The sequence below is a fragment of the Sarcophilus harrisii genome, chromosome 3, assembly GCF_902635505.1.
Source record: "Sarcophilus harrisii chromosome 3, mSarHar1.11, whole genome shotgun sequence".
NCBI lineage: Eukaryota > Metazoa > Chordata > Mammalia > Dasyuromorphia > Dasyuridae > Sarcophilus > Sarcophilus harrisii.
The window spans coordinates 281,765,059-281,837,147 of record NC_045428.1 but is presented as its reverse complement, the minus strand read 5'-3'; positions in this window follow the sequence as shown (position 1 = coordinate 281,837,147).

The following is a 72,089-nucleotide window of genomic DNA, read 5'->3' as shown; positions in this document are numbered from 1 at the left end:
GGGGGGGCGGGGAGAGGAGGAGAGGGTAATGAAATGCTGAATTAACATGATTTTTATGTGAATAGAGAGGAGATGGCATATCTGGAAATAGAGCTAAAAAAATTACAACAGATTAAAGATGTGTGATGAGTCTAAGTAAGCACTTAAAAATGAAATCAAGATTGAACATATATGATAATATCTTGTTAGATTTAGAAAAACTGGAAGAGGGAAAGGTTTAGGGAAAGGGAAAGGAAAGGGGAAAGGACTTCTCTTTCAAACAGTTTGAAATTGATATATGTATGAAGCATCAAATTGAAATATCAAAATTACATTAATACAGGATCAAAGCTCAGAAAAGTGACTACATATACACACATGCATACATGTATATGTATACATATGTATACATACACATATGCATTCACACATATTATGTGTATATATGTATATATATGTGAATCTATACACAGACATATATGTACATATATTCTTATACATATACATATAAATTTATTGAAATCATCTTCATAAATGATAATTGAATCCACTAAAGCTGATTAGATGATCAAATGATAGTAAAAATATGAAAAGAGTCTAAGGCAGAAACTACAATTATTGGGTATTATTTTGATGAAGGCCTAAAAAGAAAAATTGAAGTAGAGTAGTTGAAAAGGGAGAAACAGAACTGGGGAAGAATAATTTAATGAAAATGTAGAAAATAAAAATAAATTGAGGAGAAGAGAGTCTGAAAATACAGTGGTCCAAATATAAGAAAAGAGAAAAGCTGATTCAATTTCTCAATTAAGAGATAAGTAGCAAATTTAGAGATCACAATTACAATAAGAATGAGTTTAGAAACCAGTTTGCCAATGGTCTAGAATCAATTGAGAGGGGAAAAAAATGAGAACTAGGTATAAATGCATTTCTCAAATTTCCTCCAAAAAAAAAGATGATTTGGGGGGAAAAAGGATTTCAACTGGCAGGGTAGTCATATGAGCCTCAAAGAAGAATGTAGATTTTTTTTTTTTTATTTTTTATTTATTTATTTATTTTTTATTTACAAGTTATATGTATGGGTAATTTTACATTGACAAGTGCCAAACTTTTTGTTCCAATTTTTCCCCTCTTTCCTCCCACCCCCTCCCCTAGATGGTAGGATGACCAGTAGATGTTAAATATATTAAAGTATAAATTAGATACACAATAAGTATACATGACCAAACCGTTATTTTGCTGTACAAAAAGAATTGGACTCTGAACTATTGTATAATTAGCCTGTGAAGGAAATCCAAAATGCAGGCAGGCAAAAATATAGGGATTGGGAATTTAATGTAGTGGTTCTTAGTCATCCCCCAGAGTTCTTTCGCTGGGTGTAACTGGTTCAGTTCATTACTGCTCCATTGGAACTGATTTGATTCATCTCATTGCTGAAGATGGCCAGGTCGATCATAATTGATCATCATATAGTATTGTTGTTGAAGTATATAATGATCTTCTGGCCCTGCTTGTTTTACTCAGCATCAATTTGTGTAAGTCTCTCCAGGCCTTTCTGAAATCATCCTGTTGGTCATTTCTTACCTAACAATAATATTCCATGACATTCATATACCACAATTTATTCAGCCATTCTCCAATTGATGGGCATCTACTCAGTTTCCAGTTTCTGGCCACTACAAAGAGAGCTACCACAAACATTCATGCACATACTGGTCCCTTTCCCTTCTTTATGATCTCTTTGGGATATAAGCCCAGTAGTAACACTGCTGGATCAAAGGATATGCACAGTTTGATAACTTTTTGGGCATAGTTCCAAATTGCTCTCCAGAATGGTTGAATGTAGACACAATTCCACCACCAATGTATTAGTGTCCCTGTTTTCCCACATCCCCTCCAACATTCTGCATTATCTTTCCCTGTCATTCTAGCCAGTCTGACAGGTGTGTAGTGGTATCTCAGAGTTGTCTTAATTTGTATTTCTCTGATTAATAAAGACTTGGAGCATCTTTTCAATTTCTTTGTCTGAGAATTGTCTGTTCATATCCTTTGACCATTTATCAATTGGAGAATGGCTTGATTTCTTGTAAATTAGAGTCAATTATATATTTTGGAATTGAGGCCTTTATCAGAATCTTTGACTGTAAAAAATGTTTTCCCAGTTTATTGCTTCCCTTCTAATCTTGTCTGCATTAGTTTTGTTTGTACAAAAATTTTCATTTTGATATAATCAAAATTTTCTATTTTGTGATCAACAATGATCTCTTGTTCTTCTTTGGTCATAAATTCCCTCCTCTTCCACAGGTCTGAGAGGTAAACTATCCTCTGTTTCTCTAATTTATTTATAATCTCATTCTTTATGCCTTAATCATTGACCTATTTTGACCTTATCTTGGTGTACGGTGTTAAGTGTGGGTCAATGCCTAGTTTCTGCCATACAAGTTTCCAATTTTCCCAGCAATTTTTGTCAAACAGTAAGTTCTTATCCCAAAAGCTGGGGTCTCTGGATTTGTCAAACACTATATTGCTATAGTTATTGACTGTTATGTCCTTTGAACCTAACCTATTCCACTGATTAACTAATCTATTCCTTAGCAAATACCAAATGGTTTTGGTAACTGCTGCTCTATAATAAAATTTTAGATCTGGTACAGCTAAGCCACCTTCATTTGATTTTTTTTTCACTAATTCCCTTGAAATTCTTGACCTTTTGTTTTTCCAAATGAACTTTGTTTTTATTTTTTATAGGTCATTAAAATAGTTTTTTGGGAGTCTGATTGGTATAGCTCTAAACAAATACATTAGTTTAGATAGTATTGTCATCTTTATTATATTTGCACGCCCTATCCAAGAGCATTTAATATTTTTCCAGTTCATTAGATTAGACTTAATTTGTGTGAAAAGGGTTTTATAGTTTTGCTCATAAAGTTTCTGATTTTCCCTTGACAGATAGATTCCTAAGTATTTTATACTATCAGTAGTTACTTTAAATGGAATTTCTCTTTGTAACTCTGACTATTGAATTTCATTAGTGATATATAAGAATGCTGATGATTCATGTGGGTTTATTTTGTATCCTGCAAATTTGGTAAAGTTGTAGATTATTTCTAATAACGTTTTAGTAGAATCTCTGGGGTTCTCTAAGTATACCATCATATTATCAGCAAATAGTGATAATTTGGTTTCCTCCTTGCCTACTCTAATGCCTTTAATCTCTTTCTCAACTCTTATTGCCTAAACTAGCATTTCTAATCCAATAGTAACAGTAATAGTGGGCAACCTTGTTTCACTCCTGATCTTATTGGGAATGGTTGCAATTTCCCCCCATTACATATGAGGCTTACTGATGGATTTTAATAGATGCTGCTGATTATTTTAAAGAAAAGTCATTTATTCCTATACTCTCAAGTGTTTTTAATAGGAATGGATGTTGGATTTTATCAAATGTTTTTTCTGCATCAGAAGAATATAGATAATTTTTTTTTAAATTATTTAATCTTCTAAAGAAGATAATATTACTTTGAATCTAGATAGTGCATTGAGGGATTTGTCACTGTTGGAAAATAGAATGATTACCTATTCATATATGATATGGGGAGAAAAATAGACCAAAGTCTCATGAATCACCTCAGTTTATGGTGGTATTTGAGGTAATGTCCTCAATTTAAATTATTGAAGACAGGGTTCTATGGTATGCTTGTTTGTTTTTTTAATAGTTTTTGTTATGCCTGGGATAAGTAATGATAAGGGAAGTACACAAGAACAGCCTCCTTCATTGAGGCGCCAATTGATATTATGTAAGACATTTTTAATATCTTACTAATTTTAATTAATTCCATGATTTTTTCTAGCAAAATTTCATAATTTTTTTCTAGCTCCAGCTCTAAAATTGTTATATAGTAGATGATTGGAGCATTTCATGCGAGCAGTTTGGCTTGGCATGATCAGAGATAGGAAAGAAGGGGAAGGTATTTGAATGTGAAGCATTGGGTTGAGTTTAACTGATTCACTAAAGGGTCAAAACAGAGTAAGGAGGTCAGAAAAAATAGGATGAATGTAATGGTCTGTGAATAAATTGTAAGATGGATGGATTGAAGGTGGTGATTATGGTGAAGAATAAGGTTAGAAGTTAATATAAATTAAGATAACAGGATTATGATCAGATTAAAAAATCAAACTTTCTCAATGTAGAACTGAAACATTTGTAGGTGCTGGGAAGCACAAAGGTATTGTTATTTGCCTTACTTATTAATGTAGAATGGAAGAATTGGTGATGGGAATTGAGTAGATTTGAATCTGAGAGTTTAGGATATTTGATTGTACATCATTAATTTTTTTTTTCTTTTTTGATGCAACTGGGATTAAATGACTTGTCCAGGGTCACACAGCTAATATGTATCAAGTGTTTGACTCAGATCCTTCTGATTCCAGGACTGATACTCTAGCTGCTGTGCTATCTAATTGCCCCTAATTTCATCAATATTAATGTCAAATTTCCATGCTATTAAAGTAAAAGATGTGGTAGAGATATGGGAAGTTAGACAGTGAACTCCAAGAAAGGAAGGAAAAAAATATCCTGGAAGTCAATAGATAAATGGTATCTACTCATAATTGTGACATATTTGAAGAGCAACACACGTCAAAATGAGAGGTTTAAATTTTGTGTTTAATAGATATATTGAATACAGCATGTCCAAAATTAAAATTATAAACAACTCTTCTCCCCAAAACTTTTCTATTAATATCAAGGGCACAATGAAATTCACAAACTTTCTTGTAATCTGCCTCATAATTTAAATGTCATTTCTATTATGTACTCTCTCTCAAACCATTCCTCCCCTATTTCTAATTGCCAAATTCTATTCATTCTAGCTTGTTAACATTTCTTATATGCTGTTTTCTCTTTATTGACATGGCAGCCTCTCAGCTCCCTCTCTCCTGGCTTCTGAATATGCACTAATCACATTCATTTGTTCTATTTTATTAATTTTCTGGTTTATCTGTTTGCCTCTAGTCTCTCCTTACTTTATTCCACATTCTATTAAGCTGTTAAATTGGTCTTTCAAAAGTAAAGTTATGTCCATGTTATTCCTCTATTCAGTAAACACTATTAGCTATTACTTGCCTGGTAAAGCATAACATCTTCTATTTAGCTTTTAAAATCCTTTATAACCTGCCCTTTTCCTCATTTTTTAATCATTTTAAGCCATATCACCCTCTTTTCTCCCTACATTCTATAAAATCAGAATAATTTTATTAGTAGTAATTATTAATTATATTAATATTATATTGTTATAATTATAAATATTATATATATATAAATATATTATAAATATATAGATTTGTAAATATTATAATGCACAAGGACCTAATCATATTATGTTAATATTAATAATTATATTAAAATATAATTCTATTAAATTAGAATAATCTGAAAAGACAGGGCACATTTACTCATAATTTGCATGTCATCTCTTCTCTTACACAATGAGTTATTAAATCTTTGAGAGGGAGTACTTTTTGTGTTTATTGTCTGCCTTGTTTTTTCTTTCTCAATATTCTCAACATTAGACACAATAACTCGTGTGTAGTAGGCATATAATAAATACTTGTTGACTTGACTTTATTTATGTTGATACAGGAAGAGACTAAATAGGATGATTGGACGGTATTGCAAATCCCAAAGTACATTTAGTTATGAGTAAAATGCAACCAGTATTTTAAAGCAGGACAGGAATACAATGTCATCAGAGGAGAAATATAGCTAAATAAATGCCAGAAGATGGAAAAAGTAAGAATTAGGAAAATTGTTTTGATGAAAGCAAAAGCAAATTTATAGTGGAGCAGGAATTCATGTGAACAATTTTAGAAGAGAGAAGTAGATATAAAGCAATCAGGAAGCTTTATTTGTAATGGAGATAAGAAGCTAGATGCATTTCTAGTAAGATAAAGGGTGAAAAAAGGATATCCATTATCACGACTATTACTCAATATTGTATAATATATATATGGGCTTTAAACATAAGAAAAGAAAAATAAATGAATTAGTAAAGATAAATGAAAAGATAAAAGTATCATCCTTTGCTGATGATATAATGATATTCTTAGAAGATCCGAGAATATACTGCAAACTACTTGAAACAAATTAATTGATTTAGCAAAGTTGCAGAATATAAAATGAACCCACCCCAGTAGCAAGAGATAGAAAGAGAAATTCCATTTAAAATAACTGTAGACAAAATGAAATATTTGGGTGACCACCTGCCAAGACAAACCCAAGAACTATATGAACACAATTACAAAACACTTTTCATACAAATTCAGATCTAAATAATTAGAAAAATATCAAGTGCTCAAGGGTAGGTCAAGGTAATATAATAAAAATGACTATTCTATCTGAATTGGTCTACTTGCTCATTGTCATACCTATCAAACTGCCAAAAATAATTTTATAAAGCTCCAAAAAATAACATATGAAAAAAATAATCACCTGGAAGAACAAAAGGACAAGAATATCAAGGGAATTAATGAAAAAATAGAAAGATTGATGGCCTAGTGTACCAGACTTATAAAGCAGCAGTCATTAAAACCATTTAGTACTGGCTAAAAAAATAGTGATAGATCAGTGAAATCGGTGAGATACACATGGCACAATAATAAAAACTTATAATAATATAGTATTTGATAAACCCTTACACTCCATCTTCTGGGATAATAACTCATTATTTCACAAAAAAAATTACTTGGAAAATTGTAAAATAATATTTCAGAAACTCAGCATAGACCTACATCTCTCACCCCATACCAAAATAAATTCAAAATGAATACATGATTCGGGAGTAAAGGGTGATACTATAAGCAAAGGAGGAGAGGAAGGGACAGTTTACTTCCCAGATCTTTGGAGGAAGGAGGAAATTAAGGCCAAAGAAGAACTAGAGAACATTATAAAATTCACAATGGGAAATTTTGATTAAAATTGTTGCACAAACAAAACTAACACAAAAAGATTAAAAGAGAAGTACAAAGCTAGGGAATTTATTTATGTATTTATTTATTTTTACAGCCAGTGTTTCTGATAAAGGTCTCATATCTAAAATATATTAAGAACTGAGTTGGATTTATAAGAATACAAATCATACCCCAATTCATAAATGACCAAAGGATATGAACAGACAATTTTGAGATGATGAAATTAAAGTTATCTGTAGTCACATGAAAAAATGTTCTACATCACTATTGATTAGAGAAATGTAAATTAAAACAACTCTGTGATACCACCTCACATTGCTCAGATTGGCTCAGATGACAGGAAAAGGTAATGATAAATTTTGGAGGGGATGTGGGAAAACTGGAACACTAATGCAATCTTGGTCAGGTTGTGAAATGATCCCATAATTCTGAAGAGCAATTTAGAACTATATTCAAAGGTCTATAAAACTGTGCATGCCCTTTGATCCAGCAGAGCTACTACTCGGTCTGTATCCCAAGGAAATAATAAGGAAGTAAAAGTATGCTCATGTGTAAAAATTTTTGTAGCAGCTTTTTCTGTGGTAGCAAAGAATTGGAAAACAAGTAGATTTCCATCAGTTGGGGAATAGCTGAATCATTTTTGGTATATGAAGGTAATGGAATATTATTCTTCTAAAAAAAGATGGACAAGCTGATTTCAGACAGGTCTGGAAAGATTTTCATCAATTGAGCTAAGTGAAACAAGCAGAATCAAGAATACATTATATACAATAACAGCAAGATAGTGTGATGATCAACTATGAAAAACTTGGTTCTTCTCAGTAGATCAGTGATCAAAGGCAATCCCAATAAATTTTGGATAAAAAATGCCATCTACATTCAGAAAGGCAAATATGGAAATCAAATGTAAAACAATACATGTTATATGCACTTTTCTGTTTGTTTCTGTTGTGCTTTATTCCTTTTGTTCTGATTTTTCTCTCCCAACATATTTCATAAAGAAATCATATTTAATTGTTGGTAGAACTGTGAATGGATCCAGCCATTATGGAGAGCAATTTGGAACTATGTTAAAAAAGTTATCAAAGTGTATATACCCTTTGAACCAGCAGTGTCTCTACTGTGCCTGTATGCCAGTAAAGAAGGAAAGGCTCCCACATGTGCAAAAAGTTTGTGGCAACTCTTTTCATAGTGGCAAGAAACTGGAAACTAAGTGGATGACCATCAGTTGGAGAATGGCTGAATAAGTTATAGTATATTAATGTTATGGAATATTATTCTTCTTTAAAAAAATGATCAGCAGAATGATTTTAGAGAGATCTGGAGATTTATATGAACTGATGCTATGTGAAATGATCAGAACCAGGAGATCATTGTACACAGCAACATCAGTATAATGTGACAATCAATTATGAATGTGACTTTTTTCAGCAATGAGAAGATTATAATGACAGTTCCAATGATTTTGTGATGAAGAAAGCCATCTTCATTCAGAAAGAAAACTGTGGGAACTGAATGTAGATCGCAACATAGTATTCTCATTTGTTTTGTTGTTTACTTGCATTTTGTTTTCTTACTCATTTACTTTCATTTTTTATATGATTTTTCTTGTGCAGCAAGAGAACTGTAGAAATGTTTATATATATATATATATTGGATTTAACATATTTTAACATGTTTAACATATATTGGAATTCTTGCCATTTAGGGGAAGGAGGAGAAAATCTGAAACACATGGCTATGCAAGAGTCAATGTTGTCAAATTATTCATGTATATGTTTCAAAATAAAAAGCTTTAAATTTTTGAAATTGTTTTTTTTAATCTATCTATCTATAACCAGAAAAAAGTGAAATAATAAAGAAAAAAAAAGAAAAAATGAAGGGATAGATAGATCTGAATTGGGATATTTTGGAGTAATGTTGAAAGAGGTGTGAGTGAGGTTGTGGGTAATTGGCTACTTTAATAGTCAGGAATTTGATTTATACTTCAACGTCTGATTCAGGGTCATTAGAATTAAGGAAATTATGAAGAAGTTTGATTCTGCTAATAAGGTGTTTTGAAGAAAACAGATAACTATATTTTCAAAGCCTTCTCTAGAGGATCAGTTTTATAGCAAATGGCACTATGATGCCCTGTGAGAACTTGGAGGTTCACCTAATTGTAGAAAGAAATAGATAAAAGTAGATAGTATAATAATGCAGTCCTGAAGCTAAAGCTGGCAGTTTGAGATGAGTTTGATCAGGGAAAGACCTATTGAAAATAGAGAATGGCTTGAGATAAATATGGCAGAAGTGGGTAGCTAGGGACTGAGTTTGAAGTAGGATTCTCCCTGATGTTTTATCGGCTTTTTCTACTCTCTTGATTGATTCCTTAGTTTATTTTTTAAAATTTTGGTTCCAAATTATATTTTTTTCTTAATTTGCCTCACTTTTGCTACCCAAAAGAGGACCTATCTTTATATTTTACTGTGAAATGAGAGCAGTCAATTAAGAGCTCTTTCTTCTCCCCAATTTTATAGCTCAAGTTCTGTAAACATTATGCTCCACCATAGCTGACCTTTACTCATGTGTTTTATTACTAACTCTCCTGTTTCATGGAACTTGTAATCTTGGTCAATTCATCTACCTTTCTTAAGCATTGGTTCCTCCCTTTTTGCATCTAAATGTACTCATAGTTCCTCCAATCATGAAAAGTTACTTAACTCTACTAATGCTAGATTTATTATTCTAAACTTTTTTTCCACTGGAAATTTGCTTGGGCAAAGTATGTCTATAATCATTCTCAAAATTTCTTTCCATCTCATTCAGTATTCATTTCTTTGGGACCTGACTTCCAACCAAACTACTCAATTAAAATTGTTCTCTTCAAAGCTACGAATGACCTCTTCACAGGGAAGTCTAATATTTCACAATCTGCTCTGACAGATCATCTATGTTTCTCCACTTCTGTATTTTTGTCCCATTTCACTTTTCTTCTCTTTATTTTGTGATTTTCTTAGTTCCTCAGGCATTTAATTTTTAATTATTCAATTAAGCTGAGCACTTAAATTCAATTATTATTTAACTTCCAAATGAAGATTTGGAGAGAGATTCTCATCTCTCAACTGAGTTTTAGCCTTTAGTCAGCAACTGCATTACAGAATTTCCATACATATTTCCATATAGGTAGCTTGAATTCAACATGCCAAAATTGAAATCATTTTTCTATACCTATATATTTCCTATACCTCTTCTGTTTTTTTCCTATAAAAGGAAATACAATATTTCTAATTATATAGATTTAGATCAGAGTAGTCTCTAACTTTTCACTTCCTTCATATCCTCTATATTCAATTAGTTGATAATTCTTGTTGATTCCACCTCAATCTCTCTCACATTTGTGTTCTTTCCATTATATCTCTATCCATCCCTCTTTTGCACGTCTTTACTACTTACTTGGGCTTTTGGAATGTTCTGTCAACATTGTGTAATAATCATGTGTTCTATTTGTTTAACCTACTTTCTCCATACCTCCACCTATATCCAAGTGAAAAACAAGAGAACAGAAGTAAATACAATATTTTTGTAACCTCAAAAATAGAACAGCATATCTAATTAAAACATATATCTAAGAATCCCCTTATTATAAGAAGTCATTGCTATTAACATTTAATCTACTACATGACTAAAAAGCAGCAAAAATTTGACAAAGTAGGGTAGTTTTGAAGGTAAGAGAAACTTGATAGTAGGTGGCAATGGTCTGTTGGCTACATATGACATTCATTCTCCTGCTTATGTCCAGTCATTTATAGAGTATTCTTTTCCAACAAATTAACCTTTTTTTGGTAAAATTGAAGTCATATAGCCATTGAACATTATAAAACTTGTTATACTATTTAGTTCATATCATGAAGCTGATGCTCTGAGAAATAGAAAAGCATTATGGAATTTAGATGGTTCATACAGTGTCTAACTTCTTTAAAAACATCACTCTCAGAGTAAGTGATTGTCAGTTACATACAGATGCTGACTACTGTGTAGATAGGATGCTGGCCTGCCTGTTTTTCTGGAATTTTTAAAATAGCTTACATTCCTTACTTTCTTATAAATAATTAAACTTACTGTGGAACTGCTAGATGTTCATTTCTCTAGGTTGAACAGTGTCTGGTTTTCTTTTACAGGTCTCCCTCTTTCCTTGTCACAATATTGATTTGGTCTATTTTGTTATAGCATGCACAGCAGGTCCTCCCAATGCTGAGCACTTAAAATGCTTTCAGATCTCACAGCAAATTAGTTCTCTCTGAATGGGGCATTGACATTTCCCTATTTAAACCTTATTCCCTTAGGGGAAGCTCTGTCACTGGGGCCATTAACAGTGATCTGGATCTAAATGCTGTATAGTACCATCTATATCCAGACAGCATAAAAATGCAAATTTTCATAAGTTTCAGATGACCTCTGTAAGTCATTTCTTTTTTGCTTGCTTCTAGCTTTAAGTAATATAAGATTATGCTTTTCAAGAACAAAAATAAAATTGTGATTTATGATTATCATAAGGAAAAGAAAAAGTGTTGTTTATGAGTTTATCAGACTACTAATGTAATATTATACATGACACAATTATTACATAAAAATTATTTTCAAGATTTCATACCTATATATTATTTTGATCACTTATTCTTATTTCCTCTCATTCATCTTTTTGAAACTTTCTATTTCTTGATATAGTAAATACTCATGTCATAAATATAAATCAGCAAATGCCATGTTCAAACATCATTAATTAAGTATGTTGTATGTCAAATGAAAACATTGAAGTGCAATATTAATTTCATTTTTAAGGATAAACTTTTCATTGCTTGACTTATATTTTGAATCTAGAGGGACTGATCCTAAGTGCTGTCATGAGCTTATTCATGTTTTGTCATTTTTCAAAGTGTTTTGCTTATAATTTTCTAAGTCCAGCATTTATCTGCAATCTCTCTATAAAATTAGGTTTATTGAAAACATCTGTTAAACCTGATCTTAAAACTAATGGAACAAGATCTGTCTCATTTTAACCTATTAAATATTTACAAATTAAATAATTTTAGATACTTCCCCCCATTGTTTTTGGATTGTTATTTCAAGATTTACAAGATGAAAAAGCTCACTAATAAACTAATCATGTCTCATTACTTCTGCCCACATAAGAAATATTTTTTTAAAAATTAAGCAAAATACATTTATTTGAATTGAATCCAATGTGGAAAAAAACTTATTAAATAATAGCATGGCATTGTGCTAGGTGTGAAGAAAATGCAGGCAATAAAAGAGTACTTGCTTTCAAGGAGTTTTCATTTTCCTAAGAGGGAGTGTGGAACAATATGAAAATAAATAACTAAATGCAAAATACATACAAAAACTATGAAAGAGGAGAGAGAGAGAGAAAGAGAGACAGAGACAGAGACAGAGATAGAGACAGAGACAGAGACAGAGAGATAGGGAAAAATTAAATTAACAACCAAGGATGAAGAGTCAAAGAAGATTTCTATTGGAGGGACATTCAACTTGTACTTTGAAGATTTCCCTGGGAACCTAAGTCATGAAATCGATTAAATGCTGGGATTTGTGGCAGGAACATTCCTTTTCCTGAGTTCAAATATGGCCTCAATACTTATTTGCTAGGCAAACTTTGTAAATTGCTTAATCCAGTTTGGTTCAGTTTACTCAACTGTAAAATGAGCTGGGGAAGGAAATGGCAAACCACCCCAATATCTTGGCCAGGAAAAAATAATTAGGTCATAAAGAGTTGCACATAATTTAAATGGCTGAAAAACACTAAGGGATTCCCAAGATGGAGGGAAAAGATTACATTTCAGATATGATGGGATATTTTAACAAACATGCAAAGATGGAAGAAAGAAGATTGTAAATAGGGAACATATTAAGGAGAATAGCAACTATTGTAATTTGACTGAAACAGAACACTATGCAAAAAAAAAAAAAAAAGTTAATTGGGGAGTCATGCAGTAACCATGACTATGGCTCCTATTTTGTTTTAGATTGCAAATAGAAGGATATATGTTATTTAAGGCATATCTGGGGACTTTTAACACTATTATATTTACTTAATTCTCATAAGTGTTGTGGTAGAATAAACTGATAATTGAAATAAAGACCTAAGTTCAAGAAATAAGAGAATTTGAATTTTGAGATTTGGAAAATTATTTAGTTCATTTTACATTTTCATTTTACAGATGACTAACTGAGGCCCAGACAGGGGGCTATTTCATCAGTTCCTGAACTGAAACAAATACATATATATATAGCATCTGAGTGCATCTTTTATGCAAAATGAGAGCTAATTTTAGGTACTGGAACCATTTAACTCAAAGAACTTTTAAACTCAAGAGGAGTTACATGTTACTGTCTCTTTTAAATATTTTCAACAGTCATTTTATGACATTGAATTTGAATTACCCCTTTCTTCCTTCCCTTCCATTCCTCCTCCCTAATCTGATAAATGTAATACGAGTACAATCATGTCATCATATTTCTACATTAATCACATTGTGAAAGAAGAAACAGAACAAAAGGAAAAAGGTACAAAAAAAGTGAAAATAGTAATCTATGAACTGCATTCAGACTCCATAGTTTTATTTGTGGTTATGGATAACATTTTCTCTCATAAGTATTTTGGAATTGTTTTAGATGTTGTATTGATAAAAAGAGATTTCAATCATAGCCAATCATCACACAATGTTGCTGTTACTTTATACAATCTTCTGGTTGTCTCACTTCATTTAGCATTAGTTCATGTAGTCTTTCCAGGGTTTCTGAAATCTGTCAGCTCATCCTTTCTTATAGAAAAAGTGTTCCATTACTTTAATATACCATTAATATAGTAACCGAGGGATGTTCAGTCATCTCTCAATTGATGAGCATTTCCTCAATTTCCAGTTCTTTGCCATCACAAAAAGAACCACTATAAACATTTTTGTACATGTAAATCCTTCCCCCTTTTTAATAATCTCTTTGGAATACAGAAATAAATAGTAGTGGCATTGCTTAATGAAAACTCATGCATGGTTTGATAGCCCTTTTGGCAAAGTTTCAAATAGCTCTCCAGAATGGTTGGAATAGTTCACAATTTTATCAACAGTGCATTAGTGTTCCAAGTTGCCCACATCTCCAACATGTGCCACTTTCCTTTTCTTTCATCTTGCCAATCTAATATGTGTGGAGTGGTACCTCATAGTTGTTTTAATATGCATTTATTTAAGCAATAGTGATTTAGAGCACTTTCTACAGCTCAACCATTATTTTTTATTGGATTCAGTATCCTTCAATCATTCTTGATGACTGAGTTACACCTTTTGTCATTTATTTATTTACTTGCTTTTAATTTGAGAAGCAGTTCATTTTCTTTTCTCATCTTTCTCCCCCCTCCTTGTTGCCCACTTTCCTCCCTCTCTCCCTTCTTCCCTCTCTCTAACTCTCTCCCTCTTTCTCTCTCTCTTCCTCTTTTTATCTCTCTCTTTCTCTCTCTGTCAATAGTATTTTATTTTTTCCAATTACAGGTAATGAAGATTTTTAATATTTATTTTTATAAGATTTTGAGTTCCAAATTATATCTTCTCCTTTATCTTCCTACTTAAAACAGCAAGCAATATAATATATATTATACATGCATAATCATTTAAAATATATATTTTATATTAGTAATGTGAAAGAAAAAAATGAGAACTAAAGGGAAAATCATGAAGTAGAAATATACACACAAAAAATAAAAATATTATATTTTGATTCCCTTATTTTTAGTTCTCTCTCTGGATAGGGAGAGCATTTTCTGTTCCAATTCTATTGGACCTGTCTTAGATCACTGTATTGCTGAGAAGAACTGTCAATTGTAATTGATCATCACACAATCTTGTCGTCATATACAGTGTTTTCCTGGTTCTGCTCATCCTTCCAGGCTTTTTCTGAAAAGAGCCTGCTAATCTTTTTTTTTTTTTTTTAATAAGACAATAATACTCCATTGCATTTATGTATCATACCTAATTCAACCATTCCCAAATTGATGGACATCCATTCAATTTCTAATTCTTTCCTCCCCCCCCACACAAAAAAAGTTGTTACAAACATTTCTGCACATGTGTGTCTTTCCTCCTCTTTTATGATCTCTTTGGTGTATAGACCTAGTAGTGGCACTGCTAGATCAATGAGTATGCACAGTTTTATAGATTTTGAGGCAGAGCTTCTAACTTCACCAAAATTCATTTATGTTCCAGTTTTCCCACATCCCCTCCAATATTTATCATTATATTTTCCTGTTATCTTAGCCAGTTTGATAGGTGTGAGGCAATACTTCAGAGATGTTTACATTTTCATTTTTTTTTCTAATCAATATTGATTTAAAGCACTTTTGCATATGACTATACAGGGTTTTAGATTCATTATATGAAAATTGTCTTTTCAAGCCTTTTGCCCATTTATCAATTGGGAAAATGACTTGTATTCTTATAAATTTGACTCAGTTCTCTATATATTGCAAACAAAATCTAGTAGCAATAGATGGAAAGAAAGAATCCATTTAAAATAACTGTAGATAATATAAAATATTTGGATGCTAGATACCCAGGTAAACCCAGGAAGTACATGAATACAATTATAAAATACTTTTAACACAATGTTGGATCTAAATAACTGGGGGAAAATATCAACTTTTCATGGGTAGTCCAAGACAATATAATAAAAATGACAACACTCCCTAAATTAATTTACTTATTCAATGCCATACTAATCAAATTGCAAAAACTATGTTTTTTTTTAAGTTAGGAAAAATACTGACTAGTTTTATCTTGAAGACAAAATGGTTAAGTATATAAAGGGAATTAATAGGGGAAAAAGAAAGGATACAATCATATGGGATCTAAAACTATGTTATAAAACAACAAAATATTTGGTATTGGCTAAGAAATAGAGTAGAGGATTCAATGGAATAGATTAGATATATGACACAGTAGGAGTTAATAGTAGTAATCTACTGTTTGACAAACTCCAAAACACTAACTTCTGAAATAAGAACTCAGTATTTGACAAAATCCACTGGGAAAACTTGAAATACATATTGCAGAAACAAGGTACAAAATAACATCTCACACCTTATAATAAGATAAGGTCAAAATACACTTCTTTTATAGACTACTATCTAGGATTATTGTGAGGATAAAATGAGATAATATTTATGTTGTCCTTAACAGTACCAAGCACATAGTTGGCACTTAATAAACTCCTGGCACAAAGTTGTCTATTGAGAAATACTTTTTAATTGATCAATTTAATCTTAAAAATGAAAAGTAACGAAGTAAAGTGATTTGTTCAAGGTTACTGATAAAGAAGATTATTGTGATAAGCCAAATCCAAGTCATTTTCCCCCATCATTTACTCCAAGCTTTCTTTCCATGTATTTTCTTTTTTTAAAAAAAAACTTATTTGCTTTTAATATATATTGCTTCATGAATCATGTTGGGAGAGGAAAATCAGAGCAAAAGAGAAAAATCACAGGAGAAATTTTAAAAAATTAAAAAAAAAAAGAAGTGAAAATAGTATGTGCTGATTTACATTCAGTCTTCCTCGTTCTTTTTCTGGATGGAAATGACATCCAAAGTTTGTAGGGATTACTTTGAATCACTGAACCACTGAGAAAAACCAAGTCTTTCATAGTTGATAATCATATATTCTTGCTTTTATTCTATAAAAATATAATGATGATTCTGCTTGTCTCACTCAACATCACTTCATATAAATCTTTCCAAGCTCTCTAAAATTAGTTTGTTCATAATTTTATAAAATACTATTATTTCATTATGTTCATATACCACAATTTATTCAGCCATTCTCCAAACGATTGGCATCTACTCATTTTCCAATTCCTTGCCACCCCAAAAAAGCTACTACAAAAATTTTTGCACATGTGGGTCCCTTTCCCTTCTTTATTTCCTTGGGATACAGACCCAATAATGGTTCTGCTGGGTCAAAAAAGTATGCACACTTATATAGCCCTTTGGGCATTGTTCTAAATTGCTCTCCAGAATAGTTGAATCAGTTCACAACTCCACCAACAATGCATTAGTGTCCCAGTTTTCCTACATCCCCTCCAACATTTATTATGATATTTTCCTATTATCTTAGCAAATCTGAGAGGTGTGAAATGGTATCTCCAAATTGTTTTAATTGGCATTTCTCTAATCAATAGTGGTTTAGAACATTTTTTCATATGATTATAAATGGCTTTAATTTCATCATCTGAAAATTGTCTGTTCATACCCTTTGACCATTTATCATTTGGAAAATGGCTTGTATTCTTATGAATTTGATAAAGTTCTTTATATGTTTTAGGTGAAAATCTTACTCCCAGGATTCTTTTGGGAGTGCTTTAGCACTCCATTTTTTTTTCTGATTCCCCAGTAGAATTCTGATTCTACTTCTCTACTCTTGATAAACCATCATGTACCTATTTTGCAAAAAAAAAAATTCTAATTTTTAGATCTTTTTTCAGAAATAATGTCTGTAAAGATTTTTTTGCCAGCTTTTTACTGCCCTTTTAATTTTTTTTTTTTTGCTTTTGCTTTTGTTTGTGCAAAAACATTTTAATTTAATATAATCAAAATTTTCCATTGTGTATTTCATAATGTTCTCTAGTTCTTCTTTGGTCATAAATTCCTCCATTCTCCAAAATTCTGAGATAAATTATTCCATACACTCTTAATTTGTTTATGATATCATCCTTTATACGCCCAAATCATAAAGCCATTTTGACCTTATTTAGAAGCTAAAATCAAAGCCAACATTTCTAGAGCAATAATGGTAATGGTAAAAATGGACAACGTTGTTTTACCTTTGATCCTATTTGGAATGAGCCCTGCTTCTCTCCATTACAAATAATGCTTGCTCCTAATTTTTGGAAAGTTACCGTTCATCATATTAAGGAAAACTCCTTTTATCCCCATATCTCTTGTGTGTTTTTAATACAAATTAGTGTTGTGTTTTGTCAAAAGCTTTTTCTGTATCTATCAGGTTTAGCATGTGACTTCTCTTTTTTTTTTTTATTGATATGTGTGATGACCACGTATTTTAAAATCAGCCAGAGTCAGGAATTCAGGTTAGGGGAAAATCATCAATCTTTTATTTTCAGTAGAGAAGAAGAAAGATTGGAGGTAGAAGGGAATCAGCAATAGCAATGTATGTGGCTTAGTCAAGAAGCTAGTCAGACCAGAAGCCACAAGACCAGCAGCCACCAGAACCGAACCCAGCCCCAATCTCTCTCAGCCTCTCTTCCTGTCTCTCTGCTTCCACCCACCAAAATCATCATTTCCTATACAACACATCAGGACTTGCACAAAGAGTGGGCGGGGGCCATTCTTTCTCCAAGCATGTATATTAATAGAGTATAGTCCAATTACTATTTAGCCTCATGTGCTTGGGACCTCAGTGCATCAACTCAAGCCTTAGCCCATTACATCTTCTGCTTTTGTTTTAGAACACAGGTGGGCATGCCATCCCTGACTCCTCAGGGAGGTCAGAGCCCCCAAGGGGAGGTGATCACACCCTCCCTGATTTCTCAGGAAAGGAAGTGAAAGCACTAAAAAGGAGATGATCATGCCCTCCCTGACATCTCAGGAAGGGAGATGAAAAGCACCAAAGAGAAGTGGCAGTTGCTAGCGGGTTTCTGGGCTGAAGGGTCTTATTATGCATAAACCCATCAGCATGGGAGGTATTACACAAGCACATAGCAATAAAGCAGAGGCTATTAGGGATGACCCTCCCCTCAGTCAGTGTAGGCTCGATGTGGTGTAACAAACATGAATTGTACATGCAAGTAGGAGAATAGCAAACAATATAAATTGGCATGGTGTTGTAAAAGATCGCCAGAAGTCCTAGAAGGAGGGTATGTAAACAACAGTTATACATACACCTTCTTCAACATCCAAGAGATAGTGCAAAACCAATCTATTGTCCATTGCTTCACACATGTCAGGGAATCCAATGATCCCCCTAAGTTTTGAAGTCCTGCAAAAGTCCTTTTATGTGTTAGGGAATCCAATCATTCCTGAGAGTTTTCAAATCCTATGTCTCAGAGAATCCAATGATTCCTGAGGGTTTTAAAGTTCTATGTCTCAGAGAATCCAATGATTCCTGAGGGTTTTCAAGTCCTACACCAATCTTATCACGTCTCAAAGAATCCAATGATTCCTGAGGGTTTTGAAGTCCATAAATTTTCAATGTCTATGAATGAAATGCCATAACTGCCATGCTCTTTCAATGGTGAGTACAATCAGCATGACCATGTATTTTAAAATCAGCCGAAGTCAGGAATTCAGGTTAGGGGAAAATCATCAATCTTTATTCTTAGCAGTGATGAAGAAAGGTTGGAGGTAGAAGGGAATTGGCAATAGCAATGTCAGCAGCTGAGTCAAAAAGCTAGCTAGACCAGAAGACACTAGACCAGCAGCTACCAGAATAGAACCCAGCCAGCAATCTCTCCCAGCCTCTCTTCCTGACCCAAGTTCCTGGTCACCAGAGATTTTCAGTGAAGGTAGGGTCCTTGGTTCCCACACTTGGCCGCCAAATGTGATGATCGCATATTTTAAAATCAACCAGAGTCAGGAATTCAGGTTAGGGGAAAATCATCAATCTTTTATTCTCAGTAGAGAAGAAGAAAGATCGGAGGTAGAAGGGAATGGGCAATAGCAATGTATGCGGCTGAGTCAAGAAGCTAGCCAGACCAGAAGCCATGAGAACAGCAGCCACCAACACTGAACCCAGCCCCAATCTCTCTCAGCCTCTCTTCCTGTCTCTCTGTCTCCACCCACCAAAATCGTCATTTCCTATACAACACACACAAAGAGTGGGCAGGGGCCATTCTTTCACCAAGCATGTATTTTAATAGAGTATAATCCAATTACTATTTAGCCTCATGTGCTTGGGACCTCAGTGCATCAACTCAAGCCTCAGCCCATTACAGATATGGTCAATTATGGTAATAGTTTTCCTGATATTGAACCAAAACTGCATTCCTGGTATAAATATAAATCACACTTAGCCATGCTGTATTATTCTAGTGATAAATTGCTATAATCTCTTAGGTTATATTTGTTAACTTTTTTGCATCAATATTCATTAGGAAATTTAGTTTGTAATTTTATTTTTCTATTTTTGCTCTCCTTGTTATAGATATCAGTACCATATTTGTGTCAAAAAGGGAACTTGGCAGGACTCCTTCTTTACTTAATTTTCAATCATTTCTATAGAATTAAAAACAGAACTAAACAGAGAATTTAATCTACAAAGGATTCCAGAGAAGCATAGAAAAGTAAACAGGGGAAAATATATATTATTTAAAAGTCAAACTTTACATTCCTAGGTGGGAAAACAATACATTGTCTAGAAAATAAATTTCATTTTTTTTAATCATAAATAGTGGTGGAGTCATTACCTGGTGATTCTTTTAAAAATTAGCAAAGTATTTGTAACAGAGATTGGTTGTCTTATCTGACCCAAAGAAGCCAAAGTGGCATTTACTGTACTAAGATCAAAAATGTGATTTTTCCCACTTGTGCTAGTTTTGCTATTAGAGGAGATTTTCTTTTGATTTCCTAGTACTTCTCCATATAGTTAAACATAATAGTTTTTTTTTCTTTTTTTTTGGTCAGAGTAGTAAACAATGAAACAGTATTTGATCAATTGGTAAGGACATATTAAGGCTATGAGGTTTGACAATCATTTGATTTACTTGAGTGAAAACCTCAAAGTTTCTTTAAGGAAAAAAAAAAAAAAAAACTATTCCATGAATTGAAACTGCATGTATTAAATGTACCAGAATTTCCAATTGTTTTGCATATTTTTTCAATTAGTAATTTGGAGAAATGTATTTTCTGTTATTTTGAGAATATTAAAATAATCTAGGTATTGGATTAAGAAAATATTGAAAATAAATGAGGAAATATCTCTTAAAATATACTGAAAGAAAACTGGCCACATTTGTAGTGGATAAATTTATAAATAAAAGTAGAGAACGTAATAAAAAATATTTCCAATATTTATACCATAAAGAAATGAATGATGATATCATTAATGGTTATTAGAATCCTATCATAAATCTAGAACTAGAAGGCATTCTGGAAGTTACTGAGTATAACTTCCTCATTTTAGAGATGAAGAAATCAAACTTCAGAAAGGTAAAGTGATTTGTACAGGACTGCATAATTATTTCATATCTTAGTCAAGGTTGGAATTCAGGTCTCTTATTCCACATTTAACACTATCATGTTAAAACCATATTACAATAAAATTGATAAAACAATGGAATGAAAGTAGAGAAGAAATTCAGATAGAAATTATACAAAAGTTACTTGAAACTATAAAAATTATACCTTCAGAACCTTGTAATGAATTAGCAATCATGAGGAAAATCACATTGTTTTCTAATAATAAAATTATGAATGATACAGGTGATTGAACTGAATGAGACATGATCCTGTATAACACTCAATGTATTTTTGAATGAATGGTAACTAAAATTTTAATAGTATCTAATGGTCTGTTGTGTTATACAAACATTCACAATAAACAAGGGACTGTACTGAGATTAACTTCATTTTATAGGTTGGAAACTAAGGTTTTATTTTTTTCTTTCGGTCTATTTTAATATAAATCTATTTATTCATATTAAAAAATTCTACATATAATTTGAAGCTAAAGGGAAATCAAAATGACAATGTTTTGTATGAACAAGAACTCCTTACCATAACATCCCTAAATGTTTAATTCTCTATTTCAGGAATCATTTATTTAAATAAAAGGGGTTGGATCAATATGTGAAAAGGTTGTGATTTCCTTTTCACTTTGCAAACTCCCTAACTACAATTAATCTACCATTTTAAAATTTTGTAGAATTGAATGATTCTCACAGAAGTTAATGTAAGTTAGCTATAAGGACAAAACCAGTAATCGGTAGAATTGGAATCAATACATAATAATAATAAACTACTATGTTTATATCGTTTTAATATTTGCTGTGCACATTACAATTATTATATCATTTTATCCTTATAGGAACAATGGGATACTTAGTCTTATGAGTGCCATTTTCCAATTGCAAGGAAAGTGAGGCTCGAAGAGATTAAATGACTTTCCCAGAATCAAGCAGTTATCAAATGTCTAGAGCCAGATTTGAACTCAGTATAGTTCATCATCCTTTGTTCTGCCCAGTTTATTACTCCAAACACAGTTTTTTTTTTCTGAATACAAGTTGAGCTTATTCTCTACTCTACTCTACTCTACTATATATTATATATTTTGTCTCTAAAGAGACTGGATTACCTGGATGAGATAATGTGCTCTCTTAAAGTTTGGCTTAGTTATTTGAAACTAATGAAGAACAAAAACAAACAATCCACTTTTTTCTTAAGTATAACATATTTAAATATTAAAAATATTATAAAGAAAAAAAATTGGAAAAAATTAGAAATTTCTCTCTACTCATATGAGGGTGCAGCTTAATTGGTCTTTATAATGCTTCATACATCCTTTTCTGTTTCTATGTCTTTGTACTAACTGTTTTCCAAGCCTAAAATTCATTTATTCATTTTGCTTTACTTCTTAAAATCCCCAACTTTGTTCAAGGTTCAGTTCAAGTGTTACCTTCTGCTTGCCAATGACTAGTGTTTTTTTTTTTCTTTTTTTCTTTATTTTTTAATAACCTTCTATTGACAGAACCAGGGTAATTTTTACAACATTATCCCTTGAACTCACTTCTGTTCCAATTTTTCCCCTCCCTCCCTCTACCCCCTCCCCCAGATGGCAAGCAGGACTAGTGTTTTCTTCAAAAAAGTTTCTTATTCCTGTTTTGTGTACATTTTAAAAAATAGACCTTTAAAAAATAAAACAATAAAGTAAGATCTTTGGGTGTTTTTTTTAAGTATTACAGAATTAAATGGTTGAATGTTTACTTGGATATAGTAAAATAATGAAAGAAAAATTACCCTCAGATTTTTCTTTGGTAATTGAAGGCTTACTGTATCTTAATTGTCACAAATGGTTGTATCTGTCTGAATAGGGATATGCTTGGAATGTAACACGATGAATGAATGCAGCTTGATGTGACAGAAAATAATTCAACATGCCATTGCCAAAATAATAATGGACTTTATTTGATAGAAGGATGATATGTAAGATCTTAATTCCTATTTTAGAAATTAATAGTTGTGGGAGAGGGAGTAATCCATGGACATAGAACATATATATATACATACATACATATGCATATGTGTGAATATATTGATCAGTTTTGCTTCCTTTTTCTTTTTCTGTAAAGTCTTTATTATAAAGAATATATTTTGTTCTTAAAAATCTTTGTTATAAAGGACATTTCTCTTTGAGAGAGAAGGGATATGTGAAAAGGAGAAAATATAGATTTAAAATAAAAATATATGATTAAAATAAAAAAGAAAAAAATTAACATATCTTTCCCCAAAATATCTATGAAATTTATTTTTCAAATCACATGTAAGATTTTAATTTTTTAGAAAAACATGATTTGTGAGTGAATAATTTTTGTGGCAGTATAAATTTTATTAATTTGAGGTCGCAGTATTTCCAAAGAATACATATGCCATTTAAATCTTTGTATATGTATAACTATTATATTTAAACAATGCATCCTAGTTCAACAAAATTTCATTTATATTTAGCATGTTCTAACCATTTCCTTCAGGGACTGTTAGAGAGTGAGCTAGTTCCTTCCTCCCCATATAAAAATGCTCTATCTTTTCTTGAATTTGAATGGAGAGCCAACTTACAAGAGAATAGGAAAATAGACTTTTGGAACTACTTGGAACTATAAAATTAATCTAGTTTGAACTATCTCTAATTTATTTACTAATTTTGTAACATTGATGGAAAAGAATTCACATGTAGAAAAAGTATTATATCAGCTCTCTGTTGTGGCAAAGAACTGGAAAGTGAGGAAATATGAAACTTACTTCCTTGTAACTTAGAGAACAGGGTTATAAAATATTACAACCAAATCCCTATCAATTGGGAAATACCTTAAAAAATTGTGGTATAAAGGCAATGAAATGCTATTGTTCTATAAGAAATGATGATTAGGAATATTTCAGAAAAACCTGAAAAAAACTTACAGTACATGATACTGGATGAAGGAAGCAGAGCCAGGAGAGCATTGTACCCTTGTAACAGCAGTATTATTGTATGATGATCAGCTATGATAGACTAACATTTTTCTAAAACAATTTCAAAAGATTCATGTTGGAAAATGCTATCTTATCCAAAGAAAGAATTATGGAGTCTGAATGCGGATCAAAACATAATAATTTCAGTTTAAAGAATCTTTTTCATGTTTTTTTTTTCTTTTTTTCCTAGACTCATTGTTGAGTATAAATTGAAGGAAAAGGACTAGAAGATCTTGAAGTTTCTTGTTCTAAATAAATTATACTGTGATGCCATACTATGAAGTTCCTTGTCAGATAAGAACCATTCAGAATTGTATATATTTGATTATTTTGAACATTCTGCTTTCCTTTCCAAAAAGAAAAAAAAATACATTCCTAGATATATTAATAAATAATATCTTGTTGAGTTGGCCCATTCCAAAATTTCATCATTAATATTTTAATGCCATTTTATTACCTATTAGCTTTCCATTTAAATCATTAATATGGTATATATATTTTCTGATTTCATGCAACTCAAAGCAGAAAAAAAGGGGAATTATCTGACTGGAAAACAATGGCCTGGAAAATATATTGAAGAGAGATAATTTGAAATTATTGTACTATCTGAAAACCATAATCAAAAAAGAACCTGTATAACATATTTCAAACAATTAAAAAGGAAAACTGTTTTGATATGTTAGGGCCAGAGGGTAAAATAAAAATAAGAAGAATCAACAAATTGAATATTTAAAGATAATCCAAAATTAACATATCCAGGAATATAATAAATAATTTCTAAAGCTCCCATCTCAAGGAAATAAAAATATTGCAAGTACTTAGAAACATTTCTAAAATCTAAATATATCTATTTATATTTATATCTATCTATCTATATTTTGGTTATATATGTACATTCATTGTTTTTATAATTCCTTTCAGTTTTTATGATCTCTGCAGATTCAAAAGTTTTATAACCCTTGCTTCTAGTTCTAAAGTGCTCTTCAGAATGATTTGATCAGTACACAAAGCTATCAACAATGCATAGCTTTTCATATACCCTTCAAAATTTATCTTTTCCTGTCATTTTAGCCAATCTGACAGGTGTGAAGTGATATCTCAGAGTTGTTTTAATTTACATTACACTAATATGTTGTGATTTATAGCATTTTTCATATAACTTTGGTGGCTTTAATTTCTTCATTTAATATTATCTTTGATCATTTATCAACTGGGGAATGGCTTGTGTTGTTATAAATTTGATTTGTTTCTCTAGTTTAGAAATGTGACCTTTTGCCTCATTTCCAAAATATAATGAGCCTTGATGCTAATTTATAAGAAATCAAGCCATTCTCCAATTGATAAAGTCAAAGAATATGAACAGACAATTCTCAAAGAAATTGAAACTATTTCTAGCCATATGAAAAGATGCTCCAAGTCACTATTAATTAGAGATATGCAAATTAAGAAACTCTGAGATACCACTACACACCTGTCAGACTGGCTAGAATAACAGGAAAAGATAATGAGCAATGTTGGAGGGGATGTTGGAAAACTGGGACACTGATATATTGTTGGTGGAATTATGAACACATCCAGACATTCTGAAGAGAGATTTGGAATTATGCTCAAAATGTTATCAAAATGTGCATACACTTTAATCTAGCAGCGTTACTACTGGGCTTATATCCCAAAGAAATCTTAAAGAAGGGAAAGGAACTGTATGTGCAAGAAAGTTTGTGGCAGCCCTCTTTGTAGTGGCCAAAAACTGGAAAGTGAATGGATGCGCCTCAATTGGAGAATGGCTAAATAAATTGTGGTATATGAATGTTATGGAATATTATTGTTCTGTAAAAAATGACCAGCAGTTTGATTTCAGAAAGGCCTGGAGAGACTTGCATTAACTGATGCTGAGTGAAATGAGCAGGACCAGGAGATCATTATATACTTCAACAACAGAACTATATGATGATAAATTCTGATGTACTCTGCCCTCTTCAACAATGAGATGAATCAAATAAGTTCCAGTAGAACAATAATGAACTGAACCAGCTATGTCCAGCGAAAGAACTCAGGGAAAAGAGTGTGGACCACCACATAGAATTTCCAATCCCTCTATTTTTGTCTGCCTGCATTTTTTATTTCTTTCACAGGTTAATTGTACACTATTTCCAATTCTGATTCTTCTAGTGCAGCAAAATAACTGTATGGACATGTATACATACTTTGTATTTAACTTATATTGATCCACCTGCCATCTGGGGAAGGGGGTGGGGGGATGGAAGGAAAAAGTTGGAGCAAAAGGTTTTGCAACCGTCAGTGCTGAAAAATCATGCATGCATATATCTTGTAAATAAAATGCTATAATTTTTTTTAATTAAAAAAAAATGTGGCCTTTTATCAGAAACCCAGGCTGTAAAAATTGTTTCCCAACTTTTGCTTCCTTTCTAATCTTGCTGCTCTGGTTTTGTTTGTGCAAAATCCTTTTTTTTTTTTTTTTAATTTAATGTAATCAAAATTACCACTTTTCCATTTTGTTATATTTTCTATTTCTTGTTTTGTCACCTTTTTTTTTTTTTTCTGCAAGGATCTGACTAGTAGATTCTCCCTTGCTCTTCTAATTGGCTTATAGTTTCACTCTTTGTGTCTAAATTAGGTACCCATTTTGACCTTATCTCAGTATAGCATGTGAGATGTTGGTCTATGTCTAATTGTGGCCATATTATTTTCCAGTACTCCCAGAAATTTTTAGCCAATAGTGATTTCTTATCCTAAAACTTGGAGTCTGTGGATTTAACAAACACTAGATTATGATAGTTATTTACTATTATTTCTTGTGTATCTAATCTATTCCACTAATCCACCACCCTGTTTCTTAGTGAGTAGCAAATGGCTTTGATAATTACCACTTTGTAATATAATTTTAGTAATGCTAAACCATGTTCCTTTTCATTCCCCCCCCCCGCCACTAATCCACTTGATATTCTTGATCTTTTCTTTTTCAAGATGAATTGTTATTTTTCTAGCTCTATAAAATAATGATCCAGAATAAGTAGATTAGTTTAGATATAATGCATTTTATTATATTTGCTCTGCCTCCCATGAGGAAATTATATTGGTTTTTCCATGTTTTTACATCTGATGTTATTTGTATGAAGTTCTTTTAAAAGATGTTAATATAGTTCCTTGCTTTGTCTTGATATGTAGACTCCCAAATATTTTATATTGTTTACAGTAATTTTCAATGGAATTTGTTTTTCTTCTTCTTGCTGCTCAGCTTTGTTAGTAATATATAGAAATGCCAATTATTTATATGGGTTTATTTTGTATCCCACAACTTTGCTATAGTTGTTACTTGTTTCAAGTAGGATTTTTGTTGTTTTTGTGATTCTCTAATTATGGCATCATGTCATATGCAAAGAGTGATAGTTTGCACATTCAAATTCCTTCAATTCTTTTCTTTTATTACTTAAGCTAACATTTCTAGTACAACATTAGTGGATAATGGGCATCCTTGTTTCAACCATGATCTAATTGGGAATATGTCTACCTAATCTTCCTCACCTATAATGCTTGCCAATGCTTTTAGATTAACACTGTTTATCGTTTAATGGAAATCTCCATTTTTTCCTGTGCTTGTATTTTTAATAAAAATGGGTGCTGTGTTTTGTCAAAAAATATTTTTGCATTTCTCCAGATAATCATAAAATTTCTGTCAGTTTGGATATTAATATGGTGAATTATGACAGTAGCTTTCCTACTATTGAAGCAACCCTGCATTCCTAGTATAAATCCCCCTTAGTCTTAGTGTATAATTCTAGTGATAAATTGTTGTAAAGTCTTTGCTAAAATTTTATTTAAAATTTTTGCATAAATATTCATTAAAGAGATTAGTCAATAATTGTCTTTCTGTTTTGGCTCATTTTATTTTAGGTATTAGCACCATATTTGTGTAATAAAATAAATTTGGCAAGACTCCTTTTTTACTTATTTCCCTAAATACTTTACAGAGAATTGGAATTAATCGTCCTTTCAATATTGGAAGAGTTTACTTGTAAATCTATCAGGCCCTGGAGATTTTTTTCTTAGCAAATGCATTGATGGTTTGTTAAATTTATTTCTCAAAAATGGAATTATTTAAATATTTCACTCCCTCTTCTGCTAATCTGGGTAATTTAATTTTTCATTAAATATAAATTTCTGTTTCTTGCTCATTTTATTTCTTTCTCTTTCCCCTTCTTCCATTTCATGAATTTTAAATTTGAGCTCTACTTCTAGAGTGTAATGGGTGATGCTTCAATCTTCTTTTGCAACTTTGAGCTTTAGTTTTGAACACAGGTGTCACTTGTGTTTGCTGACTTGTTCACAATTCTTCAGGTGGATGTCCTTTGTTGTCTAAGATGACCAAAATTACACCACTGTATTAGGATCGAGTTATAGTGTGTCCAACTGTGGCTGATTAGTCCAATATGAGTCAGATATAAATAGAAAACATATGAGCATTTGGAGTAGCTTTTCCAATTTTGTGAATTTCAGGGGTTTTTTTTTTTGTTTTTTTTTTTGTTAATTCAATTCTGCTTTGCTCATAGAGCACAGCACTTTCTCTTCTGAGGGCATGCCATGCTGGACCGTTCTGTGCCAGTGTCCAGTGTTTCACATGTTATATAATTTATTATAAAGTTCTAAAAAGATACCTTGTGAGTGTCCTCATCTAGCTTTTTCTGACCAACTTGTAAGCACTTGCCCTATGTGATTCACCATAAAACATTTTTTTTTTTGCAAGCATACATTTGTCCTTTGAATAATGTGGCCAACCCAATAGAGTTGCTCTCTGAAGTGGAGTTCAAATGCTTGGAAGTTTAGTTCAAAAGATGACAGTGTCTGATATCTCAGCCCACTAGATGATTTCTGGAATTTTTCCTAAGAAAATTCAAGTGAAAGTGGTTCAGTTTCTTGACATGGCATTGATACACTATCCAGGTTTTACAGACATACAACAATAAGGTCAGTACAATTGCTCTGCAGACCTTCATTTTGGTAGTCAGTCTAATACCTCTCCCCTCCATACCTTCCTCTGGAGCCTCCCAAACAATAAAATAGCTCTAGCAACACATGTGTCAATCTCATTATCAATATGGACACCCCTGGAAAGTATACAATCAAGGTAAGTGAAGTTATCCACAGCATTCACAACTTCACCATTTACTGTAACAGATAATTCCACATATGGATGATATGGTGCTAACTGATAGAGGACCTGTGTTTTCTTGGTGTTAATTGTTAGGCAAAAAATTAGCAAAAGCAGCATAGAATTGAGCCATACGTTGTTGCATCTCTGCTTTGGAGTGTGCATTGAGTGAACAATCACCTGCAAACAACAACAAAAAAATCATGCATCAATACTCCCCCTCACTTTGGTTTTCAAGTTGAAAAATTTACCATTTGTGTGGTAGCTGACTTTGATTCCATGTTTGTCCTTATTGAAGGCATTGGACAATGCCCCAGCTAGTCCTACCTGTTGTTGCCTAGTTTCCTAAACTGACAATTTGCCTTCTGAACTGAAACTAGAGTCTGGCCCACTGGGCTGTCTGCTATTCTTTTACTAATCCAGGACTATGGTTCTTTATTATTCACACATGCTGAGATTAAGACCTTCCCACTGACTTTTCCTGAAACTATTTGAGGTGGTCTGCATATCTCATTCATGAAAATGAGAGTGACTTTTCTTGAAGTCCTCCCAAACCTATCTTGAGGTAGAAAATTGTTTCCTTTCATCTCTTTTTTTAATCTTTGTCACCTTAGACTCTTAGAGGCTTCATGTTTTTGAGGAAAACTAGGAGAATTCAGGCAATTTCCTGGCTTTACTCTGCCATCTTGGCAGAGTATCTTGCCTACAATATTGTAGACCCACAATCAGGATCATGAAATAATAAATAGTTTTCACTTGCAGAGGACCCAGATTTTCCATATAATATTTGGGAAGGCAAAAAATCTGGGATTGCAGCAAAGAATAACTACAATAAAACTGGGTATAACAATTTAGAGGAAATTAACATTTAATGACATAGAGACCTTTCAAATATACTGATAATCTAGTTATTGAGTGCCTATTAAATGAATCTTCTATGTAGTTAAGTGAATTCATTTAAAAGTAGATCTAAAATAACTGTTATATCTTGTTATAACTTATTATATCTTTAATCTAAGCTTTGATTTGATCCTGATAGAACATCCAGAAAGCATCCCTTAACTTAAATGAAACATTTAACCAAAACATGCTTCATAATTCTCAAAAAAGAAAATAATTATTTACTTTTAAGATGTTTAGTATTTAATCTTCCATGCATGATAATGTTAAGTAAAAAAATATATATTTTGGATTTTTGTCAATGAATGAATACATTGACTTTAAACTGTCATCAGTGTCATAAGTTTCCATCCATGTCAATAAATCACTATTTTCCATATAGATCAATATATTTTGTGGAGGATAATGGACTGAAACTGGCAAAATGCATAAAATAAGACAGTGTTGGGTGCTGTAAAGATTTTATTGATACTTGTTTAAGAAGGGTCTACATAAAATATGGTATCATTCCAAATGTACAAAAATAAGTCTTTATGGTAGAACATATGAATATGATGTCTAGAAATAGCACATAAATATATTTATTCCTATGCATGTTACAAACATAGTCATAGCAATGTGCTTATAAACCTTTGCCACATTGCAGATATAAACTTTGCAATGGATGTTATGCCTTTATTTATTTATTTTAAAATGCAAAGCAGCTTTTTTTTTTCTTTCCAAGAACAAAACTAATGTTTTCATTATACTTTAATTTTGCTTTTATTTAATGTTTTATTGTTCCCTTCATGATAACAAAATCATAATTTAAGTCAAGAAATAATGTTTACCACAGAATATAATTGACTCACAAAAACAACCACAAGAGGAAACTTGAAATTATTCTTATGTATTTCTGAGCACACTCAGTTTTCCTTTTTTTGAACCTGGTGATATTCAAGATAGGCTAAACTATCCCAATAAGCAATTCAAGTGGTCACCTATTAGTTTGAGAAGAAGAGGAGAGATTATGCATTGTATCTGAGTTAAGGTTTGTTGATTTTTGCAGATCTAAAGAACTTTAGGAATCACATGAATTAACACTCATATCCCTATGCATGCTAACAATATAAAAACCATGATGCCAAAATGTGGAGCTAATAAGTTGCAGATTATAATCTTTAATTAGTTTGATCCTGTTGCTTTGGCTCTTGAGTCCCCCAAAACTTCCTGTAAATCTTATATAAATGATTAAAATACAAAACAACGTTCATTTAAATATAAACAATATCTCAGTTTTTACAGTCAATTCTCAAAGTGAAGTGATTTTTTAGATAAGTGGTTTTGTTTTATGACTAGTTGACAAGTTTAATTTTATCATTTGAATGCTGCCAATGAATCTGCCATTGAGATAAGTGCCTCTAAATTTAAAATCAACTAGATACTTATAACTTGACTGATAAAAGCTTATAGAGAATGTGGCAAAATCACTGGAGTAGAATAGGTAACTTATGGACCCAAGAGCCATAACTAACTATTGCAATGGCATTAGAATATAATTCTTAGTACTGTTCTACTGCTTGAAAAATCTGTAGTATAGTAAAAATCATTGGATGGGGGAGTCTGAAGAGATGGTACCCTAAGCTTAACTATCCTACAATTTAGGAGATTGGGCTCTCAGGACCTCAATTTAGTCATCAACAATTAATTTTAAAAATCATTTATCAGGTTTGTACTATGTGCATGACACTAAAATAGGTGCTGAGACTATGAAGGCAAAAATGAAAATAAAATGTATTTCCCTCAAGGAACTTATTTCTCATAGTCACTGAAGTTATAAGATGTAACCATGGCAATTTGGTGATGTGATAGTGTTCTGGGCTTGAAATAAGAAAGTTTTTTTGTTTGTTTTTGCTTTTTTACTTGTTGGCACTGAATTTCATTGATGGATGTATTGTTTTTTAACTCTCCTTTTCACCTGTTTTCTTGTAAATAAATGCTTCTTTAGCGTAGAAGAAAGTGGTGAGCATGAAATTGTATTTTTATCCTGTCTTAAATACTTATTATTTTTGTAATAATTCTTAGGATCAGTTTTCTCATCTGTAAATGGGGTAATATTATTATCTATCTGGGTTGTTATGAGTAACAAATGAGATAATATTTAAAAAATGAACTTTGCCAACAATAAAAAAACCCTCATAATTATTATCATTAATTGATTTCTAAGATCTCTTTTAAGTTAGGAACCATGATCTTCTGAAATATACATTTCTTTTTGTTTTCTTCTTTCTGTCTTCTTCTACCTTTATTGCATTCCTTTTCTAATTCTTCATCCTTATTTTGCATATTTTGGTAGGAAAATTCCTTAAAAGTTACCCAGTAATCTATATTACTTAGTTCCACTAATGACATTCATAATTTTATATTTCTGAAGTCCTGCCTTATAGAATTCTTAATATTTTGGGAGGGGCAGCAATATACAATGTACATAATGCTTAATAATGAAAGACTACAGAAAACAACTGAATGCCTGTTGCTTTAGTCTTACAATGGTATCACAGCAACATTTCTCTTTTCTACAAATATCAAAGAGAAAATGTTTATGGGCATACCAATAACTTAATGTCAAGATTAATTACACAAAAATACATTAGAACTATTGAGAATTTGAGTTATTAGATAACAAAATAATATTCATGATAATAGCAGTAGAATTTCCAGTTGAGGCATAAGTTGATCCCTGAAGCATTAAATATATGGTCTCTCTATTTTTTTTTACTACTGTTCAATCATTTCAGTCTTGTCTAATTCTTCATGACCCCATTTGGTATTTTCTTTGCAAAGATACTGAAGTGGCTTGTCATTTTCTTCTCCATCTCATTTTATAGACGAGGAAATGGAGACAAAATTACGTGTCCAGTGTCACTTGGCTAGTACATATTTGACATCAATTTTCAACTCAGGTAATCCTGACTCCAGACCTGGTTCTATATCCACTGTGCCACCTACATGCCAATAATGATTTTTTGAACATTTGTTTGACCTTTCAAGAAAGGTCAATGCATAGAAGAATGAGGAAGCTCAGGATTCAGTCTATGCATTGCATGAATTTCTCTACACATTTCCTTGAAACATATGGCTTTAGTCTTGTGCTTACTAATTTTTTTATATGCTGGATAATATAGTCTCTGGTCAAACAGAACAGATTCGAAAGGAGAGTTAAAATATTTCATCTGCCTATGAAATCCAGTGCTGTCAAATAAAATTGAAGCTTCTTTCCTATGTCTTCTTAGTTACTTGGTTATGCCAGCTGGTAGTCTGGGCCCACCAGCTGTGCAGAATTACACTGCATAATGGAAATCTTTTAAGTACTTGCTACTATAAATTCTGAACAAGGAAAAGACAAGATCATGGAGTGGGGAGTTGGGGGAAATATTCCAAAAGAACAATGCTATTCAAGACCTCCACTTGTATAACCAGTTGGAGATTCAGAATAACAACTCTTACTTTCAAATCAAACAAATGCATTAACTTTATTTTTATCAAGTTACATGACCTATTCATCTCAAATATGTTGAGAGGTTAGGCATGAAGAATTTAAATAAATTCTGAAGATGCTTAACTTTCCTGGTCCTTAAAAATAGTACTTACTACTTCTATAAAAAAAAAATTAAACTCTTAGTGAAGAAGATATTCAGAATTTCCACTTTAAAAAAAAAAAAACTTTCATAGTGCTACACTTAATTGAGGAGATAACTTCTTGCAAAATGTTCTGAGAGGGTAATAAAATCAAAGTAATGAATATAAATTATTTTCGAAGTATGCTTCAAGGAACTCTACCCTCCAAAAAAGAAAAAAAAAAAAAAAAAGAGGTGGTCTTTGCACCAAATATTATTGTCAGATTGGTTTAGTCTGGCTTCATTCCAAATGATGAAACAGAAACTGCCTGAGAGTTAGCATAAGCTTTTTTGAGGAGGTCTTAAAAAAAAAGAAAGTTCTTCACTCAGGCTTTAGTGATATTAAATGATTTTCTGGTTAATAAGCACTGAAATCAAAATGGTATGCCATGCTAGACACAAGTAATCTAAGAGTTGGAAGAAAATATCTTGGGTGAACAATTGTTTTATATATTCTCTTAAGTCAATACCCATTCAAAACAAGAGTGAAGCAACACAAAAGAGGGTGCTATTGAATGGGAAGGAAGAGAAGATATATTTTAAACATCTCTTGGCTTTGATTCTTTTATCAGGTCAGTGTTCTCTAAATGACCATTTCCATCACAGAGTGATGGCTGTGCACTGCTCTCTGCTGGTTGACCAAATTTAACAACTTGGGTCCTCCTATTTGAGTACAGTTGATTCTGTGTATTTACTGACACAGGGAAATAAGATTTTCTGGAATTCAGGAACCAGTATTCTATCCATTGTGCCACTGAGCTTCCCCAAGGAAAACATAGATTTATATAAAACAGATAATTAAAATCATCTGATTGTAGTTAGAAAGTTAGAGATTTCAGCAAGTATTTAATTCAATGACCTCAATCTGCAGTGGAATAAACTAAGCTTAAATTGGTTCAGTGATTTGCCTAAGGTCACATGTTATCAGAAGTAGGCATTTAATCAACTTAGAATCAGTGCCCTATTGCTTGTGCCATTTTCCCATAGTACAATAGAAGAAAGATAATATTTGTATTAGAAGATATAGTTTTGAATCCTAATTTAATTTGCACAAGCACAAAATCAAGTCCTGGACCTGCCATTTATTTTTTTATTTAACCTGGAAAATGTAATTTTTCAAAGGTCTCATAGTCACCATAAGCAAAACTGAGAAGATTTTATGATATAATATTTAAAGTTCCTCCCAAATCTAAACCTATAATCCAATATTATTATTTATTGCATTAATTATCCAATTAAGTTCTATAAAACCCCCAAATTCTTGGAGAATGATTAATATGTGTGTATATGCTTTATTATTTATATGCATATATAAATAATTCTCCAAAATTTGGATACTTATCTATATTACCTGGTTTCTTGTATAAGTTATAAGAAAAAAAGTAATATGTGTCACTGATGAGGTTAGTGGATGTCAGAGAGTTGTGGAAATCCCCTTTTGGTTGGCACATGGGTTCAACATGAAATAATTCATGAACCCAAAGAGTTTTAGGGGGCAAAATAGAAGTTTATTGTTTGATAGGAAGTCAGCTTTGATAAGAGATTGACTTCTTTAGTGGTAAAGTCCTATTAGGGAAATGGAGGCTGGCACTGAAAAGAGAATGCCTTCTCAGCGGGCAGGCTCCAAGCAGCTATACCAAAGAGGCAGAGCAAGGTGCTTTGGATCTTCTGCAAAGAATGAGTTCAGAAATTTCCCTTTCAAAAGGAATCTTGAGGCTCAGATTTCAAGTTGAAAAGAAAGCCAAAGTTCCCAGGACTAGATGCTTATCAATATCCAGCCCAAGTCTCCAATTGGAATTTAAAAGGGTCTGACATCCCCAAAAGATCAATGGGTGCTTTTTGACTAAGATTTCTAATTGAATAATCACACTTAACTTATTTGGGGAGACGTTTTCCCGGGAGGGCCTGAGACTCAAAGATCAAAAGGGAATACAGTTCCAGAGATAACTTTAAAGGGAAAACAGTTTCCCTACCCCTTCATCACAAAGGATGTGGATGGTAAGTGTCCAGATAGGATAATTCTCTAGTATTTTTGCTTCAATTTTTCCCCTTTTCCTTTCTTACGAAAGCTAGCTAATTCATTGGACAGAACATAGGGTCTAGAATTTAGAAATCTTTTCTTGAATTTAAATCTTACCTCAGAAACTTATGTGACTCTGAACATATTACTTAACTCTGCCTCAGTTTCATTATCTATAAAATAAGCTGTGGAAGAAAATGGAAAACTACTCTCTTATCTTTTCCAAGAGATCCCTAAAATGGGATCACAAAGAGTCAGATGCAATAAAAAACAATTGAATAAAAACTTCTTTTGTTTGGTTGGTTCTAAAATTAAAAGGAAAAAAATGCATCTGATTTTCCTAATAACTATAACTGTTAAAAATCATTTCCTTATTAAGTATGTTTTCAATTGTAACTAATATAAATTGAGGAGAGAGGAAGAAGAAAAATAAATCAGGATTTCCACAATCCTTAGGGAAGTTTTAAACTGTTAAAACTTAAAACTGACCTAAGACTTTGGTGACACTCTGGACAGCAAATTGTCCTAAGATTTAATAGAGTGCTTAGGAGATTTTTTATGAAAAGAGAAAGGGGATCATTTTTTTTTTCTGTCTCAGACATCTAACTACCCACTAGGTAATCTTGCATTTGGTTACATATCACTCTTCAGGAAGAATAGATCCTAGAAGCATCAATGGCCTAATATATATAACAGCCTTCCTGAAACTCATTTGCTATCCTGTTTCAAAACAGCTAACATGTAAAAAGAATGTTATCAGACAAAAATCTTAATCTCCTCCTATTCATTACCAGAATATTTGGCTACATATGATGCTAGCAAAAATGTTCATAGTCATTTTAATATTGCTCAGCAATGTAGGGAAAGGGGAGGGAGGGAGAGAAAGAAGGAGTAGAAATGGAGAAAGATTAATACAGAGGGATAAATAAGAGATAAAGAGAGAGAGAGAGGATCAAAGAGAGATGGGGAGAAAAAGAGAGACAGAGAGAGACAGAGAAAAACAGAGAGATGAAGAGAGACTGATTCTAGGGACAATGATCCTTTTTATTTGTAATTAATCAATTATTTGTATTTATTTGTATTTAGTCAATAGAAATTATTTGGAAGCTAAGATAAAGAATAATAATATAAGCATTTTAAAGAAATTTCAGTATTTTTTAAGTCTATTCAATCCTATACCATATTTAAACCAGGCTGTTTAAGGTTTTAACACAACTAATAGCAAATATGTATCCAATATCATCCAGTTCAGCATGACATTAGAATATGCTAGGAATAAAAAGAAAGTGTAAAATGAAATGGGCTTAATATTGAAAGCTATTTGAATTTAGAATTGTAAGAGATCATTGGTGAAAGCAATTATCATCTTTTTCTTTTCAAAACTTAATTTCAGATTTGACTGGGAACTATATAGACTCTCTTTGCTTCTGTGTACTGTCTTTAAATTAAATTGAAAGTAGAATAAAATGATAACAAATACTATTGGAAACGGAGAACAGTAGAAAAAAATGGCACAACCTTCCCACTTAAGCAAGGTGTTCTCATTATAGTGGAAAAGGGAACTGACATGATTCTAGAGAAGTGAAGTAGAGGTGGAAAGATATTTCCATTGTCATCAATGAAGGTGAATTGCCTTATCACTAATTAAAGTGAAGGATAAACTTAAATGAGGAAATAAATGACAAGAGGCTGAAAATAATCTGTAGATAAAAGTCCAGCTTGGGAGAAAAAGCATAATTTTTCCTTCTTCTGAGAACTGAGCTGTAATTTGTTCTCAAAATTCATTACCATATTCATTTTTAGGAAATATTTAGTTGTTTAAATGATTGAACTTGGAAACATTAGTAACACATGCAACTTGTATTTCCACTTTAAGATGGTAGCTTAGATACCATACAAGTATTTTCCTTTAATCCTTTTTCTAGTGCATAAACAGAGACTAAATTTTATTAAAACATGTCTTCTGGGAGGAGATTACCAGTGGTAATAGATTAAATTCTTAGAAAAGAATGGATATTACCTGTACCATATGATTTCCATCAGCCTGTTAAATTTACTGCCTCAATAGATTGAGTTATCATAAGATTTTCCATGTTTCTTCAATTTGCTCACCTGATGTCAACTTTATCATTTCCATTAGAAAATACACAGCTTTAAGTTGAAGACACAGGATGAACGAAAACACTGAAAAAATAAATTGATGTATGTCTGCTTTTCTTTCTGTGTGGCTACTGGTTATATTTCATTTAAAAATAGTTAGCCCAGATTGTGAAATCTATGAATACCATAAGGAATTCCAAAATGATGGTTACTTCCTTAAAAGCATTCTTCTGTTCATTTGACGATGACTTTCAGATGGGAGTGTTACCCACAAGAAGTGTTTGACATATAAAGTTTCATAAAAATCTTGTTGTTCTTACATTGATATCCATTTACTTTATTTTAATTGATTGTACAGACATAATAGTCTTAAATATATGTTACATAATTGAGCACTTTATTTCTTAAAATGCATGTTGGAAGAAGTTATTGAATTTACTTAAAACAGATGATATTTTAAACCAGAAGACATTTTAAGAGATTTGTCATTTTTTAGTTTTTGCTATTTAGAAACAAAGATGGTGTTATAAAACTAAGGATTCCAGGCTCGATTAAAGCTATCTCTAATTGATCACCTGCAAATATCTTTTGACTAAATTCTTTTTCGTGATAAGGAATAGAATGGGTCCAACTTTTTATTTTATAATGTATACACACTAGTACATGAGAACATATAGATTGGATCAACTGAACTACCTGGTAGAGAAAACACACTCACACACACACACACACACACACACACATACACACGCAAACACATATATACTAAAACAAATTAGTACAGTTACATGCACACATATACATATATTTATTGCTTATTAAATATTAACAAATTCTTTAAAATTTAACCTTTTGCTTTGAAAAAATTAAGTTCCAAATTCTCTCCCTCTTCCCTTACACCAACCTTAATGTGCAAGCAATTTGATATTGATTATGTAGGTAAAGTCATGAAGATCATACTTCTATATTAGCCATGTTAAAGAAAATTTAGATAAAAAAATAAAATAAAGCTTTTTTTTGTTTCTTTTCATGCTTTAATTCACATTCAGAGTTCATTAGTTAGCTCTTTGGAGCTGGATAGCATTTTTCATCATGCATACTTTTTTAATTAAAGCTTTGTATTTACAAAGCATATGCATGGATAATACTTCCTTGCAAAACCTTCTGTTCCAAATTTCCCCTCCTTCTGCCCACCCCATGCCCTAGATTGCTGGTAATCCAATACATGTTAAATATGATGAAATACATGTTAAATCCAACATATGTGTCCGTGTCCCATATAGTTAATGACTGTAACAATATAGTATTTGACAAACCCAAAGACCCCAGCTTTTGGAATAGTCAAATATTTGACAAAAACTGATGGGGAAATTGGGAATTAGTATGGCAGAAGCTAGGTATAGAGCGACACCTAACACCATATACCAAGATAAGGTTGAAATGGTCTAGACATAAAGAATGATATTATGAACAAATTAGAAGAACATAGGATAGTTTACCTCTCAGATCTGTGGAAGAGAAAAGAATTTGTGACCAAAGAAGAAGTAGAAATAATTACTGATCACAAAATACATAATTTTGATTGTATTAAGTTAAAAAGGTTTTGTACAAACAGAATTAATGCAGACAAGAGGATCTGATAAAGACCTCATTTTTAAAATACATAGAGAATTGACTCAAATTTACAATAGTTCAAGCCATTTTCCAATTGATAAATGGTCAAAGGATATGAACAGACAGACAATTTCCACATGAAGAAATTGAAACTATTTGTAGCCACATGAGAAGGTGCTCCAACTCAATATTGATCAGAAAAATGCAAATCAAGACAACTCTGAAATATCACTACACACCTGTCAGAATGGATAAGATGACAGGAAAAGATAATGACAAATGATGGTGTGGGTGTGGAAAAACTGGTACACTGACTCATGATATATGCTTTGCAATTTTCTTGCATAATTGCTTTTTTAAAATGTTTTTTTCTTTTCTTTTTCTTTTTTTTCTTTATTTTTTATTATGATATCTTTTTTATTTACAAAATATATGTATGGGTAAATTTTTCAGCATTGACCCTTGAAAAACCTTCTGTGTTAAATTTCCCCCTCCTTCTCTGCACCCCATCCCCTAGATGGCATGTTAAATAAGTTATCTTGTTGCACAAGAAAAATCGGATCTAGAAAGAAAGAAAAAAAAACCTGAGAACAAAAACAAAAATGCAACCAAGCAATAGCAGAAGGCATGAAAATGCTCTGTTGTGGTCCACACATAGTTCTCATAGTCCTCTCTCTGGGTATAGATGGCTCTCTTCATTACTGGACAATTGGAAGTGGTTTGAATCAACTCATTGCTGAAGAGAGCCACAGCCATCAGAATTGATCATTATATAGTCGTTATTGCCATGTATAAGGATCTCCTGCTTCTGCTTATTTCACTTAGCATCATTTCATATAAGTCTCTCCAGGCTTCTCTAAAATAATTTTGTTGGTCATTTCTTACAGAAAAATAATATTCCATAAATTTCATATACCACAATTTATTCAGCCATTCTCCAACTGATCAGCCTCCATTCAGTTTCCACTTTCTAGCCACTTCAAAGAGGGCTGTCACAAACATATTTCCACATGTGATTGCCTTTCCCTCCTTTAAGATCTCTTTGGGATATAAGCCCAGTAGTAACACTGCTGAGACAAAGGGTATACACAGTTGGAAACTTTTTGAGCGTAGTTCCAAATTGTTCTTCAGAATGTTTGAATCCATTTACAGTGGATATATTAGTGTCCCATGTATCAGTGTTTCAGTTTTCCCATATATCCTCCAACATTTATCATTTTCCTTTCTTTTCATCTTAGCCAATCTGACAGGTATGTAGTGATATCTCACAGTTATCCTAATCAATAGTGATTTGTAGCATCTTTTCATATGATTAAAAATAGTTTCAATTTCTTCATCTAAAATTTTTTTTATATCCATTGTTCATATCTTTTGACCATTTATCAATTGAAGAATGGATAGATTTCTTATAAATTTAGATAATTCTCTATATATTTTGGAAAACAGACTTTTATTTATTTGGCCTTATGTCAGTATAAGGTATTAATTGTAGGTCAATGCTTAGTTTCTACCATACTAATTTTCAATTTCCCCAGCAGTTTTTTGTCAAATAGTGAATTCTTATCCCCAAAGCTGGGGTCTTTGGGTTTGTCAAACACTAGATTGGTACAGTTTAAACTATTTTGTCTGTAACTGAACCTATTTCACTGATCAACTAGTCTATTTCTTATCCAGTGCTAAATGGAATTGATGACCGCTGCTTTATAATATAGTTTTAGATCTGGTACAGCTAGACTACCTTCATTTGATGTTTTTTTTTCATTAATTCCCTTGAAATTCTTGATCCCGGGAATTTGATTGGTATAGCACTAAATAAATAGATTAGTTTAGGTAGTATTGACACCTTTATTATAGTCACTCAACCTGTCCAAGAGTATTTACTATTTTTCCAATTGTTTAGATTTGACTATTTGTGTAGAAAGTGTTTTGTAGTTTTGCTCATATAGTGCTTGACTTTTCCTTAGTAGTTAGATTCACAAATATTTTATACTATTGATAGTTATTTTAAATGAAAATTCTCTTTGTATCTCTTGCTATTGGATTCTGTTAGTGATGTATAAAAATGCTGATGATTTATGTGGATTTATTTGGTATCTTGCAACTTTGCTAAAGTTGTGGATTATTTCCAATAGCTTTTTAGTTGATTTTCTGGAGTTTTCTAAGTATACCATCATGTCACCTGCAAAAAGTCATAATTTGCTTTCCTCATTACCTACTCTGATTCCTTTAATTTCTTTTTCATATCTTATTGCCAAAGCTAGCATTTCTAATATAATATTGAATACTAATGGTTATAGTGAGCAACCTTGTGTCACCCCTAATCTTATTGGGAATGATTCCAGTTTATCTCCATTATATAAGATGTTTACTGATGGTTTTAAATAGATGCTACTGACTATTTTAAGGAAAAGTCCATTTATTCTTATACTCTCCAGTGTTTTAAATAGGAATTGGTGTTGGATATTATCAAATGATTTTTCTGCATCTATTGAGATAATTATATTTTTGTTAATTTTGTGATTGAGATTATGCTAATTATTCATATATATATATATATATATATATATATATATATATATATAATTATGCTAATAGTTTATATTGAACCAGCCATGCATTCCTGGTATAAATCCTTCTTGGTCATAGTGTATTATCCTGGGGATGATTTTCTGTAATCTTTTTGCTAATATTTTATTTACAATTTTAGCATCAATATTCACTAAGGAGATTGGTCTAAAATTTTCTTTCTCTGTTTTCAGCCTACCTGGTTTAGGTATCAGTACCATGTCTGTGTTGTAAAAGGAATTTGGTAGGACTCCTTCACTCTTTATTTTTTTTTCAAATAGTTTATGTAGTATTGGATTTAATTATTCTTTTAATGTTTGGTAGAATTCACATTTAATTCAATCTGGTCCTGGGGATTTTTTCTTAGGGAGTTGATTAATACCTTGTTCTATTTCTTTTTCTAAAATGGGAGTATTTAAGTAATTTACTTCCTCCTCTGTTAATCTGGGAAGCCTATATTTTTGAAGGTAGTCATCCATTTCACTATGTTATCAAATTCATTGGGATTAAATTGGGCAAAATAACTCCCAGTTATTGCTCTAATTTCAACTTCATTGGTGGAAAGTTCTCCCTTTTCATTTTTTAGACTAACAATTTTATTTCCCTCATTCTTTTTCTAATCCAATTTGCTAAAAGTTTATCTATTTTGTTGGTTATTTTCATAAAAGCAACCCTTAGTTTTATTTTTAATTCAATATTTTTTAATTTCAATTTTATTAATCTCTCCTTTTATTTTTTTTTTAATTTTAAGTTTGGTATTTGATTGAGAGTTTTTAATTTGCTCTTTTTCCAGCTTTTTTAGTTGCAAGCCTAATTCATTGATCTTCTTTTTCTCTGTTTTATTCAAGTAAGCATCTCAAGATATAAAATTTCCTCTTATTACCACTTTGGCTGTATCCCACAAATTTTGGTATGTTGTCTGATTATTGTCATTCTCTTGGGTGAAATTAGTGCTTGTGTCTATTATTTTATGTTTCATCCATTTATTCTTTACAATGAGATTGTTTAGTTTCCATTTCCTTTTTGGTTTATTTTCTTCTGGCTTTTTATTGAATATAATTTTATTGCATCATAGTCTGAAAAATCCATTTACTATTTCTTTGCTTTCTGCATTATATTGCATTATATTCTGCAATATATGGTCAGGTTTTATATAGGTTCCATGAACTCCTGAGAAGAAAGTGTAATTTCTGTCTCCATTCAATTTTCTCCAAAGATTTATCACACTTAACTTTTCTAGTATTCTATTTACCTCTTTAACTTATTTCTTATTTATTTTGTGGTTTGGTTTATCTAGTTCTGAGATCTGACACATAGTTTTTCTGTCTATTTCTTCTTTCAGTTCTCTTAACTTTTTCTTTAGAAATTTCTATGTTGTACCATTTGGTGCACATATATTTAGTATTCATATTGCTTCATTATCTATGGTACCCATTAGCAAGATATAGTTTTCTTCCTTGTCTCTTTTAATTAGATCAATTTTTGCTTTTGCTTGATTTGAGATCAGGATGGCTACCCTGCTTTTCTAACTTCACCTAAAGCATAATAGATTCTTCTCCAGCCTTTTACCTTTACTCTGTCTGTATAAGTTTGCTTTAAGTGTGTTTCTTATACACAATATATTGTAGGATTCTGGCTTTTAATCCAGTCTGTTATCCACTTCTGCTTTATGGGAACTTTCAACCCATTCACATCTATAGTTAAAATTACTAATTCTGTTTTTCCAGCCATCTAATTATCTCCAGATATACATTTTGATTTCTTTTTCCCCTTTCCCTCCTCCCCAGTATTTAAATTATGAGCACCACTTGCCTCAAGCAATCCTCTCCCTTTAGAGTCCCTCAAGTTTTTATGGCTTTCCCCTACTATTTCTGTTTCCCCTTGTATTTAGCCTACACCTTCACTTTTTGCCTTTCCCTATACACTTTTCAATAAGGTGAGAGAAGTTTCTATGTTAACTAAATATGTCTAATATTTTGTCTTTGAGCTAAATCTGATGAGAGTAAGATTCACACAATGTTCATCCCCTCTTTTCTTTCCCTCAAATGTAATAGATTTCCTTTGATTCAAAGTGAGATGTAATTTCCCTCATTTTACCTCCATTTTTCTCTATTTCTGATGTGATCTCCTTTGCACCTTTGCATCCTTTTTTATATTATCACTGTAAAACTATGTATACCCATAACAGACACATAATTCTCAAGAGTTTTTTTTTTCTTTTTTTTACCTTTTTAGGCTTCTTTTTAGTCCTATATTTGGAGGTCAATTTTTTTTTTTTTTTTTGTATAACTCTGGTCTTTTCATCAAAAATAAATGGAATTCACCTGTTTCATTGAATGCCCATTTTCTTCCTTGGAAGAAAATGCTCAGTTTAGTGGGGTAATTTATTTTTGCTGCATTCCTAGTTCCTTTGCCTTTTGGCATATCACATTCTAGGCCCTTTCATTCTTTAATGTGGAAGCTGCTATGTCCTGGGTGATCCTTATTGCAATTTCTCAGATTTTGAATTTTATTGTTTTTGGCTGTTTGTAATAGTTTTTCCTTGGTGTGATAGTTCTGAAATTTAGCCACAATTTTCCTTGGAATTTTAACTTTTGGGTCTCTTTCAGGAGGTGTTTGGTCAATTCTTTCAATGGCTATTTTACCTTTGGATTCTATGACATCTGGGCAGTTCTCTTTAATGATTTCCTGAAAAATATTGTCTCCTCTCTTTTTTCATTATGATTTTCAGGGAATCCAATAATTCTTAGATTGTCTCTCTTACACCTATTTTCTGGGTCAGTTGTTTTGCCAAGTAGGTATTATACATTTTTTCTATTTTTTCTTTTCTTTTCTTTTTTTTTTTAATTTTATTTGATTGATTCTTTATGTCTCCTTGAGTCATTCATTTCCATTTGTTCAATTATGATTTTTGGTGAATTATTTTCTTCATTTACTTTTTTTTTTTTTTTTACCTCTTTTTGTATTTGTTTTTTAATTGAGTTTTCAAATGAGTTGTTTTTTCTTTGGATTTTTTTTCCATTTCACAAATTTTGTTTTTTGAGGTGTTATTTTCTTTTCCCACTTCACAAATTCTCTTTTCTTGGGAGTTAGTTACCTTTTTCAAATCACAAATTATTTTCCTTGGAGTTATTTACCTTTTCCATTTCACAAATTCTGTTTCCCAGGGATTTGTTTTCTTTTACCTTTTTGTCATATCTGTTTTAATGAATTATATGTCTTTTCCTAATTCTCTTATAAAGTTTTTCATTCTTTCCCCCCATTTTTCTTCTTGCTTTTTTTTTTTTTTTTTTTTTTGAGATCCTTCTTAATTTCTTCTAGGAGAGTCATGTGTGATGGGGACCACATTATATCATCCTTTGCGGGTTCATCTGGAGAAAATCTGCTTTTAGTTTCCTCAGGGTTTGAAATCTGTTCTTCTCTTTTACCATAGACACTATCTATACTTCTCTTTGCCTTTTTACTCATTTAAAAAAAAGTTGGGATCTGCTTTTAGGGCAATGGAGGTTTTCTAAGCTTCCTCTACAGACACTAAGAAGTGGCAGCACTTGTGCTGGAATTGTGCTGACTCATTTCCAGTGCTGGTGGGTGTGGTCAGATCATTGAGACTCTAATTATCTAACAGTTATAGATACTGTTTTCTATGTAGTCTGGCAGGATTCAGAAGCTAGAGCAAACCAACTTGTGAGAACTGATTGCTAAAATTTCAGGGAGTGTATTTATACCTCAAAAGTTAACAGATTTACTAATAGGTGCTTGATTTATCCTTTTCTTCATTGTTCAAATTTAAGGAATTGATGGGAAATGTTGTTAATGCAAAATGGGCTTAGAAATGAGTCATTTTTTTTTTTTTTTTGTGGAAAGGTTTGTTAAACATTTACTAGTACAATGCGTTTTACTTCACATTCCATATTTCAAAAAAAAAGAAAAAGAAAAAATACATGGCAGAAGAGATTGTAGCATTCATAAATAATTAGATGGCAAAGTGGACAAAGTTATTGACTTATAATTTATGATTTGCCATAACACTTATTATCTATAAAATTCAAAGTTAAGTCATTTAAACTTTGGCAGGCTCAGTTAATGTATTGATAAAATGGGGATAATAGTAATACTTACCTCAAAAGGGTTTTAGGAAAATCATATGAGATAATGTGTATAAAATTGCTTTGCAAACATTAAAGCACTTTATATGTACTAGCTGCTCATGTTGTTAATAAACTTTGATTCATTGAATTAAAAAAAAGTAACAACTGTTCTTTAGAAGAAGTTATTTCTTCACTAAACTTAGGCAAAATGGAGACTATTATAGGTTTATGAAGAATAGAAAAGAATTCTCAAGACTGTATTTCAGAAGTTGGAAACATCTCCCCTCAAAAGGCCAAGACTCTGTGTTCCCTTATATTATGAGAAAGCAATTTTGTGACAGGTATAGTCATGGCCAAGAAAAATCTAAATATGTGTTCAATTGAATCTGTAGGTTACCCCTTTCAAGTGAAGTTGATTGGCAAATTTCTACCTTTGGCATGATGTTCCAATGGCTAATTATCCATTTAGTTTGGTTGTGGGTACCATTTCTTTTCTTGGGCAATTTTCTTTCTTTCTTTCTTTCTTTTTTTTAATAATTATAACTTATTATTGACAGAGCCCATGCCTGGGTGATTTTTTACAACATTATCCCTTGCACTCACTTCTGTTCCGACTTTTCCCCTCCCTCCCTCTATCCCCTCCCGCAGATGGCAAGCAGTCCTATACATGTTAAATATGTCACAGTATATTCTTGGGCAATTTTCATAGCCATTAAATGATTGTAGGATCAAATCTTCTACTCATTTAGATGAATGTTGTGATTAAAATATCAGCTTAAAAATCTAGGAAAAGAGAAAAAAAAAACTTGGCTTAGAGAAAATACTTATGGATTACATACTTTTACAAATTAGCAAATGAAAAGAGAATACACAATTAAAAGAATGGAAAAGCTAGGGAGTATCAGGGAAAGCTGCCAGGTAAGAAGTCATAATTTCATTTATTGGCATGAATGTTGTTTTCTTTCATTTCTGTATTCCAAAGGATATTAGATATTTTCTGTGAAAGAAAATAAATTGTAGTTACCTAGACCTCAAGTCACTGATATCCTTTACTACTGAAACTTAGTATAGAAATAAAGATGCCTAATAGTCCTATTGTTTGTGGATAGGCAAAATGAGGATTACATATATATATATATATATATATATATATATATATATATATATATTTGGCATTATATTTCAAAGAGAAAAATATTATTTTGATTTTTAAACTAAAGTGGTTTACTTGTTTAATGGAAATCTTTTAGAACTTCTTTCATGCACCTCATTATACATAGTGCACATTAGATCCAAGGTAAATATTCAATCTATATTGATTGGATAGTGATTGATAAAATTAGGGAACAATTATGTCATTCTGTGGTAGGTAACAACTTTATGTCATTGATTTCTTTCTTTTCAAATTATGATCAAAGAAATGGGTAGCAAAGATATCCTCTGCCTTTCTTGATTGAAATAACTCATACAAAATCCTAAATATTTTGTGTGATATATATTTGTGTATATATATATATATATATGTGTGTGTGTGTGTGTGTGTGTGTGTGTGCATATATTTGTGTTTGTGTGATTTCCTTATCCTCTCTAATTTGTTTTGATGAAATGGTCTTTCTCTTATGAATAATGGAAGAGAGTGAGATGATTAAATCAGGCAAAGATTTTGTGTTCCATTTATGTAAGAAGCAAGTGCCAATAAACACTAGAAAGTAGACAATTTAGAGTACTTTAGAGAACAAACAGCTATTTTCTCTGAAAGAATCAAATCAGTGAACAATAGTGGCAAGGTGGCAGAGTAAAGGGAGGAACTCATTGAGAGCTCTCAAATTCCCCTCCAAATAACTTTCAGTATAAATGTGGCATCAAATAGTAGAGCAGCAGAACCAACAAAAACTAGGAGAGAATTAAGGAGATTGACAGAAAAGGACAGTCTTACCTGGGTGATGTTTTAACTTATAGCCCAGGGCTTACCTCACAGTTCATATCATGCTGGGGAATAAGTATCAAGTTATAGAAACAGTGGCATTATCATCAGCAACTTCAGGGATCAGAAAGCTAGTCAAAAGAAGATTACAGGGAATGCTTTCTTGGCCTTATATACAGGACATCATTTCAGTGTGTATGTTTGTGTGTTTGTGTCTGTGTGTATGCATGTGTGTGTATGTGTGTGTGCCAGTTCCAGATCACAGCCCCGAAACAAAGTATACTTGAGGTAGTGCTCAGAATAATGAGCACAACCAAGAAAATATCATATATAATAACAGCAAGATTGTGTGATGATCAGCTATGACAGATTTAGTTCTTCTCAGTAATACAGTGATCCAAGACAATTTCAATAGACTTTAGATGGAAATAACATCTACATCCAGAAAAAGAATTATGAAAACTGAATGTGAATCAAAGCACATTTTTTTCTACCATAAAAAATAAAAAAAGGTATCTGCTATCAAAACTAAAAGACTAATATGGAAAAGAGCTCAAGGAGAAATACTTTAAGAATCATTGCAATCCCTGAAAACCATAATAAACAAGTATGGATCCTATGTTTTAAGAAATTACAAATGAAACCCATCCACATCTATTCGTAACAGATTACAAAATGAAGGTGGGGAAGAAATCCACATATCTGAAATCACAAGCTTTGAAATAAATCACAAGCAGGAAAGCCATAGCCAACAACTACATGTACTATTAAAAACAACAAAGAAACAAACAAATTTCATTAGCTGGGGGTGGGGAAGAACCATGTTTGGTATAACATAATATCTGGATGTTTCTACCATTAGAGGGGAAATCTTAGAATACCAAACATACAGAGAAAAATGTTATAGAGCGTTCTCATAATAACTTACCCAACAAAGTTGGAGTCGATTTGCTGGATTTCTTTTAAAATTGGGCTTTCCTTTTTTTAATTTTTATTTTGAATTTCAAATTCTCTTTCCTCCCTCTTTCTCTAGTCATTGAAAAAGCAAGAAATATGATCCAAGTTATACATATATGATGTCATACAAAACACATTTTTATATTAGTCACATATTAAAAACAATGCCCCCCCCCCAAGTGAAAAGAAATAACCTCTGAAAGTGGATAGCATTTTTCATGATAGGTCTTTCAAAATTGTCTTGGACCATTGTACTGATCAGAGTAACTAACTTTCACAATTGGTCATCATCACAATATTGATGTTATTGTGAATAATTTTCTTCCAGTTTTATTTATTTCATTTTGCATAAGTTTATATAAATCTTCAACAGTTTTTCTTGCAATAATCTTTTATCATTTTTACAGAATAATAGTATCCCATCATAAACATTACTTTTCTAATAATATGACTATTCTATTTCTAATCATGTGACTATTGATAGCTTTGACTTTTTTTCCAGAAAACTTCCTGTTCATATCATTTGACCATTTATCAATTGAGGAATGACTAATATTGATTGATTTTGGTCAGTTCCTTATCTCTCTCTCTCTCTCTCTCTCTCTCTCTCTCTCTCTCTCTCTATATATATATATATATATATATATATATATGAAATAAGACTTTTATGAGGAAACTTGCTTTACTCGCTCTCTCTCTCTCTCTATATATATATATATACATTTAAGTATATATATATATATATATATATATATATATATATACTTAAATGTATATTTATAAAAGTATAAATATACTTAAATATCAAGATGCCTGATTTTCTTCTAATCTTGATTTCATTGGTTTTGTTTTTGCAAAGTTTGCAAAAAAGTTTTGCAAAGTTTGTTCATGAACTTATTCCATGTCCATGGATCTGATATTTTTTTCATGCTCCCCTAATTTGATTGGAATATCACCCTTAATGTCTAAAACAAGTACCTACTTGACACTGTTTTAGTATATGATGAGAACACTTGGTCAATGCCTACTTTTTGTGAGACTGCTTTCTAATTTCCCCACAGATTTTGCCCAATAGTGAAATTTTGTCCCAGTAGTTTGGATTTTGCATTTATTAAACATGAGGCTATTGTGGTAATTTTTTTCTGTAAATTCTCTACCTAATCATTTCCATTGATCAACCTCTTATCTAAATATTATTTTGATGGTTATTCTTTGTTATTCCTCAATCTCTTTTATTTGATTTTTAAAGTTTTGTTTTTGTTTATGTTTTTTTGAGTTCTATAAATTCTCTCTGGGCAGGGAGGTATTCCGTGTTACTTTCTGGGGTAGAAGAAGCTTTTTTTTTTAATTGAGTGACCTCGTCTGAAAATGAATCTAGATCTTCTGTTCTCATTATAAATTTAAAAGGTGGGGTTCTGTCTTCTTTGCCAGTTCATTATTTTTTAAAGTGAGAAACATTAGTATAAGTTTCTCTAATTGTGGGTTGGGGAGATGATGTCTCTGCCTTCATTTCAGCTCTCCTCTCTGACCTGAAACCTCAAATGCCTGAAGCCAGCAGTGTCCCTGCCTCACTGCTGTAGCACTCACCTGGTGTGCTGGCTCCCTCTCACCCAGAGCCAAATGCCTGCAGGACAGCTGGGCCTGGCATTTTTATATCAGTCAAGGTTAAATCAGTCTTTTGGGACTCAGACCCCCAACTTCTCATGTAGTCCAGGAAGTGAAAGTTTCTGTGATTCCTGTTGAACCTCTGGCTAAACCCAGCAAGTTCCACTGCTTCTCACCCCTTGCTATTTCTGTGAAACTAATCTGGAGGTGTTTGTACTATACATAGGTTAATCCCCAGCCAAGGTCTTCCTTTCTTCTTGAGTTCCTGGAGGACCCTTGCTCTTCGCCTCTTTGTGTTTCACTAGTCTGTGTTCACTCTGAGGCACAACTTTGTTCTGTTTGTAGAGGAAATCTGGAGAGCTTAAAATTTACTGACTTACTCCACCATTTTCCCAGAATTTTTTAATGGTTAACACCTTGCAATATAATTTGAATTTGGAACTGCTAGGTTACCTTATTTTCCTCTAGAAAGCAAAAAAGCAAAACTGAAACCAAAAGAAATTTCTTTTATATAGCTATCATTTTGTTTTTTGGGATAAATTTTGTTGTTATTTTTGGCTCCATAAAACAATTAGTTGATAGTTTGTTATAATACAAAAAAATCCAAATGAATTTATTTGTATCATTTTAAAATAATATTTACTCAGGCTCCTCATAAGCAATTATTTCTCCATTTGCTTTATTTTCATGAAACATTTTATATTAATCTTCACAAAGTTTCTACATTTTTTTACAGGTAGACTCCTAATTATTTTATGAAAGGTTTAATGTTTAATTGGAATTTCTATATTTCTTCATGCTGGTTTTTATTAATAATATAAATAAATGTTAATTGTTTATGGGGGATTACTTTATGTCATGTGATTTTAGTAGTATCATCGTTTTGGATAGTTATTGAATCGATTATTTAGGGTTCTCTAAAAATGTCATCATGTTTTGTTTCTTATGGTACTTCCTTATTCCTCCAATTTTTTTCTTGTATTTTTGATATTTTAGCATTTTTTCTTTACATTTAATTTTTTTAATCTCTTTCTCAAAGGCCCCTTATTGAATATACTTTTTTATTGCATTACTTGTGCTTTTAATATTTCTACTTGTCTCCATTTGTGAATGTTTTATGGAATAATACCCAATAAATTTTGTATAGATAAGAAAAAGATATATTGCTTTCAATTTCCTTGTTTTTTAATTTTTTTAATATAATAACTTTTTATTGACAGAACCCATGCCAGGATAATTTTTTACAACATTATCCCTTGCACTCACTTCTGTTCCAATTTTTCAACTCTCTCCCTCCACCCCCTTCCCTAGATAGCAAGCAGTCCTATATATGTTGAATATGTCGCAGTATATCCTAGATACAATATATGTGTGCAGAACCAAACAGTTCTCTTTTGCACAGGGAGAATTGGATTCAGAAGGTAAAAATAACCTGGGAAGAAAAACAAAAATGGAAACAATTTACATTCATTTCCCAGTCTTCTTTCTTTGGGTGTAGCTGCTTCTGTCCATCGTTGATCAATTGAAACTGAATTAGGTCTCTTTGTCAAAGAAATCCACTTCCATCAGAATACATCTTCATACAGTATCGTTATTGAAGTATATAATGATCTCCTGGTTCTGCTCATTTCACTTAGCATCAGTTCCTGTAAGTCTCTCCAAGCCTCTTTGTATTCATCCTACTGGTCATTTCTTTCTTTCTTTCTTTTTTTTAAATAGCCTTTTATTTACAGGTTATATACATGGGTAACTTTACAGCATTAACAATTGCCAAACCTCTTGTTCCAATTTTTCACCTCTTACCCCTCACCCACTCCCCCAGATGGCAGGATAACCAGTAGATGTTAAATATATTAAAATATAAATTAGATACACAATGAGTATACATAACCAAACCATTATTTTGCTGTACAAAAAGAATCAGACTCTGAAATATTGTACAATTAGCTTGTGAAGGAAATCAAAAATGCAGGTGGGCATAAATATAGGGATTGGGAATTCAATGTAATGGTTTTTAGTCATCACCCAGAGTTCTTTCTCTGGGCGTAGCTGGTTCAGTTCATTACTGCTCCATTGGAAATGATTTGTTTGATCTCGTTGCTGAGGATGGCCAGGTCCATCAGAACTGGTCATCATATAGTATTGTTGTTGAAGTATATAATGATCTCCTGGTCCTGCTCATTTCACTCAGCATCAGTTCGTGTAAGTCTCTCCAGGCCTTTCTGAAAGCATCCTTTTGGTCATTTCTTACAGAACAATAATATTCAATAACATTTATATACTACCCAACCATTCTCCAATTGATGGGCATCCATTCATTTTCCAGTTTCTAGCCACTACAAACAAAGCTGCCACAAACATTTTGGCACATACAGGGCCCTTTCCCTTCTTTAGTATCTCCTTGGGGTATAAGCCCAGTAGTAGCACTGCTGGGTAAAAGGGTATGCACAATTTGATAACTTTTTGGGCATAATTCCAGATTGCTCTCCAGAATGATTGGATTCGTTCACAACTCCACCAACAATGCATCAGTGTCCCAGTTTTCCCACATCCCCTCCAACATTCATCATTATTTTTTCCTGTCATCTTAGCCAGTCTGACAGTGGTATCTCAGAGTTGTCTTAATTTGCATTTCTCTGATTAATAATGATTTGCAACACTTTCCTATGAGTGGTAATAGTTTCAATTTCATCATCTGAAAATTGTCTGTTCATATCCTTTGACCCTTTATCAATTGGAGAATGGCTTGGTTTCTTATAAATTAGAGTCAATTCTCTATATATTTTGGAAATGAGACCTTTATCAGAATCTTTAACTGTGAAGATGTTTTCCCAGTTTGTTGCTTCCCTTCTAATCTTGTTTGCATTAGTTTTGTTTGTACAAAAGCTTTTTAATGTGATATAATCAAAATTTTCTATTTTGTGATCAATAATGGTCTCTAGTTCATCTTTTGTCACAAATTTCTTCCTCCTCCACAGGTCTGAGAGATAAACTATCCTATGTTCCTCTAATTTATTTATAATCTCGTTCTTTATGCCTAAATCATGGACCCATTTTGATCTTATCTTGGTATACAGTGTTAAGTGTGAGTTTTCATGTCCATTTTGTACTTCTTCCCATTCCCAAGTCATATCTCTGTGTTTCTCTCTCTTGCTTTCTTCTTTCTCTTGCTCTTAATCCACCTCTAAAGTCTTTTTTGATCTTACCATGACTCTTAATCTGTCCTCCCTCTCGTGTGGTTAAAAGAGGGAAAATAATCTATAAAATTGAGATATGAGAATGGTATTCAAGTGTTATCTCAAGTATTTCTCCTCCCATTTTTCTTTATATTATTTCTTTCTTGTGGGCCTCTTTAACGTGAGATATTTTACCCATTTTTCTTTTCCTTGTCCTCTGATCCCCATACATCTTTATTTCTTATCCTTCCTTTTTTCTTTTGTTGTCATCTCAACACAGAGATTCACATGTATGTCCCATAAATAGACTCCTTGTAACTACTCTGATGATAATAAGATTCTTAGGGGTTACCTGTGTCATATTATTTCAGGTAGACATCAAAAGTGGAAAGCAGCTCTGTAAACAGCTGGGCAGCCCTCAACCCAGGAGTACCAGTCTTCTTTGAATACAGTCTATACCCCTAAAACAGGATTAAATAACTAGCCAAGGTTTATAGAACTAGTCTGAGGCAAGATTTGGACTCTGGAATATGAGAATTCCTGAGTGTAGGCTTAATAATCTAGCCACTGAGACACCTGGCCTTCTTCTACCCCTTACCTGTGGCTCAAAGAATCTACCTAGATTCATCTAAATCTCACCTGTGATTCCAAGAAGCTGTAACATACACAGCAGCTACACCCCAGTAAACCTTTTTAGTAGACGAGGTAAACCAGGTTGAGGGTAACCAAGGAATCTCAAACCTTATGGTGAGTAGGGCGGTGGGGGTTTGTCTACTCTAACATGTATAGTCTTACACTGGTAGGATGGGCAGATTAGAACAATTTGCTCCAATGGCTATGAGGGCATGTGAAGCAGGTATTGTAGAAAACTAAGAGGTTGATTAGACATCAAAGACCATCTCCAGTCATCACTAGTTCTGTAATGGCATTGGACAGTGGTGGCTGTGGGAGAGAGAGTGAGGCTGATGACTTCTTGTAATTCTGCCTCACTTAAATCCAATTGATCCATAAAACTATAGAATAAAAAGACATCATTTTATTTAGGAACATAAGCATTTTAATCTTATCACAACCCTTATGATTTCCCACTCAATTTTTAGTTTTATTCGCTTGTCTTGAATTTTGTATTTAAATGTAAAACGTAAAATTCAGCAATGATTCCCCCCCATTGAAAATGCTTAAGTCCACTATTTCATTCAATAGCCATAGTCAATAGGATTATACTCAGTTTTGTGAGTTGTTGTTATTATTTGTCCTTCATGATCTAAAATGACCCTTACATTAGGGAAATGATGCCATGACATGCAAGGAACTTGACTTTAGAGAGGGAGGGTTGTGCAAAGTCACCTGCCTCACTTTATCCTCTAGAGCCACCTGGGTCCAATGGCTAAATATAGATCAGGTTGACTGGGGATAGAACTGAATGCAATGGTAAACCTTGGTCTTTTTATGCTAACATCTTCAACAAATCTCAGTTTTATTGGGGCCATTTCTATTCAGTGATTAAGACTAGGTAAGAATTGAGGCAAAGAATGACTTCTTTTATCTAGTTTTTAAAAATCTAAATAAATAAATTTGGGAAGGAACAACCCTCAGGATTTCTCGCCAAACCAAAAAAGATTGCTATTTACATTCAATCCAAGGACCCAAGGGGAAATGGGAAATCAAGAAATAAAAACTCATAGAGTATCAATACAATTTTGCATATGGATGTCATGAATAATTTTTTTTTCTGTATTCAAAGTCAAAAATGTTACAAATTTATACACTCATCAGTAGGAACTGATAAAATGAAATAGTTTAATTGTTAACTTAAATCATTACTCACTATTATTAATTATTGAATAAATTATTTATTTAAATTTAAATAGAAATTAGAAAGAATAAATAGTAATTTTAAATATATAAGAAATGATAGTCCTTCATAATTTTAAAAAATATGTAATGGAATATAAAGAGTTCAGAAGTGATAGAAAATAATAGCACAGTTTTGAAAGGAATAGGCTGAATTTTTTTTTTCACTGCAATTGTTATAATACAAAGATAGACAATTTCAAATAGTCCTTTTTGTGTTCTCTTTTGATTATGTAAATAACTCACTTTCTAGTGTCAAGTTCAGAATAATATCAAGCAAAAAAACTCCCCAAATCTGTAGAGAGATTGATAGATGATAGATAGAAAAACAGATGGAGATAGTATATTCTATATTCATATATATGTGTATAAACATGGAGTAAGATTTAGTATTTTTTTTTTCTTTTAAGAATTAACCCTTGGATTTACATGAACTGATGCTGAGTGAAATGAGCAGGACCAGGAGATCATTATATTCTTCAACAACAATACTATATGATGATCAATTCTGATGGACCTGACCCTCTTCAACCATGAGATGAACCAAATCAGGTCCAATAGAGCAGTAATAAACTGAATCAGCTACGCCCAGGGTAAGAACTCTGGGAGATTACTATGAACCACTACATAGAATTCCCAATCCCTCTACTTTTGTCCATCTGCATTTTTTATTTCCTTCACAGTCTAATTGTACACTATTTCAAAGTCTTTTTGTACAGCAAACTAACTGTTTGGACATGTATACATATATTGTATTTAACTTATACTTTAACATATTTAACATGTATTGGTCAACCTGCCATCTGGAGGAAGGGGTGGGGGAAGGAGGGAAAAACTTGGAACAAAAGGATTTGCAACCGTCAATGCTGAAAAATTACCTATGCATATATATTGTAAATAAAAAACTATAATAATAATAAAAAAGAGAGCAATTAAGAATAAACACACACACACACACACAGAAAAGAATTAACCCTCGGCTTATCATTCAATTTCCTCTCTATGTAGTAGATAGAACTCAGTCATCCATGTCTCCTTGGAATTTAACTTTTCTTTTTCTTTGTGCAATATTCTCCTCCTCCTACCCTATGACAATACAAAAAGATATTTTTGTTAATAGGATAAAAAAATAGACTTCAACTCAAAAATACATGCTGCTTTTTTTTTTTTTTTTTTTTGGACATTGACATAGATAACACTTTCTTTAAACACAATCCCCTTTGCAATGATTTCAACAAGGTCATTTGAAAGGCAATAGACAGTTTATAAAAAAGTCAGTCATCTGAGTTATCACCATAAATTACACTGCTATACATTTGTGCTATATATGGAGCTATACTTAGTATTTCAAGGGTAAAAAAGGAACTCTTAGGTTTCCTACTCTCATGATTCAAAAATAACTCAAAAATATAGGTTTTAAATGCCCTTAAAGAAAAAAAAAATTACTTGAGAAGCAGAAATCTTTTTTGCCAACATTGAGACCAAAGCAAAATTTTATGGTCCAAATTATAAAGTACTAAAAAGAAAGAAGACATAATGGAAATGCAGACAGATTTTTAATAGTAGCAGTTCAAATGGGTCTTCTAGGATGCCAACAGTTTAAAATAAAATAACCACACATCTAAAATATATAGCTTCATTACTAATCAACAGCATTATGAATTATGCTATGTATTCTTAAGCAAAAAAGACATAATTGGAATAAAGTCATTCTTAGTTGGATGAATTTGGACTATAGTAGATTGTGCAAAGAGTTATGTATATAAAATTCCCCTCCTTTTTCTTTTGTTTTATTTCTGTACTGGTGATAAAACAGAGAAAAAATGTTATTCAAAAAAAAATCTCATTCTACTTCCAATTCTTATGACAACTAGTTTTGAAAAAATAGAATGGGCTAGTTATTTACAGATAAAATTATATGACAGGAAATGGATAAATAATTTATGTTAGCAATGTAACAAAATGATCGTATGATGATAACAATGGTGACGATGATGAGGATGACTGAATAAACATTTTATTTGTATTTGTAGAAAACTGAACACACACATAACATACATACACACCAAACAAGCAAACAAACAAACAAAAGCAAAGCCAAATTTCTTTGAACTTAAAATTGTAATTAGTCAGAAGCAAATAAACTAATGAAGAATTAAGATCTTTCCTCCCCAAATTTCAAGACAGGCTCAGTTTTTGATTTTGGTAAAAGAATGTAGCTTTGTGGTAGCAATGAGGAATAAAAGTAATTGAATGATTTGTAAATTTCAAATTAGAACAGACATAAGACATAGGCCCAAAGATGTTATTTACTTAAGTCTACATAGGTAATAAGTAAAATGGCAGTAACTTAACTTTTGTCCTGTGATTCAAAATGCAGTTTTTCTACTCTGCCACATTGTTTCACCAAGTAGTACCAGAAAAATGTTAGGTAGGTTGGGTAGTATCTAATCCATCAAGTAATCAACTAGCATTCAGTAATTATTTACTAACTGACTGATACTAAAGAGTCAAAAGTTTATTAAAACTGGTTTATTTCACTTGTAATTGTATCCCATATTTCTGCTAGAACATATTCTATGCTAAGCTTACAGTATAAGTTATTGCTTGGGAGGTAGGAATATAAGGATTCTAAGAATGTGCTCTTGTCCTACAATATCTATCTTACCCCCTTGCCATATACCATAAGAAATTTCACCATTTAACATTCTCTTTGAAAAATGCCCTTTATTTAAAATAATATTTTATTTTTTAACCAGTTATATAAGAAGCATATTTGTAGCATTCATTTTTCAAGAAATTTGAGTACCAGATTTTTCTCTCTCCTTTAATGTTCAGACGCTTTCTGGAGGTTCTCTGGACAGGCCTTGGTCAAAGATGCAGTCCCAAATCTTCTCTGTGTCTGTGTCTGAGAACCTCCTATGTCTGTGGCCCTTAAATACTTCAGTAGGATTACATCACTACAGCACACTGAGCATGTGCCAACTGTTAGGAGAGCCATTACATCATCATATCACACTAAGTATGTGCTTAACCAGAGAATCATCATCTCATCAATCACACTGACTCACTTTTTCTCAGCAACACAATGATCCCAGAAAAGTGTAGAGGACCATAGCTCTGAAAAGGTATATTTAACATGCTGACAGCAGGGTACTTATAGTTAAACACCTATCAATCTCTTTAGGGGTACAGATCGACTAGTTGTATTACTGGGTCAAAGGATATGTAGAGTTTGATTACCCTTTGGGCATAGTTCCAAATTGCTTTCCAGAATGATTGGATCAGTTCACAACTTCATCAACAATGTCTCAATATTCCCACATGCTCTATAATATTTATTACTTTCCTTGTTTGTCATATTAGTTCAATCTGGTAGTAGGAAGATGGTATCTCAGAGCTGTTTTTATGAGCATTTCTTTGATGAAAAGTGATGTAAAGCATTCTTTCACATGCTTAAAGATACCTTTCATTTCTTCTTCTGAAAACTGCCTTTTCACAATGTTTTGCCATTTATCAATTGGGTAATAGCTTATTTTCTTATAAATTTAACTCACTTTTCTATATATTTGAAAATCAAGGTCTTTATTAAAGACACTTGCTGCAAAAATTGTATCCCGACTTTCATCTTCACTTCTAATCTTTGTTGCATTGCTTTTGCTTAAAAGCCTTTTAATTTAATATAATCAAAATTTATCCATTCTGTATGTTGAAATAGTCTCTTTCTCTCTTGTTTTTTTTCTCTTTTTTCTCATCACATAAGTCTGACAGATAGACTACTATTTGCTCTTCTAATTTGCTATGCTATATGTCTAAATCACATACACTTTGACATGATCTTGGTTTGTGATGTAAGATGTTCATCTATACTTATATATATGTCTTATGGTTTACCAGTTTCTCAGCAGTTTTAGTCAAATAGTGAGTTCTTATTCCAAAAGCTAGTCCATTTGATGGATTCATCAAATGCTAGGTTACTTTTGTCATTGATTACTGCGTCTTGTGTATCAAGGTTATTCCATTGACCCATGACTCTATTTGTTGGCCAATATGAGGCAGTTTTGCTGTTTGCTGGTTTATTCAATATTTTCCCTTAGTTACATTATTTTTTTTTACATTTCTTTTTTTTCTTTTATTTCTTTCCATTTTTTTTATTTTGAAAAAATTCTTTACATTATTTTTTTACATTTCTTTTTAAGATTTTTGAGTTCTAAGTTCTCTCCCTTATCCCCACCAACAATTAAGAAACTGCATGTGAAATTATGTAAAACATTTCCATAAAAATCAGGTTCTAAAAGAAAATATAGACCTCTCACCATAATGAAATTTTTACTTTTATTATGAAGAAAATTAAGTTAAAAATAAAGAGAGAGAGAAATAGAGGATTTTTTGATCTGTATTCAGATCTGTAAAAGGGCAGAAACTTTGTAGAAATATACTTAAGACTCAGTATGATTGATTTAAACAAGGTGTTAACTGAGTAGAATTGATAAGACAATGGTTATCTAGTTTAGCATGAGTTCGCTAGTTCAGTATGATTGTCCTAATGATACAATATACTCAGTATACTGTAATGATGTAATTGTAATAGAGCATATAAATTGGGGACAAACTAAACCAGAGAGAGACTTCAAGATATAGAGTGTCTCTTGCACATTGAGAGAGAAGATTTGACCAGTCTCATGGTGGTTCTCCTGCCTTCAGCACTTCTCCACTAAAAGACAAGGACTCAGGTTGATCTAGAGATCCTCTAGAAAACTAACCAGAATGCAACACAGACCCAGTCAGTTCTTTCTCAGGGTATGGATAGGATTTTTCATCATAAGTCCTTCAGAGTAGTAGCAGATGATTGTACTACTCAGAATAGCAAAGTCATTTACAGCTGATCATCCCAGAACATAGTTATTATTTTGTATGTAGCATATTTCACATTGTTCTTAGAGGCCAATTGTAATATTCTATTACAAACACATATCACACTTTATTGAGCCATTTCCCAATTGTCCTGAGAGCCGCTATAAATATATTTTGTACATATAGGTCATTTTCCTTTTTTTTTTTTTTCCCTGAATCTCTTTTAGTATTCATTCCCAATAGTGGTGTTGTTAGGTCAAAGGGTAAGCATGAAATTACAACCCTTTGGGCATATCATATATTTTTTTCATCATTTATCAGTTGAGGCATGACACCTAACTTTTCATTAAAATAAATTTGACTCAGCTCCCACTATGTGAGAAATGAAGTCTTATGAGAAATCTGATTTGAAAAAAATTACAGTTATTATTGCTAGTTGTATTCCCCTCATTTATTCTCTCTCTCCTTTCACTCTGTCCCTATTAAAAATGTTTTACTATTGGGCACTCCCTCCCACTATATGCCCTCTCTTTTATCAACCTTCCCCCTTCCCATAACCCATTCCCCTCCTATTTTCTTGCCAAGTAAGATAGATTTTTATATCCCTATTAAGTATAATATTATTTCCTATTTGAGACAGTTTTGATGAGAGTAAAATTCACTCTCTCACCTTCTCCTCCCCCTGCTCCCTTCCACTATTTCTTGCCTCTTTTTTATGACAGATAATTTGCACCATTTCACTTCTCCCTGAACATTCTTCTCTAATCTCTTAATATCATCATTAAAAAAGAGAGAGAGATATTATCCCTCCATATTCAACTCACATTCATGCCCTTTTTCTCTATTTACTCCTACTAACATACATAATAAAGAGAACATTCTAAGGAGTTATAAGTATCATTCTCCCATGTAGGAATGTAAATAGATAAAATTTTTAAGTCTCATATCATTTTCCTACTTGCCTCCTTATGCTCCTCTACAGTACTGTATTTGATAATCAAAATTTCAATTCAGCTCTTGTCTTTTCATCATAAATGCTTGAAAACCCTCTGTTTCATTGACTGACCACCTTTTCTTCTGAAGTATTACACTCAGTTTTGCTAGGTAGGTGATTCTTGGTTGCAATCTTAGCTCCATTGCTCTCTGGAATATCATATTCCAAGCATTTTAGTCTTTTATTGTAGAAACTGCTAAATCTTGTTATCCTGACTGTGGTTCCACTATACCTGAATTCTTTCTTTCTGCATGCTTGCAATATTTTCTTCTTGACCTGGGAGTTCCAGAATTTGGCTATAATATTTCTGGGAGTTTGGGGATCTCTTTCAGGAGGTGATTAGTGGATTCTTTCCATCTCTATTTTACCTTCTGATTCTAGAATATCAGAACAGTTTTTCTTAATAATTTCATAAAAGATAATATCCGGACTGTTTTCTTTTTTCCTTCATAACTTTTAGATAGATCAATATTTTTAAAATTATCTCTCCTGGATCTATCTTCCAGGTCAGTTTTGTTTTTCAAGGAGATATTTCAGTTTTTTTTTTCATTTTTTAAGATTTGTTTTAATGTATCTTGAATTCTCAAAGTCATTAGCTTCCATTTGCTCAATTCTATTTTTAAGGAATTATTTTCCTCAGTGAACTTTTGTACCTTCTTTTAAAATAGGCCAATTTTGTTATTTAACATATTCTTCTCTTCATTAGCTTTTTGTATTTTCTTTTGTACCTCTCTCAATTCTTTGCCTAATGATTCCTCTATCTCTCTTACTTGATCTTCAAAGTTCCTTTTGTGCTATTGCATAGCCTGAGCCAAATTCTTACTTTTTCTTGGAGGTTTTGGATATAGGAGCTTTGAATTTATTATAATCTCTGAATATGTGTTTTGATCTTCCTTGTCATCATAATAATTTTGAATGGTGGGTCAAAGTTGGTCAAAAACATTTGTTGTTGTTGCTGTTTGCTCATTTTCCTAGCCTATTACTTGAATTTTAAATCTTTGTTAAAGTAGGGCTTTGTTTCCAGGGTGGAGTGTGCACTGTCCCAAACTTCATCGGTTTTGTGCAGTAGTTTTCAGAGACCTTTCTAAGACTGATCACAAGCAAGTTTTTTTCTGCCCTGGAGCTGTTAGGTATGTCCTCACTCCACTGGGGGTCCACTGATTGGAGTGGACTAGGACAGCACACTAAACTGCCACTCCATTGCCACAGACTTTCTCTGCTGACTTTCAGAGGCCTCACTAGTGGCCCCAGGCTGAGAGGTCAAGAAGACTCCAGCATTGCTGTTGGTTCAGAGATCCCACCTCTCTTATGCTGGAGTCTGAGCTGGAGCAAGGGTCAAGGCCAGACCAGCAATGGGGCTGGGTCCAGGGCTGGACAGACAGGTTCTGCTTTGGGACTGTACACTGGACTTCCACTCTGGTGTCACAGACTTTGCTGAGCTTTTAAGTTGCTTTCAGGTGTAAAATGTTCTTCTCTGTCCTTTTGGAGGTGCTGACACTCTACAATTTGTTTAAACTAATTATTTAAAGGAATTTGGAGCAGTTTTGGGGACAGACTGGGCAATTCTGCCTTTACTCCACTGTCTTGCCTCCACCTTCCCCTTCTCTCCCTCCTTTCATGGTCTGGCCTGGCCCCCTGTGGATTTATTATATGTTTGGGATCTAGTTTTCTGGGTCACCTTCCTTTGTATTTTTTCCCATTGATTTTCTTGTTATTCTTAACCTTTTGCTCTTCCAGGTAATTTTTTTCGTGTTTTTCCCTAGACCAATCAATAGTTTTTTTGGTAATTTGATTTGTATGGCACTAAAGTAAATTAGGTAAGGCAGATTTATTATTTTATTATATTGATTCAGTTTTCCCATGTATCACTGATATTTTTTTTGCTCTTTTCAGGGGGTTTGGGAGAGGGCAGGGATCTTCTGTCTCTGTCTCTGTCCCTCTGTCCCCTCTGTCTCTCTCTCTTTCTCTCTCTCTCTCTCTCTCTTTCTCTCTCTCTCTCTTTTAATTTGAGCTCTACTTCCTTGGTGGAAGGAGTTCTATCACAGGTTTCTTGTGCCAGTTGCTACAGGCCTTGGTTGTTCACCTAGATTGTATTGATGTTACCTTGAGCTCCATGGGGGACCTTCCTATCCAGTGATGACTCATGGATAGGATAAGCAATGGCTGGTGCTACTTGAGACTATAGGGATCTGGCAACTTATCTGATGCTGACCATGGGTCATAGTGTTGTGTCTCTGGCATGTGCTGAGGTCAGGTTGTGTGGTTCTGTGCTCCCTGGAGCTACTCTAGAGATGTAATCATCTGGAAGGCTGTGCTGAGGCAGATAAAAAAAAAACCTGGTTGCTGGAGTATCACTGATTGCCCAGGGCTATACTGAGGCCTACAGAAATCTGGTCAATGGAGAACTCCTGTTTAACTGTGATGACTTGAAGCACATACTGATTCCTGTAGATGGAGTCCACATACTCCAAAATTTTTGCCAAAGCATGTGGAAATCAGAGTGTTGGCATTCACCTGCTCCACTAACCTGGCACTCAGGCTCTCCTTCTGACTTGCTGAAGTGGACCTTGCTGCCAGCTCACCAAAGAACTTCTTGTGGTGGACTAAATTCCTCCTATCTGAGTGAGAGGGACCAATCCTTCAAGTTTTCTGGATTAACAGATTTTTTTTCATTTTTCTCCTTGCTGGTCCCTGTGTTCGAGGACTATCTTGGACTTTGTTTTTTGGTGGCTGGGAAGTGAACATGGGAGGGTCATAGTAATTCCCTGCTTACTCAGCCATCTTGGCTGCTAGAAAGTTCTCCAAATGATCATTTTAATGTGCAAATATAGTTGGGATTGTTAATATATTAAACTACTTAGAATTCCTATTATCTATTAAAAAGTAGTACAGAAGTAGGGAAAATATAGAGAAGCATCAAAGAAAAAAATTTCATTAATCAAAATACTAACCCAAATAAGATGCAGGCCCTTAGAATGGATAAAATATTAAGGAAACTTCTGTGACATGTGTTTTTATAATTTTGGGTCTTTTCCATAAAGTAAAGAGTGGTCCACATTTCCACCAATGTCTTTACAGCAAGAAATATATAAATGAGACACTAAGTAATATCATCTATACTCACTTATACCATGGTTTCCTATTTTCTTCCCCTCTTCCCAGAGGAAAAGAACTACTAGGATGCTACTTTATTTAAGAACTGGAAATAAAGAGAAAAGCATTGGGGAGAAGAAAATGAACTTCTCTGCTTATCACAAGATCAAGTCAAAATGGTCTTCAATGTTGTGCTGACATAGCCTTAGCATTCACATAGCACAGCCTGCTTTGCTTAGAAATACCACACAGAAAAACTGAAATGCAAATTAATAGAAGAAATACATGTTCTTTGTTGAGATTTTGTGGAGTGTAGAAGATGAAATGAATTCTGGAATGCCAAGGACCTTCAGATACCATGGTGCAAAAATAAGTTATTGAAAGCAGTAGACATGAAAATTTCTCCCCATTTCCCTTTCTGCCTTTGTTTATTTAAACAGGAAGCTGTTTAAATCCTCATTCCTATCTTTTCTGCCTAATTATTTCCTAAAACTAGAAAACTTGGAGAACTTCACAGAAGGATACTTGGGTATGGAAAATGATTTGGTGAAATGGTCTTCTATGAGAAGAGAATGCTTGGCTTTTTTTTTTTTTTTTTTTTGCCATTTTACTTTACTGTGTATCACATCATATCATATCATAACATATCAAATCATATCACCCTCATGCAGAAAAATGACTCATAGCAAATTGAATAGGGATACATGCTATTAGCCTAAGTGAATAAAACATTACTACTTACTTGTAAACTCAAGGAAAGAAAAAAGGACAAAGATACCTAAATTGTTTAGAGTAGTGGACTAGAGGTGAATCTCTATTCTACTATTTACTATCTGTGTAATAGGAAATTACACAGGGATAAGTATTATCCCTCACTGAACTTTAGAATACTCAGCTAGATAATTAAGAAAAATATATATTACCAATTTTTCTAAAGTTCTTTTTTAAAAAAACATTCTGATCTTCCTGAAATATTAGCTTTTGTTTTAAAGAATGTTGAAAACTACAGATTTTTTTTGTTTGTGTATTTAATTTGTTTTCCTCCCTATATAGCTTTCAGTTTTCATAAATCATTAAAACCAACTTTTCAAAATCCTTTGCATTTTTGTTTATGTGATTCTGAAAAGAAATCATAGCAAATTGAGATTTTCAGAAATAAAATGTTTTTCCCTTTCAAAATTTCATATTGAATATTAAAACTAATTTTAGATTACCAAATAAAATCATTATTTATTGTATACCACTTTTGAACAAGGCACTAGAATTGGTCTTTTGAGAAATATAAATATTATAAGACAATCCTTACTGGTAATCTACTATAAGTAACAATAACAATAAAAAGAGAATCCCCAATATGTGAAAAGTTCAATGAGAAAAGAATAAAGGTGATAAGAAGAAATTTAAAGATGAATGATACTTCAAGTCATGATTGGAAAATATATTAAAGATAATATCTGATTTATTATCATGTGACTCACACAGAACTTGATGTTAGTTAGCATGTAAACTTCTTGCCAGTAAGGACATTTTTGTCTTTGTATTATGCTCTCATCATAGTGCTTTGTACATAATTGTTCCCAAATAATGATTACATAGAAACTTAGAGAAATGAGGTATACTTTCAGGTTGGGTTGATCTTATAAGATTAGGGGGGGAAAGTGAAATATGTTTTGGAGAGAAAAAGAATGAAGACATTTCCAGTCCATTGAATGGCTAGCTCAAAGAAAGGGTGGATTTTAGGGTTCATTTAATTTGTGTTATACAACACAGTTCTATGTTGGTAAAGTAAATGTCTATAGTGCTTTTGATAGGAATAAGATTACTAGGTATAAAATTAAGTACTCAGAGAATTTGAACGGAATGGTTAGGACAAATGCTGATTTTTTAATAGTGTTTTGTTATAGGTAGTAATAACTGGTATTGATTTGGAATATATTTTGGGATTTGTTTTTTACAAAAAATTTTATGACATTCTATTAGTGATTTGTGTACCAATTTTCTGATGGATATTGAACAGATTTTTTTTTAAAGAGAAGTTGGGGACTGGTAGATGCTGAAGGAAAAAAATTGATTTAAAAGTTGGATTTGCATTGGCATTACTTTAACTAGCTAAACTATACTGGTGAGGAGATAGTGTTCTCAGTGAGCTAAATAACAGCTTAGGGAGCTTGAGTACTTAGACTCCTGCTAAATAGCTGAAAAAGAGATATCAATAGATGAGATAATGAGTATGGTGGATAGCTAAGCTGATAACAAGAAATAGCACAAAATGCCAGATTTGAAATTGGCTTCTAAGGGCACTAGTCCAAACCTCAAAAAAAGAAGAGAATATTAAATTTATTTAACAACTCTGAAATTTTAACTCAAAAAAACAAACTTTAAAACTATCCCTTCTAATGAATTATTTGCTAACCTGGAATTTTAGAATGCTTCATTTTTAGTTTTAGTTTTTTATTTTATTTTATATTTTGACAACTTTTTCAATATATTTGGTTTTCCTTAAAATGCTACCTATATTATTTTATGGATTTAAAAAAAATATTCTGAAGAGTTCCATAGGCTTCACTAGACAACCAAATGGTTATATGACACAGTATAAGATGATCCCCTACTCTAACCAAGAAATAATAAATAAGAAGTTTAATCTTTCTAAATTTTAATTTTCTTTTCTTCAAAATAAATAGAAGAAAATAAGGGACAACAATGATCTCTTACAATTCTAAATTCAAATCCCTTAATAGTACAAACTAAATCTGAATATACATAAAGCCTTAAACAATTTGTTTTCAGACTTTTCATTTTATACAATTTTACACAGCATACTCTATTTAGTTTTGCATTTTATTACATAATTTAAAAAATTCTACTTAACAGTATTATTCTAATTACATGTAAAGACAGTTTTCAACATTCACTTTTATAAATTTTTAGTTCAAAAATTTTTTCCTTCATCCTTACTCTTCACCAAGATAGCAAGCAATCTTTTATACATTATACTTGTATAATCATATTAGTCATATTTTGATATTAGTCATTAGTGAAAGAAGAATCAGAACAAAAGAAAAAAAACAACTAAAAAAGATGAAACCATATGCTTCAATTTTCATACTATATTTACTTCTTTCTTTGAATGTGGATAACGTTTTCCATCATGAGACAAATTGCAATTGACTTGGATCATTATATTGCTGAGAAGAGGTAATTCTATCATAGTTTATCATTTGACAATAACATTGTTACTGTGAACAGTCCTCTCCTGGTTCTGTTTACTCAGCTTATGTTCATGTTACTCAGCTTATGTTATGTCTTTCCAGGTTTTCCTAAAAGTCATCTGCTCATCTTTTCTTATAGTTCTATTGTTTTCCATTACATTCACATATGACAGTTGATTCAGCCATTCCCCAATTGATAGCCATCCTCTCAATTCTCATTTTTTTTTCTATAACAGATTTGTTATAAATATTGTATACATGTGGGTCCTTTTCTTTCTTTCTTTCTTTCTTTCTTTCTTTCTTTCTTTCTTTCTTTCTTTTTTTTTTTTATCATATCTTTGGGAAGCAGTATTACTAGATAAAAGGGCATATACAACTTCATTGCTCTTTGTCCATAGTTTCAAAGTGCTCCCTAGAATTATTGGGTGGGTTCACAACTCCAAGAACAATTCATTAATGTTCCAATTTCCCCACATCTTCATTTTCCCTTTCTGTCATATTATCAAATTTGATAAATGTGACAGTTTACCTCGGAGTGTTTTAATTTACATTTTTCTGATCAATAATGATTGAGAACAGTTTTATAACCATTTAGATAGGGTTATCTATATCTGAAAACTGTGTATGCATATCCATCTCTCAATTACGGAATAACTTGTATTTTTGTAACAACATTTTAATATTTTTTTAACATTTTAATATTTTAACTTTTTATGTTAATATTAACATTTTAATATTTTATTAGTTTTTAACATTCATCTTTGCAAAACTTTGTGTTCCAATTATTTTTCTCCCTTTATCCCTCCTCTCACCCTCTCCAAGACAGCAAAGAATCTGATAGAAGTTAAACATTAAAAAAAAAAAAAAAAAAAACTTTCTATATTTATCACAGTGTGCAAGAAAAATCAGAACAAAAGGGGGAGGGGGAAAAAACAAGCAAACAACAAGAAACAGGTGAAAATACTGTGCTTCAACCCACATTCAGTCTCCATAGTTTTGTCTCTGGATGCAGATGGCACATATTATTACAAGTATATTGGAATTACCTTCCATCACCTTATTACAGAAAAGAGCTTTCCATGTTCAAAATTCTTTGTTGTCGGTTTATTTTTTGCTCATTGTCTTCCCTTTTCTTTTTGTATTTCCTCTATTTTTAATTTTATGGTAGAGATATGCTCTACAGGGGGCACTGTCCCAAGGTTCCTTTGCAGCTCTGAGCCTTGACCCCTTGTGTTTGCAGAGGCTAATTTTACCTAATCTTTCCAGGAAATAGCCTGTTTTTGCAGAATTTGCCTTCTGAGATGGGACTGAGGCTGCTCCACTACTAAGTTAGGATCAAGGATCTCAGTTATTGATCTGCTGTGATAAACACTTTCTTACTAGTTTTTCCAGACTCTATCTGAGATGAGCTGAACACCCCTTTTCACCCCAGTGAGATGTACCTTTCTTGAGGTTTTTCTAATGTATCATTCATTCAGTTAAACTGTTTTCAGAGGCTTGGCTTCATTTGGTCTTCAAGGGAAACTGGGAGAGCTCGAGCAGCTTCCTACCTTCACTCTGCAGTCTTGGTTCCCATTCCACTCTTTAATTTTTGATGCTGATAATTTGTTTTTCTTCTTTTGTTTTACTAATAAAATTAACAAAGATTTATATTTTGTGACTTTTCATAAAACCACATTTTTGTTTTAGTCATTTGTTCAATAGTTTTCTTTCAGTTTTATTAATCTTTTTATCTTTTTTCTTTGATTTTCAGAAATTTTAATTTGATATTTAATAGTTTTTTTCCTTTTGCTAGCCTTTTTAGTTGCATGCCCAGTTTAATGATTTTCTCTTTACTTTATTCATTTAAATATTTAGAGATGTAAAATTTCCCATAAAAACTGATTTATCTACATCCCATAAGTTTTAGAATGCTGCCTTATTATTATAATTCTTCTGGTGAATGTATTGATCATTTCTATGATTTATTGTTTGATTAGCTCATTCTTTTGGACTAGATTATTTATAATGTCTGGGCTAGCTCTCTGGAGGAACTCAGGATCAGTCAGAGTCAGGATCAGTGAAAGTCCTTGGTTTTTAAGAGGAGAAGTGAAGGAGGCAGGAAACCTGCCACTCTTCTCATTAAAGATGAATCCTGGTCTCCAGTTTGGAGCCTGAAGTCTTCTCTCCTCAGCTTGCTGTGGCAGAGAGACTCTGATCTTTCTCCTTCAGCCCTCCAATCTTACCTAAGATTATCTCACCACCACACATTCAGCAAGTCCCAATCATTAGGAGAGCCATTACATTACCATATCATCTAAGTAAATGCTTATAGAACCATTATCTCATATTGAGAAGGTAATTAGCCTTAAGTGCTCTGCTGTCTTAGCTTCAAGTACATCTTTTCAGAGTTCCAGCTCTCTACATTATTTAATTCCCAATTGCTTTTTATCTGATTTTCACTGACATTTTATTGAATATTATTTTTATTTCATCACTGTCTGAAAAAAAGATGTAATTACTATTTCTTCCTTTCTGCATTTTATTGTGAGGTTTTTATCCCCGAAAACATGGACAATTTTTGTTTTGTTGTGATGTACCACTAAGGTATATTTCCTTCTATTCCCATTCTGTTTTCTCCAGAGGTCTATCATACTAAGTTTTCAATGGTCTTATTAATCTTATTAATTTCTTTTTTGTTCATTTTGGGGTTATACTTATCTAATACTGGAGGGGTTTGAGGTCTCCCACTATTATAGTTTTACTGTTTATTTATTCCTGTAACTGACTTAACTTCTCTAAGAATCTGGATCCTGTACCATTTGGTGTATATATGTTTAATATTGATATTACTTGATTGTCTGGGGTACCTTTTAATAAGTTGGGGTTTCCTTCCTTAACTTTTAAAATTAGATTTAATTTTACATTTCCTTGATGTGAGATCAGGATTGCTACCCCTGCTTTTGTTGTTTTTGTTATTGTTGTTTCAACTGAAGCATAATGTATTATGACCTAGCCTTCTACCTTTACTCTATGTGTATCTCTTTGTTTCAAATAAGTTTTATGTAAACACCATATTGTTGGATTCTCGTTTTTAATTCACTCTGCTATTCACCTCTGTTTTATGAGTTCATACCATTCACATTCACAGTTATGATTATCCACTGGGTATATCATCTATCCAATTTTCATTACTGTATTTACTTTTCTCTCTATTTCCATCCTGTCTCTCCTCATTAGTATTTTGTTTCTAAGTAATCCTTCCTCCCTCAATTTGCCCTTCTTCTATCACCAATATTTTCTTCCTCTTAACCCCTTTCTCCTAGTGTTTCTGCCTTCCTTTCAATCTAATCCCACCCTTTTGTTTCCCCTTTCTCGTTTCCTTTCCTTATAATGGAAGATGCATTTGTATGACTAATTGAGTTTGCATATCATTGCTTCTTTGAAGTTAAATGATGAAATTAAATTTTAGGCATTTACTCATCCCCCAACTTTATTTATGCTATAGTAATAGAACTTTTATTCCTCTTCATGTGATCAAATTTATCCCATTCCTTTCTTTTCTTCTTCCAGTACACTTTCCCCCAACACCTTAATATCTTTTTCTACAATATTATCACAGTAGAGTCAATTTATACCCACATTTCTTGTCTATGTATACTTCCCATTAACTGTCCTGATTAGAACAAAAAACAAACAAAACGTTCTCAAGAATTACAGGTATGGATTTAAAGAGTTTAACCTTTAAAAATATTTTTCTTTCCTGTTTATCTTTCTATCTTTTTCTGGACTCCTGTATTTGTAGATCAAATTATCTGTTAATTCTGATCTTTTCAAAAGAAATGATTGAATGTCTCCTACTTCACTGAAAATCCATCTCCTTTCCTGAAATATGATGCTCATTCTAATTCAGTAGTTGATTCTTGGCTGTAATCTGAGGTCCTTTGCTTCCATATTATGGTATTCTTTCTTGGCTCTCTAATCCTTTATTGGAGAAGTGGCCAAATCTTGAGTAATCCTGATTGTGGCTTCTCAATACTTGTATTGTTCCTTTCCATACCAGGTAGACTGCAGTATTTTTACGTGAAATTATAGTTCTGCAGCAATGTTTCCTATGGTTTTCCTTCTGGAATCACTTTTTGGAGGTGACTGAAGAATTCTTTCAATGAC